We start from the raw sequence: 72,089 nt of genomic DNA, 5'->3' as shown, positions 1-72,089 counted from the left end.
TATTCCGACAAGCGGTATTGTGTAGTGTGCCTCAAAAACTTAACATGTGTTTCTACATTTAAAAAAAATAAGGAGAAAAGGATTAAATTGAACTGATTGCGGCATATTTTTACGCCAAAATACTAGTATTCTGACCATATATTCAGTTCTTAAAACATTATTCTACGTGAAGTACGAATCATCTTTATTGAGCATAAAGATATATATTTCAAGATTCGAGTAGTAATTTATAAAGACTTAAAATATGTACATATTTTCGTCCTCTGTCACTTTTATGTGTACTCAAAGCACCATATTTTTTAATTTTTTTCCAGACGTATTTAACTTGTTGCATAAAAACAATAATTCGTACTAAATTTTAAAAAGTTTTTCTCATTCAAAACTCAAATGAATGTATAATTTGTTTAGTACACCTCCCCACATACTATGTGCTTCGGGATTTGAAAAAGACTGCATGGAGCCTTCATTTCTTTCTTTAAATTGCAAAAAAAATAAAACCACGAAAATAAATAAGTAAAATAAACAAAAAGCATCAAAAAAAATTATTATTAACTAACAATAACTACTAGTATTACATTTGAAAATGCATGTACTTGTTTAAAGTTTGAAGAAAGCGTAAAATGTTCTATATGACATTCAATAAACATACATGTATTTTTCTAAATAAATTAAATCTGTTAAATCTTCTTTGGAATATAAGAATTCTAGAATGTAAATTCACTATCTTTCATTAGACCGCGCCAAAATATATTAATCTCCCTATTTGTTTTTCCCCTTATAAGGGAGCTACTAAAATGAATTTGAGCACACAACATTTGTTTTTGATGCTGATTATCCAAACAGATATTGCTTATAATTTTTTAAGAATGTTTGACATATATTTGATTGATTGTTTTTCATGCCATTGGAAAAGTTGGGTGAAAAGCCGCCTACTCTTGGCCTCATTTGACCGAAGTAGGTCAGTCAAAAAATGAGAGCATTCTTGTGAAGAATTCGCCGCTTCGACACTTAAAAAAAAAAGCTTAATTTTTGATAAGATGGTGATAATTTTGGTTGAATAAATATTTGGTCTTTTGCAAAATGTAACAACTGTTACAAGAAGGGGTAAGTTTTATGAACCTTTATAGGGGAAAAATCCACGACAGTGCAGAGGAAGTTAGCGAATTCATATATACAAATATCATTTTTATGATATGCTTACATTAGATATCCTTTATATGGAATACATCATACTTACGTCATGAAAACGTAACCAATGGAAAGATATCAAAGAAACTTCCCAGGAGGGATATGAGGATATTCATGTCCTCAAGCACCTAATACAGACCGTAGACAATTTTTAACAAAGTACAATTGCAGATATTTATTTATTTATTTATTTATTTATTTATTTATTTATTTATTTATATGTATATATATGGATATTAATTTTAGTATATAAATTAGGAGATTTTATGTACACTTTTATCAGAAAAAGAAATGTTTTTAATAAAGTGATGATTGATTTAATCTATGGGGTCTAAACTTAGGAGGGGGATTTAATGTCTTTATTCCTTGCGATTAAAATGTTTTCATTTCTTTGTTGTTTTTATCCTTTAGAAAATTGCTAAAACAATGTGGAAAATTGTTTCATTTTTCTAGAATCAAATCTACATAATCGAAGTCGACGAAACTGTGAATTTTCAAGAAAATGTATACAGATAAAGCAAGGAACTATCACAGTAACCGCAACTTTACTAGAGGGGTTGTCACGTCAAATTCAGGCGGTATAGATATAAATAATTCTGAAAAAAGTTTGAATGATGATGTTTTCAGACAAGAATAAACAAACAATTGCTATTGACCACAAATTCCTAGAATCTTCTGTAGAAATATAAATGACGTTACGTTGTGAAACGCAGTTAAATAACCCAGAATGAAAAAATAAAGAGCGACATTAACGATTGTTTTATAAATAAACAACAGCCAAAACTGGAAGAGGTCCTGGAATATAAGTAATATATTCTCACACCTCTGTCTTAAATAAAGTACAGTAATAATTTTTTTTTAAAAAAATATTAAGACTTAAGTACAGTAATAATTAAGATTGTTCTTGCAAAGCAATAAAAACGTCCGTCCCCCATTTATAAAAAGGTTAGGTCACACAGAGTAATGACGTCACATGACGTATTCCTTTATAATTTTGGTGACACAATATGCCATATGCTATTTTATCCAACTCGTTGTGTGGTTTTTATCCCCGAGCCTTAATATATATATATATATATATATATATATATATATATATATATATATATATATATATATATATATATATATATATATATATATAAAGCACTAAAAATGACCAACGACACGAACAATAATAATTGTCAAATTTTCGGGACGACCTGTCCCTTCCTCACAAAGAAAAAATTTAAGAAGTCATAAAAACAAAGGAAATAGAGAAACAAAAACAACTAGCACTACTACTAAACTACCAAACACTAAACATGTTTAATTTGAAGTTTATAAACAGTTTTGAACAAAGAAATCCGGAGCGCTATGAATTGCGTCCGGTCTATCGGTTGTACTCTGGTGAAGAGTCACTATATATATATATATATATATATATATATATATACATATATACATACATACATACATACATATAATAAAGAGAGAGAGAGATACCAAGGTTCTAACCCAGTATTTTTTCCTGCTAAAAAGTTTGTAATTTGTACTGTCAATATTATTGAAAGTGGGTCCAGAGACATCACCTAATATTGATAAATAATTGTGCAAAAAAATAATAATGGTCTGAGGAGAAGGTACTTAAAAATACATCTATTGTGGACCTATCCACTTGTCAAAGCATATTTATTAGGTCAAATCATTTCACATAATCCTGCTTGTAGACCAACGAGTTGATTTAAATATGAAAACGATCTGACCCAGACAAACTTTCTTGTTACAAATTTAACGAAAGTCAAATGTCTTATGATAAAACACACAAGCCAAAAATAAAATTACCAATAATCAGTTGGAATTCTCAAGGCTTTTAATTGTGCCCCGTTATTAGCAGACCTGTTTCTGTATTCTTATGAAGCAGAATTTTTTTTATAAAACTACATGAAAAGAAGTCAATTGCTGTGGCCTTCAATTTGACATTTAGATTTATCGACAAAGATTTATCAATTAGCAATATTCCTTTTCATTCCTACGTTAATCCGATCTATCCCAATGAACTCGAAATAAAAGATTCCATAGAGACTGACATCCGTTTCATTATTGAATGTTTTACTAGAAGAAGACAGCGATGGCAATCTAACAACTAAACGTTATGATAAACGACTTCAACTTTTCTATCGTAAACTTCCCTTATTTATGTAGCAATATACCATTACCACCTGTATATTGGGTTCCCAGTTTATTCGATACACAAGAGCATGTTCATTTTTAAAACAATTTCTAAACAAGGCATGCTACTGACAAATAAGTTGATGATGCAAGGATATCGACAATATTGTTTAAAGACAACATTTCGGAAATTCTATGGTCGATACAATGACCTTGTTGGAAAATACAGTCTATCGTTAGGTTGAATGTTGACTGGCGACTTTCATACAAATTATTAGGACATTATTTTCACACCGAATTGTCTACGGATTTTTCGTTTACCTGATCATGACAAGGGACACACAGCTGGTGTAACTAGTCGACAAGTGATGCTCACTTCTCCATGTCATCTGATTCTACCTCTGTTTTCAGATGGTCCATTTTTGTTCTGATTACAATTGTTTATGTTCTGCTTACAATAGTTCAATTGGACTATGAAGCATAATTATTTTTCGTTATCTTCACATTTCATGCAATCATGTTGGGATTTAGATATTTAATGATAAAATTTTTAATTTAAAAGAAGCATTTTCAAAATCTGCTATTAGTTCAACTATAAAAGAAATTAGGTTTAATATTACAGTCAGATTATGAAGCCTTTATCAAAATGAAGGTCATCATAATTGAAATAAGTATCAAGTGATTCCTATATGTTTCCCTATTGTTGTTCCAATGATATTCAATTTCAATGTTATTTTGTTGCTACATGTACATGTATACGAGACGTAAATTTCGTTAAAATTAAATTTTACCTAATACTTACCAGCCAATTCCAGTCCTCTTTTTCAGCGTCAAAACCAGCATCTTCATCAAAATTTTCTTCAGTTCTATCATCACACTGAAATTCGTTGGTCACTTTTTCGACACCACATTCTTCTTTCGTGTCATTACTTATTTCATTGTCTTCTCCACAATCATCGCCTTTATCAATAGAATGTTCGTTGTCTTCCTCGTCAAAACTTTCCTCTAATGCATTAAGTATCGTATTGTTATCACTGACTTCATTTTCCTCTGGATCACAAAGCCATCCCCAATCTTCCCAATCTCCAACGTCATCCGGGACTTCTCTAACATATGTATCAATATTACTGAATGTTTCGTACCTACTAGGGAATTCTTCGATGCATGTACGCGAGTGATCAAAAATATAATCTCTGTTGAATTGGTTAACCCTAGGAACATCAAAAAGAATATCGCGGTAGTGCCGATTCCTTGGCATATAAAGACCCGAATCATACAGTTGGTTGTTTGTTCCCAAGTTGAAATCATCTGTTAAATAATGCAGTCTCTGAAATTGGTGATTTTGATGGGGGAAAATTTCATGACCCAGTCCTTCTGATCTCCTTAGTCTGCTTCCGAAGAAATACGGACGATGCAATCTCTGCCCCAAGTTCGGACACATGTTCTGATATTCATCGTTAGCTGAATGGCGTCTACGGGTATAGAGCGGTTTGGATTGCTGAAAGACAGGACTATTCCTTTCAGAGTTCTGTTGATTTTGATCAGATTTATTCACAGTTAATTGCTTTTCATCCTGTTCGCTTGATATTTTTACTAATACTCCATTCCGAAATTCAACTTTATCTCCAGGCTTTATTGGGGATTGTATAATGTCTGACTCTTGTGTTTTTACGGAACTAGAGTCCACATTATTTTCGAAACTGTCGGGGTGCACCTCCTTCGATATCTGTAGTAGACATTCATGGTTACGTAATTGTGGTGACTGTACGTTACAGTAGATATTTGAAGAATGATCCTCAGGAATGGTAATATGTAATTCAGAAAACACTTGCTGTCCAATATCTCTTTCCTTGGAATATTTAAATGGGCCATTTGTGTTACCCTCGTCGTCATCATCATCAATGATAATGCAATCAGTATCTGTGGTTCCATTTATGTTATTCACTTGGTCGGATGACGCTCCTTGACAATATTCATCAAGTACTGTTGAAAGAGATGGCGATACATTTGCTTGGACTGAAAGTTTGTCATCAACTCCAAAAGAACCAAAATCATCTCTCAAGAAGGAAGCATCGTTTAGCACTGAACTAATATCGGGGGAACTGTGAACGTTCCTCAAATTATTATTTCCATGGTTCGAAGCACTATCCTCATAAACGTCACCAATTATGTTCACCAACGCTGTAATATGTTTTCTTTGGTATTCAAATCGTGGTGACCATCGGTCACACTGTTCCTGACTAGCATAACCAGGCTTATTTATATTGTCAAAAACGTCGTCAAATTCGAAGGAGTCAGAAAGGTTCTGAGTAGTAATAAAGTTTTCTCCAATGTTTTTATTACATGAATCGGGTGATAAAACGTCCTCGTCACTTTGTATCACAGGCAGCATTTCGCAAAAAGAGTTTCAACTAAAGGAGAGCCATTTAAAGATGTTGCAGAAAATTGTGATAGAAATGTTGAAATAAATACGTATTTGATCACGTTCACGGCAAATGAAAAACCATAACGTGTTAAATTTTCAGACAAAATACAGAACGAGGTAACAATACGACACCAAGAGACACAGAAATGATCTACTTTCACTTTTAAAATGAGATGACTGATGTTGCAGAACACGCATGAACTAGCAGAAAACGATACTCAAGTTACTGAATTTGCGTGAACCATGTGGATATTGAAACTCAAAAACCATATGTATTACATAAATGTGATGCACTAAGTCTCAAGCAAATACGACATAAAGCCTTTATCAAGTTTCAAATGCAACTAGATGACATTGATTTCATAGACTTCATCTTGAAAAGATCTGACGTTTGTAATAAGTGGAATAATCATTTTAATTTAAGGGACATATAGTTTGTATCGAACGTGACGGACATTGTCCCCTAAAGCTCATTGGTCCAATGTATATCTGGCAACAGATGACACATATTAATAAAACTCTCAATATAAGCGAAGTTTGATAACGTCCATGTAACAGGTTTTTGAATTTAAGATTTGTATCAATAAGACTTTATTTAAATTTGCGTTTGGCACCGCTAAGATGTGATCTTAATAATAGGATCTTCATGTAATAGGATTTACAATTTTAAGCAATTGTGACTTAAAATATCAAAGCTATGACAAGGGAAAATAAGAATTCATATTTAAATAAACATTTTCATTTAAATGCTTTCGTTTGTGTTCTATTTCTTTAAATTTTAAATCAGAAAAATGCTTTTATATTTACCATTTATACCACCAAATTATTCATTAGGGAACGATGCTCATTTAAATATCCCTAACCAATATATACCAAATATATGTGGCCATCGTTGATTTTATTTTTCAAGTGTATATTCCAAAATGGGACGAAAATAGAAATTTTGGGTCAAAGTAACAGAAATGTATACCTTTATTAATTAAGTGAAGAATTGGATTTAGCTTACGATTTACCTGATAAAGAATTCTTTTCTTCGGACAACAGAACTACTAAGCTTTTACGAAATATACATATATAGTCAGAGAACATCTTCTAGGCAACTATTAGCCAATTGATAATACCGAGTTGACATTTATGAGATATATTTAAACACCTCGATTACGTAGGGTCAAAGGATAGTGTTAAATATAAAGCAGTAATAAATAATGGACTGACAAAATGGCCTATATACTGACGTGTAAAAATAACCCCGCCGACCTTGTAGGTACTGCAGGAATAACCGCCACAGCACTTAGATCCCTCCTTGTACATGTACTAAACAGGGGAAATCCCGGAAAGACGGATATCAAATCAAGCACAGTACTTTATATACATGTTTTCAAGGGGGTGGGGTGAGGGGTTAAGGTACCCCATCTGAAGGTACACATCATCGCCACGTCTACTTATTTTTTTGAGAAGAGTGTCTGGAATTCCTGCTGTACTAAGATGAACGTTTTGGAGCCTTTGGTATTATTTCTTCTGGCAGTCTTTGTTTAAAGAGGGTCATAGTTCTTTAATAAAAGACGAATCACCAGAATACTATAGTCCATTTATGTATTCCGATTTACTGATAATGTATGTAATTGTTGAGTATACTTGTAAAGAACTGCACAATTTTGAAGTCTAGAGATGCTGATTTCATAACCTTTTACCAAAATATTCTAAATATATATAAATTTTATATTTAAACTACCATAAATTTTTTAAAAAGATATATGGTGACCAAAGTTCGCTGCGACTTACTTAAAGCAAGTATGAAGTTGTATCTCGTATATTTGAAACGAAGCCAAAGTTTGCCCATATATGTCATTTATAGGAAAGCGATTTGCAAATATAACAATGCTACACGACGGTTTGTCAGGTGGCAGGGTGATGTATTAGGGCTTCAAGACTATTTTCCGTCTCAATGTCGACTCAGTTTTCGCAATTTGTATATGATATTCCAGTAATTATACTAATTATCTGGTGGATCATAAACTTTATAATTTCTGTTCGACATTGGAATTTGTACTGGTTTAAAATAAGGATTTTCTAACAAGCCAAGAGGGGTAAAGATGAAAGAAAACAAAAGGCCCTATTATTCTGTTCTTAACAAGTGAATTTGTAAAAGAAGCCTTTTATAATCATTGTCATTTTCTAATTAAAGTCCTTGATTTCAAAAAGTTTATTTTACAATATATTAAGGCTTAATGTGAACTACTTAAACCTTCCTGTTCTTCCGAATGTCTTTCGGACAATTTTCTATTTAAAACTGTGTACGTGTACCCAACGTGTTGGCACAAACTTGTCCTTAAACATATTTCTGACATTTTAAAATAAAAACCACAATGCTCAATTCTTTCCGCACTCTGATCCCAGGAGCCATAATTCCCGGTCGAACAAAACTGAATCTACACTGCACTGAGATACTTATTATATCCCCTCTCAACGAAGTTGGAGTGGTGTGTGTGGATGAATGAGTGAGTGCCCGTGTCATATTGTAATTTTTGTATTTACTACCATCCGGTAAATTCAAAAATTACAATATGACACCCGGAAGTAATAACTTTTGTCATGACTTTTTTATTTAAAGGAGCAACTCAAAATTTCGTAATTTACGAACAATGCACTCGATAATGTTTGTAGTCAATATCTCTGTAAAATTGCACAAAGACGAAAAACAACTACAGTAACAATTGTTACTTCATTTCATATGTCAAATTGTGTCTTCTCATACTTAATGTAATTGAGGATTAATGAAATTTTCACAGCTTCAAGAAGACAATCTTACTAAGTGATGGTATCAATTAGAGGAAATCTGACCGTTTTATTTTAAGAGCAGGGTCATGTCAAGGTTAATATCATTTTCCTTGACATTAAGAATAAAAAATCACTGTTGTCAATCATGTGATGCCTACTTCTATTTCAAAAGATTAAATATCTTTCTTTTTTGAATACTAAAAAGATCTTACCATATAGGGTCTCTCAGATTAAGATAAATAATTTAACTAAACTGGATACTGGCTAATCCGAATTTCCTTTATTGTCTTCAATTTTTAGGGCATATATAGAGGATATTCAAAGTTTTGTAGATGAATATGGAATTTATTTCAGGAGTGGGACAGGATTTTTTGATATTTTCACGAGTGCGAAGCATTTTCTTAGATTTTTCCCTTTGTCTCTGTATTCTCGTAACACAGTGTCATAGGCTGTGACGCCATAGTTGAGACGTCATTGCTACGCGATTGCGAGATTGAAAAAGTTGTAAACATGGATTTTTAACGACATATTTGGAAAAACTTTGTCAGTATAACTATTAGTCTCTGTCAGGATGGCTCATTAACTCTATCTTATAACAGACCAGGGATTTTTTTAAAAACACTCTACGTGAAGGGAAGGAAAATCGTAAGTTTGCAGCACTAGTGATATTCTCACACTGTGAGAATACCATTTTGATATCTTTTCACACTGTCAGAATATCACTTTTATTCAGTAAATAAATTACAGTATTTCACTGTTGAAAATGTAATAAAAGTTATTTTTATATGGTTCGTATATTTATTTTTTTCTTATTTTCACATACATTTTATCATTTTGTATCATGGTGAAGTAGTCCTCTGAATATACAAAATGATAAACAAACACAAAAAAGTTTTGACCGTTTAGTAAGAGAGAAAAAAAGCACTTTTTACTGATTTTTTGCTCAAATCTGCTCTTAGATTTGAAGCTTTTAAAAGTTAACAATATTATAGTTTGTTTATAAAATCATATTTATTTGATATAATTTAAAACGTACGGAAGCCGGTAGGTGCCAGGTAGAAAAATATTTTATCTGGCGGCCGGCAGAAAATTATTTGGCGGCCGCCAGATAAAATATTTTTTCTACCTAGCACCAACCGGCTTCCGTAAAAACGTTAGTCCATGGATTTTAATTTCGGTCACTTCAGAAAATTTCTTTTAGTCTCTGTTTGTTTAAAAAATTTTACTGTTCTGTAAAAATTTTCAGAAGCAGAAAGGAGATATTTTCATACGATGCAGTTCCGCCAAACAAATAGTCCATTCTAGATTTTAAACTCAGTTTACCATTTCTATTCAAAGTTGTACAATTACGAGAAGGAAAGAAAAAAAATGATTTTTTTTTTTAAATCCCTTACAAATAAGTATATAAGACAGGTAAGCAAATATACCTTGATTATTTCATTTGGTCAGCAACCTGACGAGAATCCCTCCTTAATATTTTGCTTCGTTGAAAAGGAATCAATTTCAGAAGATTTGTATCCCCATTAAAAGAGGCCAAAAGAAGTCACAAAGCAGCGACTAGCGATACAATTTTGTGTTGCACTATTGAAAACTCCAGAAAAAACTCTGAAAAGTGCTGGCGGAAGCAGAAAATATGTGAAATGTGAGCCGTGCATTTGTGTATAAATATCACTGTCAGGCGTTTTTTGGATGGTAGAGACTTTGCATCAGACAACGTAAGATTTGAGAGAAGATGGATTATCAGTAAAATTTGGATCAAAATTAAAGTTAATAACGTCATGGAAAAGAGAGATGAGCGCTTTAAATTTCTGTTGCGGATCTTTTGAAAACAGAATTATTCGGTAAAAAAGAAATGAAAATACTGAAAAAAAAAACTAAATTATATCACTGAAACATTGGTAGCAAAGTAAATGTAAAGTGATATAGAAAGTTTTTTTAGTGGGTATGGTGTCATACTGTGTGTGAAATGTATAGGGAGAGTATTTTTGAGAAACTCGTTACATTACATGTACAATGTATGTTTTTGATGTTATAATGCTATGTATGCTCCTATGTAACAGAACATGTTAACTTTAGAATCAAGTAACATGAGTTCCATTCAGTCAAATGTAATGAAGCACATCAACTAAATAAATATTTTTCCATATGATAGATCTAATGAAATGAGGTTGAATATTTTGATTACTGCTAGTATGATATAACAAAGATTGACACTGCATGTACGTGAACTTTTCGAACAACCCTCGTACATGTACATATCAAATGATTACTGGTGGCACCACTGATCTTAAAGAAGATTTTTAAAGATTTTTAGCTCAACTGAGCCAAAGTATCAAGTAAGCTTGTTTGATCGCAGAGTGACCGGCGTCCTTCTGCCGTTTGTAAACTTTAAGTTCTTCTCAAGAACACCAGAACCATGATTGGTCATGTTAATATGCAATTATCCCTAGGTTGTGCAAATTCATGTTTGTTCAAATCGTGTCCCCCGGGGCTAGGATGTGTCATCAAAGTTTACGGGATAAAATACAGGATATTAATTTTCAAAAAAAAAATCAGTAGCAGTGCCACGCTTAATATCCGCACTTTGTTTGGGTTCAATTTTTGAGACCCCTGGGTTAATTAGTATCAGTAACAAAAATTGGTATGTCTACAGAAGGAAAGTTTTCCATATTGGTATTAAAGCATCCCCATGATGTGTTGATACAATTTTAGTTGTGTCATGACCCTTTGGAGACAGGAGGGGCCTCATCAATGAAGCGCTGTTTTGAGGGGCTTTGTTCAACTCAGTTTTGCTTAATTTTGTTTAAAACCACAGATTCCCTAATTGAAAACGTGGAAGTCAATAATGAACTGTACGCGATCATTAATGTCAAAGAGGTTTTATTACATTAATTATTCATGTTATTGTTTCCTTACAATCAGAGCAATATATTCAGAAACGAGGTATTATTTCATGAAACAGGTAAACAGCGAAGAAAATAGAGGCATTCCGGAAGACTGGGCTGTAATGGACTCTAAGAAACCTTCGGTGTTACGGTGAACGTTACATTATACCACCATTAATACTTATCTAATTAACATAAATTAAATTGTACATATTTTAATTCAAAATGCTTTTGTGGTTAAAAACTGCCATCGAGTTGTTTTGCTGTGAAATTATAGCTGTTTCTTTTAAATGTGTATACAGCTCTGTTTCTGACTTTCTCTGGGTGAATTTAAGGAAAATGGCAAAACATTTTAATTGTAAGTGTAAAACACAATAGTTGATATGTCCTCTTTTCTTGTATAGCATAAAAAATCTAATCGATTTTATTGTTCATTTCAATGAAAATAGGATTAAAAACTTTTTCTATTGCCATCTAATACAATGTGTAAAGAAATGACCTTGACATGTACTTTCTTATCTGTAGAGTTATGAATATATGAAGTTGTGGAACACAAGAAAAAGTATACCCCACATGTACATAGGTAAATTGAATAAAGAGATAAAAAAACATTCCATGTTATATTTAATGTTTAATTTATATAAGACACAATGTAACGGTTTATTGCGCCTCTGTGCAAAGAAATGCGGTAATCAATTTTATTCGTCAAATCTGACTTCTATCTCTTCACATTGCTATATCATATTAAATATAAAACCAATGAATTGATATAATTCAGGCTGTAAAATTTATAAAACAGTACGCCTCCAGCACTCAATAATGATATAAAGCATATACATCAGAAAGAATCCTAGATCCAGTATGTTATATATTGAATATTTCAAGACAGTTATTTCGTACCCTCCTACCACAGATTAGTTACTGTAGCTGTAGGATTGGGGGGTTTTTTTCCCCAGCAAAGTGAATCATCTCTCAACAAGAAATCCCTACTGTAACTAAACATTAGGCTCAAAACATGTGTATGAGAAAAAAAAAGTGAATATTATTCTAACGAGGAAAAATATTATTGCTCATTTACAAACAATTTTCTTAAACTTACTGCATATAAGCTATCATTTCCTGATTTTTCCTCGGTTTTTTTATTGGAGACAGCGTGGAACTCCTTGGATGAACTGCAATCAGACAATTCTGACAAATATTCTTAATTAGGTCTTTCCACCTTTCTGTGGAAAGACCTATTGAAATTGTTCTGTTTATTAGGTCTTTCCACCTTTCTGTGGAAAGACCTATTGATATTCTTCTGTTTATTAGGTCTTTCCACCTTTCTGTGGAAAGACCTATTGGTTTTCTTCTGTTTCTTATTATTCTTCTTATTTTTCCGCCGCAAGATTTTGAGTTTCAAGATTTATCGAAAAGATTTATAGTCCATGAGAATAAACTCCGTAAAAGATTTTTGCAGTTGACCCTGCGTATATGAACTTTGACCCCTCAAAGAGTTATTACCCCTTTCGCAATAAAACCTTGTTATCGCTACTCCTTCGAAACCGTAAACCATAGAGGTACGAAACCTTCACCAATGTCTTCGACTAATTGAGGGGACTCTTCAATCTTTTCATTGCGAAAGTATTCGTCAACCCCTTTTATGAGTTATTGCCCCTGAAAGTTTTTGATGTTTACAAATAATTAAACATTTTCAAAATGATAAGTCGCAGAGACATGTGACCAACTGCATAAGATTCATTGACCTTTGACCTTAAAATATATGCAAAGGTCAAAGGTCAAGGTCATTCAATCTATGAGAAATGAAGCTCTTTTTATATCTCTTTTGTCTTTCAACATGTACTAAATATCTATGCATCATTAATATGTCCTCTTTAAACTATTTCAAAGATTTCATACTTGTCCCCTAAGATTTACCCCTTTAAAAGTTATTGCCCCCTTTTCTGAAAACCTTGTTATTGCTACTCCCCCGAAACCGTAAACCGTAGAGGCACAAAACCTTCACTAATGTCTTCAGGGTCTTTAGACACAACTTCAATCTATTCAGTGCGAAAGTATCCGATGACCCCTTATATGAGTTATCGCCCTTTAACGTCTGCGCTTACTAGTAAACCTTATAACTTTAAAGCTAAAAGTCGTAGAAGCATGGGGTTAATTGTAATGTGACCCTTGGCCTTTGACCTTGAATATTTAATCAAGGTCAAAGGTCAAGGTCATTTCATTTTTTTTTTAAATTTTCATTTTTTCCATCTCTCAAGCCATTTCTGGTTTCTTTTGTATAAAAATAAAGAGTAGAGAGTTAAATATGAAGAATATATGAAATTTAAAGGTGGAAAGACCTCTAATTGTTCGAGAACAATTAGTCTACTAGTTATTAGGTCTTTCCACCTTTCTGTGGAAAGACCTATTGGTTTTCTTCTGTTTCTTATTATTCTTCTTATTTTTCCGCCGCAAGATTTTGAGTTTCAAGATTTATCGAAAAGATTTATAGTTCATGAGAATGTACTTCGTAAAAGATTTTTGCAGTTGACCCTGCGTATATGAACTTTGACCCCTCGAGGAGTTACATCCCCTTTCGCAATAAAAGCTTGTTATCGCTACTCCTTTGAAACCGTAAACCATAGAGATACGAAACCTTCACCAATGTCCTCGACTAATTTAGGGGACTCTTCAATCTATTCATTGCAAAAGTATTCGTCGACGCCTTCAAGGAGTTATTGCCCCTCCAGGTTTTTGATTTTTAGAAATAATTAAAAATTTTTAAAACGATAAGTCGTAGAGACATGGGACTAACTGCATAAGATTCATTGACCTTTGACCTTAAAATATATGCAAAGGTCAAAGGTCAAGGTCATTCAAAATATGAGAAATTAAGCTCTTTTTATATCTCTTTTGTCTTTCAACATATACTAAATATCTTTGCATCATTAATGTGTCCTCTTAAAACTATTTCAAAGATTTCATACTTGTCCCCTAAGATTTATCCCTTTAAAAGTTACTGCCCCTTTTACTGAAAACCTTGTTATCACTACTCCGACGAAACCGTAAACCGTAGAGACATAAAACCTTCACTAATGTCTTCAGGGTCTTTTCACACAACTTCAATCTATTCAGTGCGAAAGTATCCGATGACCCCTTATATGAGTTATCACCCCTTAACGTCTTTGTGATAACTATTAAACCTTATAACTTTAAAACTAAAAGTCGTAGAAGCATGGGGTCAAGTGCAGTGTGACCCTTGACCTATGACCTTGAATATTTGTTCAAGGTCAAAGGTCAAGGTCATTTCAAAATTTTAAAATTTTCATTTTTTCTATCTTTCAAGCCATTTATGGATTCTTATTGTATAAAAATTAACTTTAGAGAGTAAAATATGAAAAATATATGAAATTTAAAGAAGGTGGAAAGACCTCTAATTGTTCGAGAACAATTAGTCTACTAGTTATTATTATTATTATTATTATTATTTTTCCACCCCCTGATGTGATTCTATGTTTCAAGATATATCAAAAAGATTTATAGTCTATAAGAATGTACTCTTTAAAAGATTTTTGTAGTTGACCCTGCATGAATGAACTTTGACCTCTTAAGGAGTTACAAACCCTTTCGCAATAAAACCTTGTTATCGCTACTCCTTCGAAACCGTAAACCGTAGAGGTATGGAACCTTCACCAATGTCTTCGACTAATTGAGGGGACTCTTCAATCTTTTCATTGCGAAAGTATTCGTGCACCCCTTTTATGAGTTATTGCCCCTGAAAGTCTTTGATATTTATGAATAATGAAAAATTTTCAAAACGATAAGTCGTAGAGACATGGGACCAACTGCATAAGATTCATTAACCTTTGACCTAAAAATATTTGTAAAGGTCAAAGGTCAAGTTCATTCCAAAAATGAGAAATTAAGCTCTTTTTACAGCTCTTTTGTCTTTCAATATATACTATTGGTCTTTGCATCATTAATATGTACTCTTAAATCTATCTCAAAGATTTCATTCTTGTCCCCTAAGCTTAACCCCTTTGAAAGTTATTGCCCCTTGTGCGAAAAACCTTGTTATCGCTACTTCTCCTAAACCGTAAATCGCAGAGACATGAAACCTTCACTAATGTCTTCAGGGTCTTTAGTCACAACTTCAGTCTATTAGTGCAAAAGGATCTGCTGACCCCTTATGAGTTATTGCCCTTTAACGTCTTTGCGCTTACTATTAAACCTTATAACTTTAAAACTAAAAGTCGTAGAAGGATGGGGTTAAGTGCAATGTGACCCTTGACCTTTGACCTTGAATATTTGTTCAAGGTCAAAGGTCAAGGTCATTTCCAAATTTCTAAAATTTTAATATTTTCCATCTCTCAAGCCATCTCTGGTTTCTCCTGTATAAAAATAAACAGTAGAGAGTTAAATGTGAAGAATATATGAAATTTAAAGAAGGTGGAAAGACCTCTAATTGTTCGAGAACAATTAGTCTACTAGTTATTATTTTTATTATTTTTCCGCCGGACGCTTTTTTGTTTCAAGATCTTTCGAAAAGATTTATTGTCCATGAGAATGTACTCCGTAAAAGATTTTTGCATTTGACCCTGCATAAATGAACTTTGACCCCTCAAAGAGTTATTACCCCTTTCGTAAAAAAAGCTTGTTATCGCTACTCCTTTGAAACTGTTAACCGTAGAGATACGAAACCTTCACCAATGTCTTCGACTAATTTAGAAGACTCTTCAATCTATTCATTGCGAAAGTATTCATTGACCCCTTCAATGAGTTATTACCCCTGAAAGTTTATGAAGTTTATGTATAATGAAAAAATTTCAAAACGATAAGTCGTAGAAACATGGAACCAACTGCATCAGATTCTTTGACCTCAGACCTTGAAATTTTTTTCAAGGTCAAAGGTCAAGGTCATTCAAAATGTGAGAAATTAAGCTATTCTTATATCTCTTTTGTCTTTCAACCTATACTATATATCTTTGCATCTTTAATATGTCCTCTTAAAACTATTTCAAAGATTTTATACTTGTTCCTTAAGATTGACCCCATTAAAAGTTATTGCCCCTTTCACTAAAAACCTTGTTATCGCTACTCCTACAAAACCGTAAGCCGCAGAGAAACCAAACCTTCACTAATGTCTTAAGGGTCTTTAGACACAACTTCAATCTATTCAGTGCGAAAGGATCTGATGACCCCTTATATGAGTTATCACCCTTTAACGTCTTTGCGATAACTATTAAAGCTGATGACTTTAAAACTGAAAGTCATAGAAGCATGGGGTCAAGTGCAATGTGACCCTTGACCTTTTACCTTGATTATTTGTTCAAGGTCAAAGATCAAGGTCAATGAAATTTTTCGAAAATTATCATTTTTCCAATATTTCGAGCCATTTCTTGGTTCTTTTTATTCGAAATTTAAATATAAAGGGGTAAATATAAAAACAAATAAAAATTAAAAGAAGGTGGAAAGACCTCTAATTGTTCAGTGAACAATTAGTCTACTAGTATTTTTTTTATCTTTGTTTATGAATTGTTTACAGATTTAATTTTATTTTTTCCGTCCGTCTGTAATATTTTTAGAAATGTATTACTGTACATTTCTACAAATGTTACAGACGGATGGAAAAAATTTTTAAAAAAATTAAAACTGTAAACATTTTATAGACAAAGATAAAGGAATATGTATTACTGTACATAGATTCCTTTTTAGGATAATTCACAATTCGTTTATATGCATGTACTTGATGTATCAAAATAAACTACTTCCTCAATATAATGATCAATTCCCAAAATATAAAGTTTTATTTAGAACCAAATTTATTATAACAATATATCTGCTAAAATCATATGTCATATATCATGTTGTAAATTTTGAATTACTAGGGGGAGGTAAATGCAAAATTTACAACATGATACTTCCCCTAGTAAATTCAAAATTTACAACATGATACATACGATTTCCCCAAAATTTTAAATAGTAAATATTCATTGATTCAAGAAGATGATCTTGACCTTTCTGCATATTTCTGACACATTTTCCTCAAAATTATTGAGTTCGTGAAGCATTGAAACTGATAGAAAATGCACAATAGGAAAATCACGCAAGGCAAGTTATATACGAGAATATATACACCTCATACAATAAATAAAATAAAAACTTTTAGAATTAACATATATCACAATTTTTATTTCATTTGATTTTTATATTTCGATGAATATTTCATGAAGTAATTATAAAAAAAATCGCAAATTTCAGGCATGTTACCAACTTACAAAAATACAGAACTTAAAGTTAAAGAATTTATTTTATGATTCTGGAGGGGGGGGGGAATAAAAGCAAATACTTTCCCCAAGTGTAGATCTACATGTAGCTTCTTATTTCGTATTTTTATATAGTGATCGCTGACATCCTAAGACAGTCTGTATATCTCTTTTCTATTCATATCACGCGTTTTTCGAGTTTTTTGCTTTTTATTTATTACATCACAGTTGAAATGTCTGTATATTGTCAACTGTATTCTTTATGTTGCATTTTTTGTAAATTTAATTTACTTTAAATATATTCAAGGACAAACTTATGTAATTCCTAATTTAAAACAAAGACGTGCCAGTGCGAGTCTTTCAGTATGTTTCTATAATTTTACTGGAGACAAAGCCCAGATACAGGATACTTTAAAGGTGGAGGGGATAGTTACATGTATGAAAGTTTTTAATTCAACAATTTTCTCTCAACCAAATTAAAAGGATTGATTGTATGTTGTTTAACGTCCCTCTCGAGAATTTTTCACTCATGTGGAGACGCCACCACTTGCCGGTGGAGAGCTGCAAATTTTGTCCTATATTCGGCACTTACGGCCATTGAGCAGTGAGGGATCTTTTTCGTGCCAGCACCTACTGCGACACGGGACCTCGGTTTATACGGTCTCATCCGAAGAACCGGTCTCCACGTCCCAGTGGGATTCGAACCCGCGACGTAAGGATCAACTCCTTACTTCGCGACTCTAGAGCAGACGCTCTAACCACTGCGCCACGGGCGACGATTTTCTGATTAAAGAAACAAAAAAAAAAACAAAAAAAAAAACTAATTAAAAGCTAAAAAAAATCACAGAAAATGGGGGGAGGGGGTGTCTTTCCATTCTTGTTTACATTACAACATTATTAACAATGATAATGATTATTTATCAAGAGCACCCCCTTAAGTTATTTAATGTATTCAAATTTTAATAAAAGGATTTATTAGCTTTTAAGGGCTTATTTTTAAAACCTTGATAAGGTCTAATTTCTATTTTCAATTATAATCAATAAATTAAGACAACATTAGCCTACAACAGAATAGAAGCGACAAAGGTGGTCTTTTGTTACCATTTCTTAAAAGGGTGGAATGAATTCTAATAAACACTATTAAATTTCCATAAATTAAAAAAAATAACATGGATGTATTTTCAATGCTGAAATGGCCTGCACTTTTAAGATCGTGTAAAGTGCATAGTGTTGTTGTTTTTGTGTCTATTTTCCACACCTTCTAAGCTAGAAAGTGATGAAAATAATCTTGTGAGATATCTATAATTGAAAAAAAGGAAGACACTAATCCCAATACACAGCTTCAGGTAAACAAAACATACAAGCCGGATATTCTGATATAATACTTGGTAAATTGTCATTTCAGTTTTGACATAAACATTATAAATATCCCTGTAAAGCTTGCATTTTATGTCCGACAACACAAAGCTCTCCAGTTTGTAATGTTTTACGATATGGCTAGCAGCCAGAGGTTAACGCTGAATGAAACAACAGATCGTCCGTGATAGAGTATTGATCAAGTTATACTATACCATCACTATATAGTTTCAATTCATTGATTTTAAAAGAGATACATAGCCAGGTCGTTCAAAATGAACTGCATTTATTGATGAGGCAGGGATTATTACAATCAGAAAGCATTTTCTTTTTCCTCACTTTTTTCTTCTTTTTGCTGGCTAACCATATAATGATTATTTTGCTGTACTTCCTTTTATAACAAAAATGGTCATATCTTAAAAGTATTCTTCAGATTATACTCCATGGTGGCAAGTTCTTGAATATTATTTCAAATTTCTGCTAAGGGTATAATTACAATTCTTTGACGTCCAAATTAAACCACGTTTTTTACATGTATATGACACTTTTTTTCCGAAAATATTTACTATGTTCATTGTTGCAAACCTGCTTAGACAATAAAATTCATATCCTGTGACTTGGTTTATTATCAATTCTATAACGGTTTTGTAATGCTGAGAGGTACATGTACTATTTTTTTATTGCTTCGCTTGAACTCTGAGGAAAGAGTCGGAGTTTTCAGCAATAGTATAGATACATTTTCATAAAGTTACATCGGTAACCTGAGAATAGAGAATGCAAGATGCTAGTAACTTTTCTATCATATCTACTCCTTTTTAAATCTCAGCTAGATGTATTATCCTGTCTAATTTCCTTGATTCCCGATTATTTTGCCTGCTGCATAGTGTGTAGATCTCTCGATCTCTCTCGATCTCTTTCTCTCTCTCTCTGAATACTGGTTGTTAATCAATTCATACAGATATCCTTAGGGTTTTTCTTTATCCTGGTGTTATAGCGTTTAAATTTAAAGTAATTTATCATTTACCTATTGGATTGATTGATTGATCGTATGTTGTTTAACGTCCTGTTCGAGAATTTTTCACTCATATATAGAGACGTCACGATATACCGGTGAAGGGCTTCATATTTAGACCTTTACTCGGCACTTAGGGCATTGAGCAGTGAGGGTTCTTTATCTTGCCAACGCCTACCATGACACGGGGCCTCGATTTTTAAGGTCTCATTAGAAGGACCCGCAACTTTCACTTCGAAGTGCCGAGCACTTGGCGAAGGAACAGTTGCTACCTATTTTTTATCGACTTAGGTCAGTCGCGGCCGTGATTCGAACATACGACCTTCCGATCACGGAGCAAGTGCTCTACCGACTGAACTACCGTGACGGTCTTTACCTATTGGATGTTCAGGTCTTAGCAATGTTTAGCAGCTTGGCCATACCCGTTTTAGAAATTAATTAAATGCACTGTAAATGGTAATACCAACTGCGCAGTTCTATCTCCAAATTGACATGATTTTGCTCTTTAAAGACATTTAATACAACGGATACAATGTTCTAGAACAAATTTCTCAATATTTTGTTACTAATTCAATTGGGATTTTCCTCCACCAAAATTAAAGATTATTTCCTTCTTTGTAGTTTTGAGAATTCCGAGAACGTCGAAAAAGATAAAGCGGATCAATATACACGTACTTACAGGAAGAAAAATAATTAAGAAATGAAATAAGACTTAAAGAACGATGTGGTGATTGATTGATTGATTGATTGATTGTATGTTGTTTTACGTCCGAGAATTTTTCACTCATAGAGAGACGTCACCATATACCAGTGAAGGGCTTCAAATTTAGATCTTTACTCGAGGCACTCAGGACCATTGAGCAGTAAGGGTTTTTAATCGTGCCAACGCCTACAGTGACATGGGTTCTCGGATTTTAAGGTCTTATCCAAATGACCTGCATTTTTCACTTCAAAGTGCCGAGCATTTGGCGAAGTTACAGTTGCTACCTATTTTTTATCGACTTAGGTCAGTCGCAGCCGTGATTCGAACACACGACCTCCCGATCACGGAACGATGCTCTACCGACTGAGCTACCGTGAGGGTCATGTATTGATTGAAATTTGACATGTACAAGTCTGACTGTCAAAGAAAATCGATAAGAACATCATGTTACAAGTATATGCGTATCAAATTATTTAATAAAATAAACCTCATTTCTTCTTATGGCAGGGCTAGAATATTACAGAGTATACAACCCTGTATTTCATGAAACTTCAGTTGCATTGTTTTGTTTCCATTCCTCCCCTCTTAAAAGGGGAGATTGGCGTGTGCTCTTTTTCTCGCTGTTGCATGTCACAAATCATGCCCGATAATTTTGCAATCCCTTCGAAGGGTAAGCGTGTTCAAATAAGATTAATACCACTTTTTCTACAATACATTTATTTATAAACTTAGAAAAGATTTACTTAAAACTTAATTAACCTGGTTATTAGCAGAGTGCTAGAATAAGTCAAGTCAAAAATCATATTTTGGTCAAAATCTAAGGCTATTTAATAACTTTAGGAGACCTTACTCTAAATGCACATTAAAATTCACTTGAGTAGAAAGTATGTATTATGGCATATATTACGCATTTTAAAACAATTACATTTATAGGTCTGGTAATATTTTTAGACGCTTTCTTTCCATCTACGGCCAAAACTCGACTTGCACACATACAAATATATTCATGAATTAAGGGGGCAAACGGTTTTTAGCATTGACCACTTGTAGATCAGTGAGATCGGGATGTGATTTGTAACTGACCTGTAACTGTTTATGGGGGTGTATCATGAGCTTGACTCAAGGTCACATTTCAGAAGTCAAGGTCATTGATCAATGAGGTTACGGTCATAACTTTGGAATCTGTTGTCCATGACCTTTGACCTCAAGCTCCAGATATTTTTTTGGACATATAATAAGACTGGGATCCTTAGACATTTAACACGCATTCTCTGTAAGCACCAACAAATTTACTATAGGGCATGTCTCGGATTTTGATGAAATTTGCACCACAGATGTGTCATGGTACAAAACTAGCAAATATGGTGTCGGAAGTTCCACAAGTGCACTTGGTTGCCATGGAGACGGATCCATTGAATTTGGCCAATTTTGGCCCTTTTTGACCAAATGAAAACATGAAATTAAGGAAATGTAAACGGATATTTATCGGTATCTACTACACTCAAACTAAAATCATTGGATCACATGATAACTTGAACTTTTAAGGTACACAAGGCATATAATCATTTATTCTAGAAATATTCCAAATCTAATAAAAAAGGTCAATAAAAAAAATGCAAATTGACATGGTTTCTGAAAATTTGAAAAATGGGGAATTTAGCATTTTTTGAGATCTTTAAGGCTAAATAAGAAAAATTGTCAGTGGAAAATTTCCAAATCTTATGTGTGTTTTTATACTTGAGAATTAGTAGTGTCATCTCATGAAAAAATATATCGGTGGGCATTTACTCCTATTTTTAGTAACATGTATCTATAAATAGATATATTTTAGAAAAATGTAAAAAATCAAATTTTGGCAAAGTTTTAGATGTCAATGCTGGATAATTAGGAAGTATAATGTAAAAATGAAGATGTTAATGACAGTAGCTAGACACCACTAGCTGGAGTGGACAATGGTTGAGGGGGATTCCCATTTCTATTTATAGTATCAAGCACCTAAATATAGATATGTCTTTGAATATTAAATAAAAATGACAGTTTTATGCTAATTGGAAGCTTCATAGAAAAAGTCTTAACAAATATTAAGTTTTTTACAATATGCCTTCAAAAAGAACATGTGTTTGTACAATAATTGATACAATATTGAGGATCGACTCTTGTTTCTTTTTATAGCAACAATGGTCTAAAAATAGATTCCTCGAATTATCGAGAAAATGTAGATTCTTGCACTTTTTCAGGCAATGATGGATGGAAAGAATGCAGACTAACTGTTATAAACCTAGTGTGATTGGCAGGTACTAGAAACCATTTACAGAAATATACACTATCTGAAGGGGGTTCCCTTTTCTATTTATAGCACAAACACCCATAAATAGAAACATCTCACCATATGAGGAAAAATGACAATTTTTCACCAGTTGTAAGCTTCATTGAAAAAAATATTTACAAAATATACTGCTGTCTACAATATGTCATGAACAAAAACATTTGGGCAATTAATAATTGACACAATATTGAAGATGGACTCTCTTTTCTTTTTATAGTAACCGTTGTCTAAAAATAGATGCAGTGAGTTATTTAGGAAATAGAGATTCTTGCACTATTTTAGACATTATTGATTGAAAATTTTAATACTCTCTATTATAAACATTATGTGACTGACAAGTACTAGACACCAATGACTGAAATGCAAAATGTTTCAAGGGGATTCCCATTTCTATTTTTAGCACAAAAAATAAAAAAAAACTTAGATATGTCTTAGTATGTAAAATGAGGTTAAATAAAAATTTTCACATACTGAAAGCTTCGTAAAAATATTCACAAATAATTTGCTATCTACAATATTTTAATAACAGGAACTGACAAGTTCTAGTAACCATTTACTGTAAGGCCCTGTATTTGAAGGGGGTTCCCATTTCTATTTATAGAATCAAACACCTTAAAATTTACATGTCTCAATATATGAAAATAAATAACAATTCTTTAGTAAATAAGCTTCACAGAAAAAAAATTACAAAATAAACTGCTCTCTACAATATGTCATTAACAAGAACAGTTAGTCACTATTTAAGGGGTGAACTCTCATTTTTTATAATAGCAAAATTGTCAAAAAATATCAAAATGCTTAGAGTTATCCACAATATGTAAATTCTTGCATTATCTCACACATAACGGATGAAAACTTTGCATCCTAACAGTTACTGTTATAACCATTATGTGAATGACAAGCAATAGTGACCATTTACTGAAATGCACACTATTTGAATGAGGTTTCTTTTTCTATTTATAGCAACAAACACGTAAAAAAGTTTCTGTCTTAGCATATGAGAAAAATAACAAAGTTCCACCAATAATTACTGAGTACCTTCTTCTAGAAAGATATTTACAAAATAATACAATTGTCTACAATATGTCATGAAGAGGACCTTTACTTTCATTTGTTTTTATGGCAACAATTTTATAAAAATAGAAACCCTGAATTATCACAAAGATGTAGATTCTTGCACTATTTCAGACAGTAAAGATAATTTTCCACCAATCAGAAACTCATAGAAAACGTATTTTCAAATAAACTGCCCTCTACAATCTGTTAACATCAAGAACATGTGGTTCGACAACACGTTGTATATTATTGAAGGTAGATACTCATTTCTTTTTATATATATAATTGTCTGAAAAGAGATGCTGTGAATTATAGAGAAATTGCACTATTTCAGATATTGTAAAGAGCGGCGAAGAAGGTAGTCAGCTTAAATACAACTATTTTTAATTTTTTTTTCAAATATGAAATTGTGGTCAGAAACTAAATAAATGCTTTCTCAACCATTTAAATTCACATGCAGAAAGATCATACAGTTTTTAACTCAACTGGTCAGAGACCAGAAAACCTTATGCGATAGTAAGGTGTCCGTCGTCTGTCCATCTCTCTGTCCGTCTATCTGTGAACAATGTTTCTAAATGCTACTCCACCTGCAGTTTTGGGCTGATTTCAATATAACTTAGCAAACAGGTAGACTACTTTAAGATGCCTAATTTTATTTATCAGTATTTCAATGAACGATGTTGCCATGGTTACTAAAAATAAAAAATTCTTTAAAACACTTTCAAAACGCTACTTCTCCTACTGTTTAGTTTGATTTCAATATAACCTGGCATAAAAAAAATACACTAAGATATATAATTCTATAAATTGGTTTTTGATTTTGATGAACAGTGCTGCCATATTTTCTGAAAATAAAAATGTCTGTGAAATACTTTCAAAATGCTACAGTTTTGGTCTGATTTTCATATAACATGCACGTAAACTACACATAAATACAAATTGTCTATCTTTTTTTGATTTTGATGAATGACGTTGATATGCTTACTAAAAATAAAAATTTCTGTAATTTTCTTTAAAGGCTACTCCTCATGCAGATTTAGTCTGATTGCAATAAATCTTGCCACAAAAAGAGACTAAACCAAGGATCATTATTCTACCTAATGCTGTTCCAATGTTTCAAGTCAAGATGCTTCTTTCCTCTTCCTCTTTTATAAGTACAAACCGATAGAGCTACAGTCTTATCAGAGACTTCTAGTTTATAGATGAACTCGTAATTACCAATTGTGACATCATGAACCTGTGTATTTTTCTGTATTTTAATTAAATTTTGCAGAAGACATCAATTATCATTGGAATTTTCTTTTAGACAATATGGACCACATGCATCTACTTTCTGTGTTGTTGCTGATTACAAAACTAATTATTTTTTCCGATTCCTGATTGCCCTAATTCTTGTCTTTAAGCAATATATTAATCTACAAGTTTATTTTGTCTATAGTTTTTAATTCTTTTTAGCCAAAGACTCAAAGAGCTTATTCTGTGGCTGTGTCTGTGGTCTGCGTCAACCTTTTGGAATATGGACCATATCTTAATAACTTTTGGCCAATTTTTGTCAAATTTTTCACAGAGTGTCCTTGGCTTAAGAGCTCTCATTAATACCAAACATAGGGATGTGCCCCTTAAACAAGGGGAGATAATTAGGGAAACAAGAGGCCCATGGGCCACAACGCTCAGCTTAATTACTTTGTCCTTCCTGTTCCTCACCAGATTTCCCCCTTGTCATACTTATTGTGGTCCACCTTACCCTTGGTGGTCATGACATGATTTGAACAATTTAGAATCTTCACTACCTATAGAAGCTTCCACATAAGTTTCAGCTTTTCTGGTCCAGTGGTTCTTACGATTTTTAAAAATTTTCATATATATTTCAATGTAAAACTTTGATTCCCTATTGTGGGCCCATCCTACACCCTGGGGTCAGGATTTGAACAATTCAGAATGTACACTACCTCCGGAAGCTTCCACTTAAGTTTCAGCTTTTCTGGCCTACTGGTTCTTGAGAATACTTTGTATGTTTTAATGACTCCAAACTATTTTTGTTTCTTCTTGATTTTCTACCCTTGTAATGGGGCTTGGCCTTTAATTTTAACAATTTAAACTCCCCTTCACACAAGAATGCTTTGTAGTAAGGTGTTTAAAATTCACCCAGTGGTTCTTGAGAAGAAGTTGAAAATGAGAAAAGTTTACAGACGGACGGGCAAACGGACGGATGACAGACATCAGGTGATCAGCTTAGGTAAAAGTAGTGGTTGCTAAAACAAATCCTCTTCTTAAGAACCACTTGGCAGTTTATCACCAAGCTTTACTTATATGCTAACATGGATTCAAATATGATGTAGATTAAAAATTGTTCAAGGCATCACCCTGGGGCATTATTATATTGCCCTAAATAATGACTGGAATTAAGATTTTTTTTCAATTGATGCATCATAGGACCTCATGTCAAGTTGACTCAAAAGTAGGGCACGATAACCTTTTTTTCACACAAATTATTGTCATTATTTTAGCTACTGAGAGGTTTAGACTCATAAAACCTTGTAAGTTGATGCATTTGAATTTTGCCAGTATTTAATTTCAAATCATTTTAGAGGCATATTTTGGACACTATGAAACCTAGAATCATCAAACATTGTCAGTTGATGTATCTTGAGCCCTCGGAATGTATCAACTAAAAGGTAGATCACCGTGATCTACCTTTTGAATTTCATGATGATATTTAAATATTTCAGATAGTAATTGGCTTAGATTCATTAAACTTCGTCACGTGATGCATCTTGGGTCCTCTGGATGTATCAAACCAAAATAGGTCATTTGGATTTTTAAGGGAATATCTAAATATTTGAGAGAGTAAGAGGCTAATAATCATCAAACGTTCTCATTTGATGCATCTTGGGATCACGGAGTATGTTAACCTAAAGGTATGTTAAAGTGACTTAATTTTGGAATTTCACAGCTATATCTAAATATTTCTGATACTAAGAGGCTTAAAGTCATCAAACTTTGTCAGATAAAGCATCTTGGATCCTCGAAATGTGTGAACAAAAAATAGAATTTTTAAGGCAATATCTAAATATTTTAAATTTTTAAATTCCCTTACTTATGTAACAATATACCCTTATCACCTGCATATGGGGTTTGTGTCTCCCATTTGCTTCGATATGCAAGAATGCTCAACGTATGAACAATTTCTAAAACGATGCAAGCTATTGACAAACAAGTTGATGAAACAAGGATATCAACAGTCTCGTTTGAAGTCATCATTTCGTAAGTTCTATGGTCGATACAATGACCTTGTCAGCAAATACAACCTATCATTAAGTCAAATGCTGACTGACGTTTTTCATACTAATTGTTAGGCCATTATTTACACACTGAATTGTCTACGGATATTTCTGGGTTTTTTTTTCGATCAGCAGGAGATGCTCACTCCTCCATGGCTCCTGATCCCACCTCTGATGTTTTTGGAGGTCCGTGTTTGCTCTGCTCCCAATTTGTATTGTCTAAATGGACTTTGATCTTGAATGTTGTTCGTTATCTCCATATTTCATTTCGTTTTCACTATTCAGTTAGTCTGGAAATTTCCCATCCATGATATCTCAAATAGTGCGAATTTACATAATACAGCATCTATTTTTAGAAACTGTTGCTAAAAAAGAATTGTGAACCTACGTTCATTAATATGTAAAGTGCTGTCTAAACAACTGTTCCTGTTGTTGAAATATTGTAGATAGCAATATGTTTGTAAAAATTTTAATGAAGCTTCCAGTATGCCGAAAATTTTTATTTAACCTCATTTTACCTAAGACGTATCTAGGGTTTTTTTGTGCTAAAAATAGAAATGGGAATCCCCTTGAAACATTCTGCATTTCAGTCATTGGTGTCTAGTACTTGTCAGTCACATAATGTTTATAATAGGGAGTATTCAAATTTTCAATCAATAATGTCTAAAATAGTGCAAGAATCTCTATTTTCTAAATAAATCACTGCATCTGTTTTTAGACAACGGTTACTATAAAAAGAAAAGAGAGTCCATCTTCAATATTGTGTCAATTATTAATTGCCCAAATGTTTTTGTTCATGACATATTGTAGACAGCAGTATATTTTGTAAATATTTTTTTCAATGAAGCTTACAACTGGTGGAAAATTGTCATTTTTCCTCATATGGTGAGATGTTTCTATTTATGGGTGTTTGTGCTATAAATAGAAAAGGAACCCCCTTCAGATAGTGTATATTTCTGTAAATGGTTTCTAGTACCTGTCAATCACACTAGGTTTATAACAGTTAGTCTGCATTCTTTCCATCCATCATTGCCTGAAAAAGTGCAAGAATCTACATTTTCTCGATAATTCGAGGAATCTATTTTTAGACCATTGTTGCTATAAAAAGAAACAAGAGTCGATCCTCAATATTGTATCAATTATTGTACAAACACATGTTCTTTTTGAAGGCATATTGTAAAAAACTTAATATTTGTTAAGACTTTTTCTATGAATCTTCCAATTAGCATAAAACTGTCATTTTTCTTAATATTCAGAGACATCTATATTTAGGTGCTTGATACTATAAATAGAAATGGGAATCCCCCTCAACCATTGTCCACTCCAGCTGGTGGTGTCTAGCTACTGTCATTAACATCTTCATATTTACAATATACTTCCTAATTATCCAGCATTGACATCTAAAACTTTGCCAAAATTTGATTTTTTTTTTTTACATTTTTCTAAAATATATCTATTTATAGATACATGTTACTAAAAATAGGAGTAAATGCCCACCGATATTTTTTCATGAGATGACACTACTAATTCTCAAGTATAAAAACACACATAAGATTTGGAAATTTTCCACTGACAATTTTTCTTATTTAGCCTTAAAGATCTCAAAAAATGCTAAATTCCCCATTTTTCAAATTTTCAGAAACCATGTCAATTTGCATGACCTTTTTTATTAGATTGGGAATATTTCTAGAATAAATGATTATATGCCTTGTGTACCTTAAAAGTTCAAGTTATCATATGATCAAATGATTTTAGTTTGAGTGTAGTAGATATCGATAAATATCCGTTTACATTTCCTTAATTTTCATGTTTTCATTTGGTCAAAAAGGGCCAAAATTGGCCAAATTCAATGGATCCGTCTCCATGGCAACCAAGTGCACTTGTGGAACTTCCGACACCATATTTACTAGTTTTGTACCAAGACACATCTGTGGTGCAAATTTCATCAAAATCCGAAACAATTGATCTTGTCTCACAGTACAAGGTCATATAAATAAATGTTACAATTAATTAAAAAGTGAAATTCAGATTGTGTAACAAATATCGACAGAACCACTGACAATTTTCTGGCGTTTCAAATATATATATAAAGAGAGAGAGAGAGAAAGCACTAAAAAACCAACAACACCGTATATCCTAAGTGTCGGATCTACTAAATAGATACAAGGTCAAGGATGGAAATTTATATAAAGCACTAAAAATGACCAACGACAAGAGCAATACAAATTGTCAAATTTTCGGGACGCCCTGTCCCTTCCTCAGGACATGCTTGTAGAAAAGGTCAAAAAGTCATGAAAGAACAAAACAAATAAAAACAAAAAACATCTAGCACTACAACTACGCTACTAAACCCTATTTATTTACACTTTTACATTTTGAATTTTGATGTTGAAAACTGATATATATGAAATGAATCTGGATCACCGCGAGGCACGTCCGGTCAGTCTGATATATATATATATATATATATATATATATATATATATATATATATATATATATATATATATATAGCTAATCATAATTGACAATCAGGATATTTGATCTTTCATAATTTTAACTCAAAGGCACGTCGTCAAGGTCATATTTTGATGCCTAGGGGTGATATTGAAGAGAGTAAGATTCATTTAATATTTAACTTTAACTTGAAGGGTCTTGCATAGTTTCCATTTTTCATGAATTTAAAGCTTATTTTTTGTCTGTCGTCTGTCTGACAATGGGTAGTATTCGATTATTTCCCATGGAATGGAGTTTCTATTTCAAAGCGTAGAAATATTTTCAGCAAATAAATTTTAATCTAGAGAGTGTGGGGGGGGGGGTATTAAAAGAGGTTACGAATTATGCATGTATGTGTTACATTTAAAACACTGACTGAAAAAAGTAAGCGAATGGAATAGCATTAATTCAATGTAAAGGTATAATAAAAGAGACTACTGTGTTATTTATATTATGCACGGTCATAAACTATGAAACGGGGTAGTTATTTTCTATTTTTTTTTTCTTATTGTTTTGTATAAACACATTATGCAAGTTAGATATTATGAGAATAGTGTTGATTTTACCTGCTTTGGCCTTCATTAAACAAACAGACACAAAAAAGATAATAAACGCTTTTTATTGTTCAGTTGTTAATTTAAATGTGTTTTAGTATATGACGGTAATGTAAAAAAAACTTACCTTGACAGCCATTTATTAAACAGAGACCTTGAAACCAAGGTCATTAGGAAAAACAAGGTCACAAGGTCTGGCAGTTGAAATACAGGTACACTGTACCCTTGTCATGGCAAATCCGGATCGCAGAATTTAATCCAAAGACTACGATTTTAGTCTGCGTTTATTTTTCAGGGGCAAAACATCTTTTAATAGTATTTCAGATATATAAAAGTTCCCCCTGACCTTTGGATCAAATTTCTGAATGTAAAATAGGTTTTTATATTGAATGTGAGTTTCATGACGTCTTAGCTATAATTATTGCTTGTTAAAAAATCCTTAAAATATAAGGTCATTCAACAAAAGATAAATATACACATGTACATGTAGTGAAATACACTGTTTAATTATAATTCCTTTGGGCATTTCGTAGGGAGTTCAATTTTGTTGCCAGCTCAGCAAATGCCAAAGTTCAATAGAATTTGTCATGGAATTTTTTTTTTAATCATAAAAACTAACATACGAGTTTCTTTTTAATTCATCTGTCAAAATTAATATTCAATTAAAATTTGTTAAACAAATTAAAGAAATGTTTTAATTTGAATTGACAAAACTAAGCAAACGTGATACAATTATGTAACGTGTCATAGTATATATACGCTGTCTTTGTTAATTGAAATGAGACGAGTTTGACTCTCAGACCGTCAAAATAACTGCACAATACACATAGAATATACAAGATATATACATACACTAATCTACCCATGTCTACCAGAGGGATTAACAGATACCGCGATAAATAAACCGCTGGGCAGAATGAACAAATTAGAACATGTATTTTAATGTATTCTTTGATTGTCAGCAGAAGAGGTCACAGCTTATCAAATCAAATCAATATTGTAATTCGACATACAAATGATTTACATGGGGTTTAATATATATTTTCTGTACCTGTCTTTAATTTACACGTGAAAAAGCGTTCGCTTAGTATCTTGTCATTCTGCCTCTAGGTGTATGCAGGGTTCAAGAAGGCTTTCAAACACAGCATCTTAATTTCTGTAATTAGTAATTAAAACTCTCCTATACGGCTGAATGAGACAAACACACAGACAGAGTGTAAAATTTCTGTGCATTGGGAAAGACGATTTTCAAATGATTTTTTAAACAGGATTGAATTCACATAAAGTTCATGTTTAAAAGAGAACTAATTCATTCTCTGCGGTATTAAAACTCCAACTGTTCACCATATAAACATAAAATTCTTGACTTTTATTTTGATATTATTGACGTTTAGTGAAATACACGAATAGTAAATTAAATTAATAACAACCTTAAGTCTTTTTTTTTATTTTTGATATGTATGGCATTTTTATAAACTGTGAGAGAACTTAACATTTATTAATTTACAATTAAATTAAACGATTATACTTCATATTAATAAAATGAATCAAATACATTACGTATGACTGTACCAATATCTGCTCATAATATAGATTTTTATATTTGAACAACTCATTTTGTCCACAAACATTGAATAGAAATATTGTATAGAAAACCATTTCTATTTCATGAATTAGAAAATATTACTTAATTGAATGGTCTTAATTTTTTTAGTTTTGGTCAGAGTAGAAAATGAAAGTTGAAGAACTTAAACAGCCTGTAGATATAAAACGGGTATGTATGTATGTATGATTGTATAATTTTTGGAATATTTAAAACTATCTGTGCAATTAGAATGGAGAAGGACCGGATTTCCCCTTATATACTCCTTGTTGCTGATTTTGCCTATCGTCTGGATTCGATCTCATGGGAGAACACACAATCAGACTGGTTAACAAGTGAGTAGAAGACGCAACGTTTATGTCGGACATGTCAATTAATGACAGAGAATTACAAATAAAATACGAAGTCTGAGATGTTTATTTAGACATGAATGGGACAAAAATCTAAATATTGAATGAAAAGTGAATGGGTTGACTCAAAATTCCTGTCAAAACGTAACAATATCTAATAATTATTTATCATCTCAAGCCGCCACGCCTTACTAAAACATGTTTCCTAACAAGACGTATATGGGCCGGCTTTCTGTTTAGTATTAGCCGCGTAACTTTTGACCAAAAAGAAAAATATCGCTCTTTCTATCGGAATCCACTAAATTTGTTTTCAAAGGAAATATACAAAGTACATAATTTTGTTTTTCTTTTAGAAATGGATTTAATTTTAAATGGTGTTGAACAGTTAAACACCTGGATCCAGATTTTTCTTTTTTTAATTATACATTGAGTTAGTGTTTAGAGTTAAGTACACATGCATACTATCATATATATTGAACAATGCGCGGATGTAGAGGGGGGTTGGGGGTCCGGACAGAGTTATAAAAAGTATATACTGAAGCAAATAAAAAATGGCTTTGGACCCCCCCCCCTTTCGAAAACGTGGATCCCACCACCACGAAATTGTTTTTTTTTCACCTATGAAAAATGATATATTGACTTCCAGTATATGATTGTCAGGGAGAAATAACGCTTACTGATAAATTGCGTCCATCGAAAACTATGTTCGAAGACTATTCACTAAATATTACATGGGGGAAGGTTAACTACCTCTGGTACATGACTAAATTCTTCCAGGGTGGTGAATTATATAATGTAGGGGAATACGAACAGGGCAAAAACACGGAACACTGGAAACACCAGAGGTAGGATCAGGTGCCTACATGTAGATGGAGTAAGCATCCCCTGTCGACCGGTCACACCCGCCGTGAACCCTACATGTATGTATGTAAATGATCTAATGGTACAACAACAATGGTACAACAAATGCAGGAACATTTGACATTACAAGTGGCAATACCACCATCAAAATCCAGTGGCAGCGAGGACTTCCACTTCTTGATCAAATCTGTTGCGTATAATAATGTATAGACATTAGATTCATATTTTATGTCAAAAACTCTTTCTGAATTTGTAGACTCATACGTGCTTAATTTTTTAAGTCAGAAATTGTAGGAAGCCCCAGAAATATAACAAAATTTGTTCTCCATTTTTTTAAAGGGGGGGGGGGGGCACCGTGCTTCATTTAACTATTACCTGTACCAGGGTTAGATTCTTCATTTTCTTACATGCGGCTTGATACAATTAACAAAAGCGAAATTATTTGTAGAAATTGGATGTGAATTTGAAGTTTTAAAAGCATGGACCTAATAAAGATATAAGTTGCCTACTTCATCTTCTAATTAAGTATAGGCCGGTAGGTCGGAAAAGAGAGATCTCATTTGGATTAAAACGGTTTCTTTTTTCAGATATTTTATAAAATAGCTATCATAGTTTATACAAGAGTCTCGAACCTTTATTCCGTTCATTCGCCTACTTTCCATTTCACCCTCGCCTTATTATACAATCAAACCATGTCACTTTCCATACAGGCAAGGAAACTCCACAAACCTTTTCAACTTCAAAAGCAGTAAAAAGACTGAAAAATCTTTTGAAAAATTAATTCCATTCATGTTTAAAAGTCAAGAGGCGAACCGTTAAACGTCCACAGCATGCAGCAGCGGGACGACATTTGTAAAAATGAAAACATTTTAACGCCTCGGTTAAGATCGAATTTATGAATTTATAAATCAGACACCTGTGTAGCATGTTTCAGAGTCTAGGTAGAACTGCTGGACGTTTTACACAGAATCACTGAGTGATAAAACCTGTATTGTGGTCATTTATCTCACAGGAAAGGGGAGGGAATGGAATTTTCTAACCAAATTATATATATACCGTATATATATATATATATATATATATATATATATATATATATATATATATATATATATATATATATATATATATATATATAATCCTGTTTGAAAAATGTTTTCTTGTGAAATATTTACATTGCAAATCAAAAATTCAGGTGATTTCTTTGATTCTTCATCGTAATGGTGTCCAGAATCTTTTATTGAAGATTGAACAAGTTAGTGTATATTGCATACAGTAATCATGATCCAGGTTAAATATATCTAATCCTGCTGAAATGCTTGAGCTTTCTCGATATTTTTTGGAGCTGCTTTCTGGCGCGGAGATAAGTTCACGGCAGGGGACGAGGTAAGGAGCGGGGGATGCAGAAAACAGCTGGGTGAGGGAAACGTTTATAGAATGCAGGTCCTCAACAGTAAAAGCTCACCAGAAAACTTTGTGTTGGATACGGCAATATTTTGATAGTCATGGCGCCAATTTGTCTAAGTTATATTTGAATGAAGGTGAAGGTCTATAGCGACTTCTGAAGTAACGGTGTTTTTATTAGACAGGTGTTTGGACTGAACGTTAAATAAAGTATAGCCGTAAAAATATTAATTTTTTAATATTTTACAAAACCAATGAAGAAATTCGTCGAACTGCTTAACGTCAATTAACAATGATTTTCATTTTCACAAAACAATTTTTTACGTTCTGGTCCTACAAAATGTTTTTGATCGAAGTTCGCAGTTTTTTGTTTTGTTTTTTGGTTTGTTTTTTTTTTTTGGGGGGGGGGGTGTTTTTTGGTTTTGCTTTGTATTTGATTTTGGTTTTGTTTTTGTTTTGTTTGTTTTTGTTGTTGGTTTTGGGTTTGTTTGTTTTTTGTTTTTTTTTTGTTTTTGTTTTTGTTTTTTTTGTTTGTTTTTTTTTTTGTTTGTTTTGTTGGATACTGTTGATTTATCTCATCTCAACAACAAGATCAGGAAGGCTATTGAGACAAAAGAAAAACAAAAGAAGAGAGAAATGTCCTCCAACTGCCTTTCATTCTGTCCGCATCTGCACATACCATATATGTCCAAGACTACTGATATGAATCATACTTGGCACAAAGCGTTCTTGGATACATGTAATCTGAATTCATTATTTTTCGATTGAAAATAAAATATAAAAAATTTACTGAAAACAGATCACTTTTCATGTTCAATGGTGAGACCATTATACACGTGGCAATCTAAATTTGAAGTAACGGAAAATCATTTTACTTTTTTAATGAAGTACAATATGTCAACTAGATATGCAAATTTCTTCTTTTGTCGATACATGTTAAACTAAATTCTAAGTATGTTCATTTCTGTAGAAAATGATGGATGTGAAACCAGGGAGTGAAAAGTGTTGCCTAAAAATAAAGAATGAAATCATTATACATATAAAAATAAAATTAAATTAACATTTGTCAAATTAATATGCAATCTCATTTAACAATTTTTTTCAAGTTATATTTCAGAATTGTTACAAGGCCTACAATTTATCAAACACAGAGTACAATTTTCTCAATGCGAACAAGGTGACCAGGGATTATTGTGATTCATATGCATATTTCTTGATTCAATACTTTGGGGGAAAAAGAGAAAGAAAAAAAATTATACACATTATGTATGTTCTGGTTTAAATGGTTGACAAAATAGAGAAAAGGAATTTATTTACCGAGTATGACACTTGTGAAAAGAGAGACTACTATGGTTTGTTCATAGGACAGATATTTTTCTAACAGTCATGGCAGAGTTATCTCATCCTATCAAAGCAGTATACTGGAATTTTGAGGGACTCTGTACATTTCCTATAGTACTTAGAACATGAGTTCAGTGGCGTGCATTCTAATAAAATTCGGGGGGGGGGGGGGTTATGTCTTACACATACATTTTCCCCATATGATCAACTTACATAAGAGTCCAGGTAATATTTTTTATCTTCAAGGTGGTGCAAAGTATTGGAAACTTACGATAGGGTATTCATAAGGGTTGGGCGAGCATTTTTTTCACAACAATTATATTAATGGAACATTTCCTTTCACAAAATTGCTACGGAAATTAAATTAACAATCATACAATATATTGAATGTAGTTAATGTTAATTAATGTTAATTTTAGAATATTTTTATGACTGTAATTTATAATGAAATGAGGGAGCACTTTATTTTCATGTATAAATAGTATTCAATAACCCTGAAATACACACTCAATCCACCCTCCCACCCCCGTTCCTCTTTTCCCAACAATTTTGACCTGACCTACAGTGCAAAACTGTCTCCTGTCAAGTTTAGCATTTCCATATTATCTGGAAATTAATTAATATGTCATTTTAAATTTAGAAATATGTGCTATAATTTCAAGAAAACAACAATACAAAATTTGCGACATTTATTTGAAAAATTTTAAAAATGTCATAATATGGTCAATTTAGTGAACCCACCAATATCAAATGATCGAACTTAACGTGATATTAGAGGGTTCTATGAAAATTCAAGTTTTATTCCAGAAACTCGTTTTTTCCCTAAATCAGTAAAATTAAGAATCCTTCTTCATTTCCAAATGTAGAGACATACAATAAATTGATTAGATTTTCAAAGTTTGTACAGATTTGCACAGAGGAATCTATTATCTTCCAGCAAGAGTAAAATGAAATATGGTTCATGAAATATTCTTTATTTGTAATCCAAAATTGCATCACACCTTTCATCGCAGAAAGAGTGTCGGTGGTATAACTACAAATATGTAAATAATTTATGTACAACATCGGTCGTATAAAGTCTAATAGAGCATTTTTAAATATTTGTGCATAAGAATGCTGTGCGTATTAATTTAAAAATATACTTTTATTTTATTGTCTAACAAGGTAAAAGAAAATAAAGATCTGGAACTTGGTCATCAAAAGTGGATACTCGATGCATGACGATATACAACAAAAGATTTTTGTACCAAAAAGGTACAAACCAGAAACACCCACCCCCCACCCACAAAAAAAGGATACTGTCAACAATTTATCATTCGGGTTTATGATATTGATATGATGATTTTCCCCAGGTTTAATTTGATCAGTTAATCGTCACAAAAATAAGTTTTAATGAACGATGGAAAAATTATCAAAATTTCAAATTCATTCGTTTTCATTATGATAAAGATAACATTCAAAAGTTTCGTATTCCTGGCAGATTTTTTTAAACTCATAAATTACAAGTACTTACATTGCCTTGTGATAAAATCTGATAGACAGGACACTTTTATATACTCTCTATGATTCCGAATTTCACAGAAACTGATTTTTATTTCTATTATTATTTACGAATGACATTCAATAATATTTTGGAATTTTAATTAACTTTATCAGTTTATGATCTCTATAAATAAGCCACCAACATACACATAGGTATGTTCAATATTAACAGATTAAACATCAGGTGTGAAATTCCTCAAAGATCTACCCGTATCATTACGCCAAAAAAATTCCATTTTCCTATCATTATTCATTCAGTTTTGCAATTTTGATGTCAGCATAAGTTAAAGAAGACTGGAAGGGGATTGCCCTCGGTGGCCTGGATATTCCATACATGGTAAACATCAGGCAGCGATACAACGGCTGGATCTGAATCGGGAAAAGAACGTCAACCCAATTCTAAGAGATTTTTACGTTAACTTGTTGTTTTACAAATAGTAGTACAGTGCTGTAAGTGTCCCTTGAAGAAATAATTGTCCCTTGAAGTGTCCCTTGAAGAAATAAATTCAAATCATCTGCAAAAAATGCACAAAAAGTGATGTGTGCTTGTGCTTTGTGAAATCTTGTACCCATCAGACTTTCCTTCTCTTCAAAGTGCTTCACGTTACTTTAAAAAGGGATGACCTTTGAATTCAAATTCCTAATCTCACTTTTATCTCAGAGAAGATTTTAAAGAACACCTACATGTAAAAGAGGGTAATTTCTGAACATATTAAGTTATGGGCATATTTGTTTTGATAATCAAATTTGTCGCGGCGGGTACGGTACCGTGACGTTACAGCCGGGTACTTGCAGATACCGTCTGCTTCGTATCAAATATGGCTCTCGTGACAGCTTCACAATTCAGAGTCGGAGCAAGTTACGATTATCCTTGATCCAGCATGTTTACTCACAAAACAATCAACCATTGCCGGGTATTTTCCTGTACATCAAAGGCCGACTTCTGTAAATATTTTGTTGTGGAATTGAAAGGGATTGTATTATTTCTTTGGTCCACGTACAGCCTATCCACCACCATCTAAGATCGGGGCCTAAAATTTGACGTGTATTAAACTTTGGTGTGGTAAAATTTTAATTGAACTAGGAGATAAGATCTCTAGAAGTCTTAAATTAATGCATTCTGACACTTACTCAAAAAATGACGGATTTGAAACTGAATCGCGATTTTATCATAAAAACAGTTTACACTATTTCTATCAAAACGGATTGTCAAATCAGAGGTGGCATATTCCCGTATTTTCTGAATTTTAGTTGGCGCCTATAAATTTTAACCTCCATGTCAATCAAGTTATTGTAAACATTTCCATTGCTTCTCAGATTCTGAATATTTTATGAGACATCGCACTTCCATTATTACTGTCCATTGGAGTAGCTATTGGCCCCGTCATGATATGTCGATTGTGATTAATTTACCTCTTAAAACGGTGTATCTTAAATAATTTATACAATAAACATTTTTTTTCAAACTGGAAAGAAATAATTTTCGTTCTCTATCCGAGACCTTTATCCTATTTTTTTTTTATTTCAATCACTTATGGTCAGTAATGTATTCAATAACGATTATAATTCATTCTCATGGAATCATCTCTTGATTCAGCCTTTAAATCCTTGAATCACAAAGGTATCTCACATTGTAGACGTGTGTATTAATGAATTAACGTTTTTTTTTATCACTGTTTCAGTTCAATGGACAAATGCAATAGAACATATTACAATTGACTGACTCTTTATTATTTAACAAAAAATTAACGGATAATTATCTAACAAATGTTTCATTCCTCAAATCCAGAAATTTGGTAAAAATTAAATTGTATAATTAAGCATGAAAACAAGACATTTTCAAGAGAAACTCAAAATTCTATCTCTAGAAGACGTAAAATACATAACATTTAAAACCTGGAAGAATGCGCCTCATATTACCCTGGTATCGGAGATAAACAAATAACTAAAATTCTCGTTTGGCATGACAAATATTTACCCTGAATGTACACTGAATCTTGTAAAATGATAGTTCATTTATATGACTATTAAAGTACATGCACACTGCTAACAATCTACACATTTATTATTCACGAGCTGTCTTTGGCTAAATGATTTTTTTAATGAACGATAAAAGAAAAAACTCCATAACGCAACAAAACAATTCACACATGCTCACACCTGTCTCTTGACTCTCTATCATTATTACGGACGGTGGTCATCACGGCAATTTTGTTGACAGTTTCCACCATATTGTGATCATTGTCTGTAACTGACCAGCATCTTAATACAGCTGTATATTTCATCGTTAGAAGACACTATTAAAAGGCCATTACTTTATTAAGGATGTGTCAAATCCGGCAGGTCGTTAAGGCTATCGCTTCAGTTTAATTCCGATTGCTTTATTAGTGTCCATGATTTTGGATCGCCTGAAATCGATTAGATTTATTGCAGAGTTTTAAAGGAGTGTGTTTCTTCGGATTTTTCACTGTTTCAATATGCCAGATTGTTCAAGACTAACACAGAAATGTCATGTTCGTAGTAACGTCTGTGATTTTTAAAGAATTTTTTTATACTACATAAACCCTACAGAATTAATCTAACATAAAATATCATTTTTTATAATTACAAATGCGTCAGTTTTGGCATGTAGTCATAAGTACCCTGAGTATAACAATTTGAGTTTGGAATCCCCGCTGAATACCCCATGTTGGAAGAATACTGATTTCCAGGCTCCATTTGGGCATTCGTGGGAGGTAATTCTGGATACACGGGACTGTGGGTATTGTAAGGACCCGCTGCCGTATACCCTGTGGTATCGGGAGGGAGGTGGTTGTAGCTCGGATGTTGTGAGGATTGGTATATGTCGTTATAATGTGAATGCGGTGGCGAGATTGACTGCGTCTGACGAGGTGAGGTTTGCTCCCGGAAGTAATTACTGTTATCTGTGAGGTATTGATTACGTAAACTCTGATCATGTCCAGGGACCTGAGGAGAGTGAGTGATTTTGTGGTTCGTGTGATTGTTATGTGCCCCCATCCCGGAGTGCAGACCATGAGGTGAATGTGGATGAACCAGGTCATCCGGACTCAATTTCCCGCCACAATCACTGCCGAGTCGGTCAACGCCACCGGATGTCGACCCTTGGCTGTCACTATCACTTCCGGATAAATTCCCGTCGTGTTTACACTTGTCAGAGTGGGGTTTTTGGCGCTGTTCTTTCTTGAACTTCATCCTTCTGTTCTGGAACCAGATTTTGATCTGTCGCTCAGTTAGACTTAGAAGCGCCGCCATTTCTATCCTTCTGGGTCTACAAAGGTAGCGGTTAAAATGGAATTCCTTTTCTAGTTCCACTAGCTGGGCGCTAGTATACGCTGTTCTCGCTCTCTTTGTTGGTTCTAAAAAAAAAAAGACAGAAGCGAAATTTATTTATTTATTTATTCATTTATTTATTTATTTATTTTACAAATTTTACATAATTGTTTTCTTTCAGATGATATATCTTGGTTGCAGATTGATATGTATTTTCGAAAACATATGGGCGATCGAAAAAGTTGAGAAGAAATGCCCATAGATGGGCAAATTAGAAACTGGAAAAACGCCACCCTAACAAGATTTTCTTTGATTTATCAATTACATAAATATATAATTTCTGCAAAATCTATACAAAATTATACAATCTCAAGCATTGAAATTATTCGGCTTTATATTAGCATATAAATGGTGACATATTCTCCCCCTACATGCAAGATAAATTATCTTAACATGCAGCATAATTATGTAGACATGCGACCTATTTATGTCAACATGCAAAATAGATATGTTGATATGCAAGTTACAATCTCGAGCTCCTATGAGAATCTTATTTTAATATTGGTAAACTTACTTACTAACGCCATTTGATTATATGACATCACACGAGCAAGATACAACAGGATTATGTTGACATGTGACTAATGTATGTCAACATGTGAGATAATTATGTAGGAATGCGACTTATTTATGTCAACATGCAAGATAATTATGTAGACATGTAACTTTTTATGTCAACTTGCAAGATAATTATGTTAACATGCGAGTTAATTATGTCAACATGCAAGATATGTATGTTAACATGCAACTTATTATCTTGCATGTTGACATAAATATCTTGCAAGTTAAAATATAACTCCCATGTTGACATAAATAAGTCGCATGTTGACATAAATAAGTTGCATGTTAACATAATTATCTTGCATGTTGACATAAATAAGTGGCATGTCTACATAATTATGTTGCATGTTAACATAAATAAGTTGCATGTCAACAAAATTCTGTTTGCAGCTTGCTTGTATGATGTCGTATATTTGCCTTAGTAAGTAAGTTTATGAACATTAAAATTAAATTCGCCAAAAAGATTGGTAACTTGCATGTCATAATTATTTTGCATGTTGACATAATTATCTTGCATGTTGACATACTTTTCTCGCATGTTAACATAATTTATCTTGCATGTAGGGGCACCATACATATACACACTAGAAAGAAGGCAAAAAATGAGTATTTTTGCGTACTACAATACACAATATTTCCCATACCAGTGGGTCATGTAAGTATATCTTCAGATTATGAGTAAAAATATAGAAATCTCGGTTAACAAGTATATCGAGCAAGGACCTCTTTAGATTACAAGTATAATATCATGGCATATTATTCATATCTTTCAGGCATTTTTTTCTGTCATATGAAAATCTGCAACATAACTATTTTCATTAATATTGCAGCTTTTTTTTTTTTTTTTTTTTTTTTGTTGTTGTTGTTGTTGAAAAAAATAAGTCACAAAGACAACAGGCATTTACTACGCTTTATAAATGTTTTTAAGCTTAATATTTTTTAATGTCATTTTTCGGATGATGATTTAATGTTTACTAGTTTTTTGGGGGAAAAAATCTGAATGAAATATTTCAAATGAAAATCACCCTTTGATTTTAATGAACAAAATTTAAAATATAGATTTTTAGAAAACACATTATTTAAGAGAATAAACACATTAATCATGTGAGATTTATTTTCGTTTATGCCTAATCTTACTTTTTATATATAATATTATATATATACAACGTGTATGAAGCTAAATCTACTTTACTGGGAAAATTTCCCCATGGAAAACGTACGCTTTCATCGAATTACAATTAATTAATGTGATTTAATTATTGCATGCAATAATGATTAGGAATTATAATTACATTACAAAGTCAATCAGATAACAGTGGAGTTGATTTCCATTACAAGTAATTGAATTAAAGCTTATATACAATTTATAGACCACACACAGAGTAAAACATCTCAATATTTTAAGACCGTAATTTCTTCTTTTTATTTAATTAAAAAGTATTATCACTGCCTAGTTTGCAAACGCAGCAGATATTTGTTTTTCCTTTAATAACGCGTGAAGTTGCAATATCATTTTAAAATGTGTGTGAAGATAATTACTATAACCGAGTTAAACCACGATATTTTACAGATATTGACTGTGTACATAATTATCTACTTTGGAGGTAACACTCATACACCTGGAGTAAAATTCATTATTTACATTTGGTTTCCAAAACAGATTTCTTGATAATAATCGGACATTTTCACTTTATACAATCGAATAAGTCTATCTGGAAGAAGATAAGCAACAAATCCGTTATACTGTTGGGTAAACAGATGTGCCCTTAAACTGATATCAATCAAGAATATATTCCTGGTAGATCCTCTTCTATATCAGACTTAAAAAAACGAACAATCTGCAGAAACAGGCCATAAACCCTCTGTAGCAGCAATATCCATCATTAGAAAATTAGGTTTTAATGGGTAGTCGGTCACTGGGGGGAGGTATAAATGTCTATGTTTAATTCCCCAAATCATTCTAGATACAAACACAGAAGAAACGACTTACCAGGTCCTGGTTGTTGCGCGGTCTGCCCTGGTTGTCCCTGTTGCTGTTGGTTCTGCTGAGGTTGCTGCTGAGGTTGTGGTTGTTGCTGTTGTTTTTGTTGCTGAGTTGTTTGGCGTTGCTTTGAGTTTTGTCTCGATTCTTTCATCCATGGATATATCTCTCCCTTATTACTGTAAGAGGCGGTATTCGGACTCCCAACCCCGGTCAAGTGGTTAGAGTACCCGTCGGGACCCGTGTATTGTGTTCCATAAGATCCGTTTGGAGATGATATACTGTTGTTCTGCACGGCGCACGATGGGTGGGAGTAGAAGTCTCCGGTTTGAGGAGACATGTTTGGTTGCCCATACGGAACATCATAGCAGTAATTAGTGTCGCCGGGGAAGTAATTCTGAAACACGGCCGGGTGGTTGTAAAACGCAGTTTTGTGCATGTCTCTGTTGCTGAAATTTATTTCATTCCCCCTTCTATGTGTCATATTATGATAACTCAAATCATCTCCACCATCGACCTACCCAGCAGTCATGTGACGTGATACCAACCAATCAAACAGATGATTCAGACTTCATTCAACTCCAAAGACTGAAAAAGGAGAGAAAAGAAATTTTCTTTTAAATTACAACGAAAGAGGGTATTGAAATTGAAGACTATGTAATGAAAAAATAATCACTTTGGTTTCGGGGTAATATTTTTCGCATAAATTATCCTTATTCTGACAAACACAAACTGGTCAAAGAAAGAGTCCTCGAAGGACACGCGGCCCACTGTCAGTCTTATGTAAGGAAAAGAATGACCAATACAAAGGGGTCACGGTCCATCTGTACCAAACACCACATCAAAGAAACCGCCTGGACCTTTCAAGTTCTCTAAATTGAGTAAGAGGATTTAATTCACTGGGTTAAAATTTTGATTTCAAATTATTTAAATGTCTGTTATCTTTCCGATTGATCCTTGTCGGGGTTTCTTTACTGATTCATTATTGGGATTTTTTGTTCATCACAATTATTTTTTGGAATCGTTATCCCGGATGTTTTCTGTGGTGAGTAGGTAAGTTGTAAACGCATTCAAACACGTTAATTAAATTTCCGTTTCGGTGCGAAAATAACACTTTAGTCTATTCAGATGGCTTTATATTCAATTAGTGAGTGTTAAAACTTCATTATAAATATCGATACTTAATGGACAAACGTAGTTTTAAAAGAAAAACTGATTTATAACCAGTTTATAAATATATACTTTTTTAGATGCAATCAATCAATTTGAATGTCAAAATTCAGATATGCATATAAATATATATTTTTTAATGTGTTATTTATGCAATAAACGTATACGTTATAGGTCAAACGCTTCACTTCTCGTAGTGTGCTTTAATATCAATATATATATTGAAAAAAATTGTGCAATTAAAATAACATTTATTACAAATAAATATATATATATATCTAAAATAGAAGCTTATATAAATATATCTAAGTCCTCTTTATTACGAAAGTTTTTCTGAACGTTCTAAATATCCGGCTTCTATCCCCCAGTCTCCTGACATATTAAAACCGACAAACCGAGCCCGAGCTTAATCAATCACTGGACATCACTCCTAGACAGCTCAAACCCCGAACTCGAATTCTGCTGTCAATTCTCATGTATATCACCCTCCAGTCACAAATCAACAGAGATTATTAACATCACAATATTCAGTAAAATACGAAGGTTTAACTGCAAGATACCTAGGGAACTTTTTTCCCCAAAAGAAGAATCAAATGATTTACATACATGTATTTTAATCCGTATCTCTGATCATTAATTTATTCAATTATGATTATTGTTTTTCTTTCTTCCTCATTTTGTATTCTTTTTTTTATAATTTAAATAGATTTAAATGGGTATAACTTAGACTTGTAGGAAATCATTTAATAAATTAATGATATATAAATAAATCTATTGAAGATTTTGGTAATAAAATAATTTTTTAAAAGCTTGTTTAGAGTTGAAAGATTGGGAATATAAAAATAAGAAGAAACGAATACATTGAATTTTGTGTTATTTATTTCTCCTTGCATAGATTAAAAATAATTTGTTATCAATTTTTTAACTGAAAATTACATAATTTATCATATTACTTTGAAATTTATACTCGACGTAATGAATAAACTGTATGGAGTTTATTATAGTAGTATATTTAAAAAATAATTAAACTGAAAAAAATGGCGCATCCCAGCATTTTAAGATTGTGTTTGAGGGTTGTGTACAATAATTTTTAATGGAATTACAAATTTTATGTTTCAAAATTTTTAATCTGTTTACAAAGATTTAACTTACCGTGTAAAATAATAATATAAAAAGAACCAAACAGAAATTTAAGATGCTTGTAGAGTTTTCCCGGATGTTATGCAGATGTAATCATTTAATTTTTAGGATAAATTTGAAACTTTGATTAACTTACGTGACTCAAAGATAATACAAATTGGTGAAGTGTTTAATTTACAAAATTATTTCTTTATTACTCAGAAAACTTATCTCGCCTGGCTTTATTGTTGCACACAGATTTCACGCTTGCTTGAGAATCACGCTCCCCGTTAGATAAAATTTTTGTGTTTTTCTGGCAAAGGGTGAGATTCGCATTTCTTATTGTTTTAGATGTTTTGCAGATTTTTTATGTACTTTCACGTCATGCCAAAGTTACCATTTGTACCGACAAGCAACATTGTAGGAGTTTTAGAATGCAATTTCGGGGCAAAGCCTAACAAACAAGTGTCATTCGTAGATGTTCGTGGGAATATATAGCATAGTTATTTTTAAAAACAAATTTCACATTTAGGAATTGATGTTCTGTGCACATAATGAAATATATACAAAAATATGGCGAAATTTCATTGCATTTGTATTTTAGGAAAAGTAGAAATATCAACTTTTTTAACCAAAAAAAAAAAAAAAAAAAAAAAAAAAAAAAAACTTTATCTTAAATCATTCTCCTCGATTACGAATAATTCACGTCTGATCCGACAGTCTACGAATGTGAAGAGAAAGCGCACAAATACATTTGTACTGCAAGATACCTTTTTTTTTTCCCTTTACACAGAAAACACCAATTACACAATAAACTTAGCATTAAACAATTCTGAACACGTAGTTATTATCAATTTCTATATCTTGAATCTTGCAATTTTAATGAAATGTACATGTATCAAGTCACAGTAAAGAAATTTGTTTTCGTGTGATAGATGACCTAGGTTGTGTAATTTTTTTTCTAACAATCAAAACAAACCCCTACAAACTACAATGATTTTAATCGATCTCTTCATTTGTTTTTTTTTTTTTTTTTGTTTTTTTTCAGTCGAAACTACATGTATAACCGGAGATCTGCTTAAATTATTTAAGTCCAGAAAAGAGAAGGAGAGGGGGGGAATATTTAATTCCATAATATTTTCTTTGTATAGGCTGATTGGCTCATTGTTTTGTCATTACATATTTTCCCTTTATGAGCATTTATCATTACTGGATTAGATTCAAACTCATTTTGTATTGAAAGTTTGGTCCAATGACTTTGCTTTTAACATTTACGAAATGAAGCAGACATCATACAAATTTTTACAAAGTGATTTGAATATTCAGCAGTTCGCTCCAGTACACTTTTACACAACGCTGACATCAATTGCTCTGAAGCAGGAAATTTCTTTAGATCCCTAAGTTTATTTCTGGATATCGACCCCCGTAAAAATTGAATTTACAGACATGTATTATGATCATTATGATGGAAATGAACGAAACAAATTGGGTTTGCCAAAACAAAATAAGCAATGGGAATCGAATGTCTTGTAATGGTTTATCAAGTAGGGGAAAAAAAGACCGCATATACAATTCTATCACAAAAGAGTATTTCCAGAATATAAATATAAATATTTATTGGGTTATAAATACAGCATGAACAATATCCGATCGTAAATATTGTATTTTTTAACTGCTTTCAAGAAAAGCCAGAAGAAACAATCCAACATGGGTGACATGGCAGTAACTTCTTTACGTTTTTGTTGTATGTGAACTTAGTGCTTTGATTTCTAGAAGAGTGTAACAAAATGTCTGATGGAACAGGTGATTTGAATTTGGGTGATAAATAACAGATACAACTCCGAATGCAGCATGGGCCGGCAACTGGAGGGTTAGAGAGGAGGGTAAATAAACTATTCACTTGTGCTTGTTGTCAACGAAATGCGTAACTTCTTATGTAAGGATTTATTGTTGTATGTTGAATGCAGGTGGTCCATGGAAAGAAAGGGAGATAGATTCGTATTGCAGATTTTCATCTAAGAATATAAAATGGCAATGTGAATGAACCTTTTAAAAACGGTACATCCTTTGCAAAAATTATAAAGGTTATGAATAAATATAAAATGACATTGTATTAACAAGCAACCAGAATTAAAGTGTTGGTAAAAGTACCATAAATACATCACTGTTTTAATAGCTTATGGTGAATTGTTCTTCGGAGGTATCCTTGTGCAAAAGTTGTATTCAAGGGCAAAATTATCTTTCGTCAGATCTTAAAGGAATGAACAGAAATACTTCACTTGTATCAAACTGAAAATATATTTCTTTTAATAAATTAAACTCCTACCAAGAATTACAAAAATACGTCGAAATGGTTTTTTTTTTCATAAATTCAGTGTCAAGATAAAGCAGCTCACTGCATGACAACTAACGACATTTCTCAGTGCTGTTAATATGCTAGAGGTCCTGTCACATGCGGTCTATAATGTTACAGTAACTACCATACTGCACGTAGCAGTCAAAACATTTTCAAGGGAAAATATAAATACAAAGGTAAACGGTTTTATTCAGTCTATCTAAAGCTTCTGTCATTTCAATATATGAGTTAAGTATTCTTAGTTAGACACTTTATGATACAGACGTTACATTAATGTCTGAGTTATATTGTATGTCTGTCTTGACTGTATCATCTAGAAAATATCATTGTATCTACCTTAATTCTAACACTTAGTATGTAAAGCTCATAGTCTCTGTCTTCACTGTTAGTAACATTTGTTTCAGTAAGTTTTATTGTCTTCTTACTTAACTGTACAAGTCAGTTCATAAATCTCTTTTGTTTTTGTCTGTATTGCAACAATCAGTTCAGTTCCATTAACTGTAACGGTAAATAAATAAATCTGATCCTCTCTCTCTCTCTCTCTCTCTCCACACCATTAGTCGTTTCAGTCTCATTATCTTCTTATTGAAATGTTAATTTATTGGTAATGTTTTCATTGTACCATTATGAATTCAAATTTTTATACATTTTTATACATATTTTTGTATTTAGCCGCATTTCATTTTTATCATTTTGAATGTTATACAAGATAAATAATATATATCTCAATGTCTTTTTACGTTTTGACATTTTTCTTCATGTATCAATATCTACATATTGAATCATTCTGGTGAAATGTTCACTCTAACAGCACGCATTATCATCTCTACTTCCTCAACGACTCCTATGTTCTTACATTTCATCATTTACTTTTTAATTTGTTCATCCCATTGTTACATATTATTACATATTGCCTAAGTCTTAATCCTTACATCATTCATTAATCATAACCTTTAAGTTTTGAATTTATCAGGAAAACTTTTTCTCATTGTTTTAGAGTTCAGTTTTAAATCACATATTTGCATTCCTTTATTATTCTTTCAAACTGATCCTTATAACCTACACATATCATCGTCCAAGTCGTGTTTTTTTTTTTCCACCATCCACATGACTACATGTCTTACTGTTCAAATTGTGTAGTCACTACAATGTCTTCATTCTTTATTCATCAGGTCAAGTCCCATTTTGGACTTTTATGAAATCATTCAATAGTCTAACATTGAGTGTTACTGTGTGGATAAATTATATCTTACTTAATTGTGAAACACAGTTGCATCTATTGTTTTTAAATAAGTAAGTATGCACTACTATCAAAGAAATGGGCTTTTTAGATAATTTTTGAATAGTCTTGTGTTTTATCATATATTACAAACAAACGATATGTTGAAAACCCTATGATGTAGAAGTATAGCGAAACAAAACATGACTTTTCAACACTTTATACAACATTTCCACGATTTTATCCACAGAGATTTTTGATATCATAGATAATTGCATTTTCAATTAATAAAAAAGAACTCGGAAATTTTACAGCCTTTTGATTGGTCATCTAAAACTTAACTTGGCTAAAAATGATATCAGAAAGATGCTTCCTCATTGACAATATCTATGTAGTCTTTGGAGATAGGTCTTCCAACATTCTAATTGAATTTACATGGGGTACTAATTGTGCCCTTTTATCAGCAGACCTGCTTTTGTATTCTCACGAAACAGAATTTATCCAAAAACGTCTATATAAAACGAAGAAGTTTCTGTTGTGACCTTCAATTCGACATTAACATGATCTATATCGACGTTTTATCAATTAACAATTTTCATTTTCATTCATAGGTTGATTCGATAAATCACACTGAACTCGAAATAAAACACACCACAAAGTCTGAAACATCTGTTTCATAATTAGTTGTTTTACTAGAGAAAGACACTGATGACAAACTAACAACTAATCTTTGATAAACATGATGACTTCAACATTTCTGTCAACTTCCATTATTTGTATAGCAATATACTGTTATCACCTGCATATGGTGTTTATATCTCCCATGTCTGATTCGATACGTAAGATTGTTCTTCTACCCACGAACAATTTCTTAATGAAGGCGGGCTACTGACAAATAAGTTGATGATAAAGGTTATCACTAGGGATGTCAAAATATTTATTTTCCTTAGTCGATTATTCGATTCCATTATTCGAACGATAGTCGATTATTCGGAACATTTTCTGAAAATAAAATATTATTTCAAACTTCGCTGGTACATGACGTATTTACAACTCAAACACCCTTTTACTTAAATATGTTTTAAAAGTAACATAAGAATTAATGCAACGTAACATTTGATAGCATGATTATATGAAATAAATGTAGAAATATAATTCTCCAAAATTTATGATTTCCCCATCAATCGAATTCATAAATTGGTCTGTACATGCAGAGTGAGCATTCAAAAATTGCTAGCCGATATTTTTTAAAGCTTATTATGAAATAAATTGGGGGGAGCTAGGGTAATTTCACACTATCCAAATGCCACGTGGTTGTTAAATTGTTAAACAGTTAGTAACTGCTTGTTCATTAATTGATTGCTCTGGCTTTCAGAATGTCCTTAATTATAAACAGTTTAAAAATGCAAGCGAATTGTTTTAATAATTATCGAAGCGACAAAACATGTCACAGCTATGGTTTGTTCCTTGTGTTTGAGTAATCTTAAAAGATAATTGGTACATCGTATAAAATCAAGTCCAATTAATTATTTTACAAACAAAGCCCAGTAAATATATTGTTGGTTGATTTATTACAAAAACAACACAAGCAGTAACTGACAGATAATTCTCGCGGTAGTGAAGCATTTATAATTACTGTGCTTTCTTTACATACAAAGAAAATCAAGTTTTTTGTAGAGGAAAATTATCTTATCAACTGTCTCTGAGGAAAGACGGTTTCTCAATTTTATAATGAGAATTCGATATTGTTATCACTCTTTAATTGCATTTTTAAAATTATAATATTCGAATGTCGTTTCATTATTCGATCGTCGGTCCATTCGACTGACAGTCGAATAGTCGACTATTCGTTGACATCCCTAGTTATCACAAATCTCGATTAAAGTCTACAATTCGCAAATTTTATGGTCGATACAATGACCGTTTTTGCAAATGCACTTTGTGGTTAGGTCGAATTTTTGTAGAATGTTTTGTTTTTTTTTTTAAAAAGTTTGACCATTATTTAAATACTGCATTGTCTACGGACTACTCCGTTTACCCAGTCAAGATAAATGACCCATTGCGGGTGTGACCGTTCAACAGAAGTTGCTTACTCCCCCATCAGAGTACCTATGATGTTTTCAGGAGATTGCTTTTTTAATTTGTTTTCTAGTTTAATTGGATTTTTGAGCCTGATTTGAGCTATATATAACGAAGTCTCTTTACAAACTCTCTGATAACTATTTTATCATGAAGTCACATAAAAAAACTCATTGATAGCTATATATATAACGAAGTCACATCACAAACTCATTGAGGTTTATTTATCATGAAGTCACATTACAAACTCATTGATGACTATTTCATCATAAATTATCATAACAAACTCAATAATAGCTATATATAACGAAGTCTCTTTACAAACTAATTGATGACTATTTTATCATGAAGTCACATTAATTCATTGTTGACTAATTTTCATGAAGCTGCTAATCAAGAATGAGGACTCCTGTTCCTGACTCTATAAAACTCCATTTTCTTTTCACGACATGATTTAAAGTCACATACCTTCTAAGGTTAAGGTCTCCACGTCTCTAATATTCTGTCCATCATAAAAGTAAATTAAATTACAGAGCCTTGAACTTTATTTTTACATTTCATTGTCTGAATGTAGATTTACTCTTGCAGCTTAAAGTCAAAGTGCATTTCCTAACCCATTGCTTTTGATTATAGTCATTTTTCATTATTGTCGACATCTTTACTCTTAAGTCACATTTTCTTGTCTAAGTCTAAATATTAGTATCTTATAGTCCCATTTCATTGTCCAAGTCTAGATTTGCAGCCCTCCACCGGCAAGTGGTGGTATCCCAATATGAGTAAAAATTCTCTAAGGGACATTAAACAAACAGTCAAACAAATAGTTTAACATTACATTTCATAGTTGTTGGTGTTTTTACCCCTACATCTAAAAGCACATCGAATGGTCACATATAGCATTTCATTAAACTTTCAGGAACATGTGTCATGTTGAATTATATAAAAGTATGTACATGCATATATGTGTGAGAGTAAATATACTTATGTATGCATATAGATATTATATATAAACAAATTTTAATTTTGCTCAGAAGTTACTGAGTATGTAAGCGTGTATGTAGATTATTGGTTTATTCCCCCTTCTTATGTTTGTCTTCCTTTCAATCATGCAACTCTTTCTCTCTTGCGTGTATGTTTATTGTATTACATGTATAATTATGTAATTATGACCTTATATGAGTATTTGCAATGTACTTTATTGTTGCCCCTTGAGGGCCCTTAATTGCTAAATAAGCTTATTGAATTGAATTATCGTTTTCACAGTATTCTGTCATAGCTAAAACATTTCATTGTCCGAAATTAAATTTTCCATCTAACCTTATGATCACAAGTCTTTGAATAAGTAAGTCTTTATTCTCATAATTTACAGTATCCCTTACACCTTATGGATCTTTGAATAAGTAAGTCTTTATTCTCATAATTTACAGTATCCCTTACACCTTATGGATCTATTTCATTGTCCAGACTTTGTCACTTCTCGTTATAATATAGTTTGCGAACTGAGTATTGAATATCGTTGTCGCATCTTTCTGGCTATGTCTAGGGTCTTTTATCGTATAGTTTAATAGTCATCAAGAAAATTATAATTTATAAGTAACCACCCCTATCCCCACACCTCCCAACTCCCTCGTCATTTTGAAAATTCTGTTTAACCTTTTCGTACAAATTTTAAAACAGCGTGGGTATTGCTTTCACAATAGGTTAATATAAGTGTTTTTGTTTTAAAACAGCATTCTTTTACGGTATTTCAGCTTAGAAAAAGAATAGAAGCCATCATTTTGTCACGGCATAACTTTGATCGAAAAGTGCAGTAAAACATATTTTTTAACATAATTTATTTGGGAAAGATAATTGACCTCTATTTTTCCCGACAGTCCACTCCAATATGAAGAGAGCAACTGGTGAATGATGAATTTTATCACCGCTCAACATCAGAACTGGGCTCTGAAAGAAGTTGTACAAGATTAAAATTTGATACTCCGTAAGGCAAAACACATTGATTCCCAGCATGAAGCAAAACGCATAAAAAAGACAAGTTTCCCCGGATCTCCCTCAGCCTGTGAAATAGATCGCGTTCCTGGTTTTTCTCACTAAACGCTTGTTTCTTTTAACTTTTTTATCAAAGAGAAAAAATCCTTTTTGAGCCTGAGAGATTTGTAAACATTTGTTTTTGTGATTGTAATTCTTGGTTTTCGCGAACTCTCTAAGACCACTGCAGATCATCAGAACTTGGGAAGAACCAATCAGGAGAGATTTTAGGACAGATCGCGAATTCTGACGCCTAAGAAGCCTTGGTTTATTTGATACTGTTTGAACACTACTCCAGCCGTGATTCAAGATCACAGCACAAAGTACAACTATTTTAAGATCTGTCTTGTAAAATTCTTCATGAACTACGTACATGAAAACTATTTTCAACAAATGTTAAAAAAAAAATCATGGATATATTTAAAGCAATATGAGAATTTTATTTTGCAGTAAAAACAATAATTCTTCAATTTACTTAATCCTCTCTGACCATGAGACTAGAACTAAGCGTTGAATTATCAGAAGAAACATTTATGACCTAAGACAATAATTTTTACAGGAGATAAAGTAAATTTGTTTCAATCAGAGCTTCGAAATAGTTTTTCTAACACAAATATGACTAACAGAAAATTATAAATCTTCATTTTTGAAGTAGTAAATTTACAGTTTTACAACACAAATTCCCAAGAAGAAATTCAAGTTTATGTATTCATGGATTTCCCACTAGATTTTCGACTAATATGAATCATTCTTTTCAAGATTGCGAAGCAATATAGGGATATTCTTATAATATAATTATGTTAGAATCACATTTTAAGATATGACACCCACCCCAAACACAAGTTTATAAATCGACACTGACAAAAGGCGGTTATTATTTCTGTGGTGTGCCTTTTCTGTGACACAAACTTTGATTTTGCGTGGTCTTGTCAAATTGTACAGAAGGGTTTTCCTTGTTGAGGGCTAGATTTGCTGTCTGAGTAAATATTTATCAATAGTCTAACATTACAACTTGTTGAAAACCCTCACCTCCAACTGTCATTCCTAATAAATTTTAAAAACGCAACTAAACACAGGAATCCTGTGTATTCAACATAACCAAGAAAATAATCGAATTTCTCAAACAATATTTGTGTGGAATGCATCTAAATATGATATTCTTAGGAAGTCAAGGGAGGGTTTTCTTTAATTGTGTGTCTACTTTAAATCCTGCGTTGAATTCAAGTTAATGCATTTCACCTAGAGTGTCAACATTCATACAAATCAAACTAAAGAATAAGAGCCTGCTTCGGCGATATAGGTGTTTTGTTACAAAATAATACGTGTGAAATACATGGAAAATTGATAACAGGTAAGATAACTGCATCCGGATATCAACATTTATCTCCACGTGTCAAATGCATCTGTCTTCAAGAGTTGTAAAGCAAGTCGAAAGAAACACGTCAGATCTATGAAGTTTTTGTTTTACTCTTTTTTCCGTTTTCTACTAGCGCTCTGGCTGTGGGATAGTCTTGTTAATATGTGAAGTTCTCGATATCTGGTTAAGCACAACTCCTTTATATGAAGTTTTCTTTGCTTGTTTAACATAATATAAAAATAACTTATTTTATTGCCTTTTAACAAAACATTAACTACATGTACATGTAACAATATCTTTCTAAGTAATGGAAAGATTGAAATCACAAATAATGATCGATCTAAAAAAAAATCCATAAAAATAAAAATCTGCGAACAGGGCATAAAACACGGACTACCGAATATTCCAGAGGTTGGACCGAACGCCTAGGAACATCCCCTGTCAGTTAGACGGAATATTCCGTAGTCAAATTTAGTATTTAAAAAAGGCCTAACGGTTGGTATGAAAACAGCCAAAATATGACCAAATGATAGATTATAATTTGCTAACAAGGACATTATAACGACCAGAGAATTTACGAAATGCTGACTTTAAAAGAGGTTGTTGAAATCCTTGTAACATCAACTTATCTGTCAGAGTCTGCCCGGTTTAAAAATTAATCGTATTTAGAGCATGCTTTTGAGTTAGGGGTTGGTCATGTGATCAAATCTCATAAAGCCTGAAGGAATCTTACAACAGAATTATGCACTTAGAAGGATTTAATAGTAATGGTCTCTAGTAGCTATATTTTTATAGCTCATAATTATTCTATACAACGCATTATCTGGTTGGTTCTAAACAGTCACGTGACAGGACATAAAACTTCATATTTCCCTGTCGTCGTCATGCTTTTCATAACGGTCAACCTTTTGGGACATCTTTTCCCACAATATTTATCCTTTGTTGAACGAAAACTTCCAGGCGCAGTAGACGTCGCAATTTACAATAGTAGAAAGGTTTCATCTACCAAGAAATGACGAAATTAGCAAATTGAATTTTCTTTCCAATAAGGATGTTTAAAAAAACAAAAAAATCAGTTGAGATTCTTGGTACTTTAGTAATTTGGTATATTTTAATTTCTTTTGAAATTACTTTTACTGGGACAGGCCCTATCTATCATTTGTCTATCTAAGTTTGTATTTCGTCATCACTTAATTCGAGATCTGTCTCAGCACCGAAAACTGGTGTTCAAGAACAAGAGACTCATGGGCTCCAACGCTCACCTGAGTCAATATGGTCCTGTTGTTCTTATAAGCATATTTTTCTAATATATATTCCTATATGTGTAAGACGTTGATCCCTGTTGTTAACCTCCACCGCCAGGAGTCAGGATTTGGAACAAATCAGAATCTACACTATCTGAGTATGCTTTTATATTCATATGACTAATCATGGCTTTGCCTTTCTTGTGAAGAAGATTTTTAAAGATGCGACCTCACTCCATCCCAGAGGTTACGATTTGAGCAAACTTGAATCTACACTACCTAAAAATACTTCAAATACTTCCAAATCAATATAAATAATTATAGTTTTGCTGTTCTTGAGAAGATTTAAAAGATTTTTTTCCTATATATTCACATGTTAAACTCTGATAGCCCATTGTGGCCCAACCCAACCCCAGTTAAAGTTTGAACAAACTTAAGGAGGTCGACTGGGGTTTTTATTGCGCAATACTTCGCGCAGCATTGTAAAATTAAGCGTATCTACTCTTCTGAAGCATCTATTTTCACATAATTAAGCAAATTAAACAAAATTAAGAAATTACAAGTTAAAAATTTTAATTACATTTTAAACCGATTTTTTAACAATTTTTCAACTGATGAACTGAATGATGTGTTTGTGACGTTATGATAAACTGAAGTTCTTTAAGAGGGTGTCATAAAAATGTTATAAAAATAAAAGAAAAAAATATAAAATTAATTTTCTTTTGCATTTTGAGATGCCCCCTCTTGAAAAATATTTCGCTATCACCTACATATGGTGTTTATGTCTCCCTTTTTCGAACTCAAGAGCATGTTCTGAGTATGACCATTTTTTTTAACAGAGGCAGGCTATTCACACATAAGTTGATGATACAGAGATTTCAACAACCTCTTTTAAAGACAGTATTAATTCTGTTAATTTATGGTCGTTATAATGACCTTATAAGCAAATATAACCCATCACTGGGTCGTACCTGGCTGATTTGTTTCCTACCAATTGTTGGACCTTTGTTTTTATACTTAATTTGACTACGGAATGTTCCGTCTACAATACATAGGGCTCACGGCGGGTATGACCGGTCAACAGGGGGCGCTTACTCCTCCTAGGCACCTGATCCCACCTCTGAAATTTCCAGGGGTCCTGTTGACAGATTTGACAGATTTGTATTGTTTGAAGTTTTTATGAGATCGATTGCTGTTCGTTATCTTCAATCTCTTTCATCGATCACTGTTCTTTTTCTTAACATTTTTCATTCTTTTTTCTTGTTATCAACACTGATATTGATCTAAGGTTTGCATTACAAATCACTTCAATTATTATAAATCCAGTTGAAATACATTTCATTTCTTAAGTGGTTCACTATAATTAAGTAACTTTTACACATGAAATTGAAATTCTTTAACCCTAATGGCATATCATATTTAATATCACAAATATGTCATATTCAATCTTATTTGAAATGGCAGGGTTTTTCTTCATGTGAATGAATTTGCCATAATTGTCTTTCGGGGATACAAAGACTTGGAAATGAAGTTCTGCGCTTCCAGCAAGTTTTTGGTATCGATATTTTGTCCATTAATCACTGTCAATATTGTGGCATCTGTTTAAGTATCTAACTTAGGGTATGAGATAGGGACAGAATTGATCTTAACAGCCCAACCAAACAAAAGTCGGGATCTGCATTCAATGAATTAAATTAACTTCCTGTACATCTCCTCTCTGTAAGAATCACTGCGCCTCTCCGGTAACCTGACAACGTACCAAACAGGATGACGCTACGCATTCAACTGTAGACAACGTAGTCATCTATCACTCTTTTGCATCGTCTTCATCCTCAAGACGACATGAAGACAAAAGAAATGCAAAAGAGTTTGCATATGATTTTTGTAACGAGTCCTTATAAATTGTGCCTACAACTGCCTGGTATCCTGGAGATTTCCGGTGGACTTTTTCTGTGGTATTGATCACGCAAACAAGATATTGCTAGGATTTCTAATAATGTATGATTTCCTGTCATTCAGCGTTTGATAGAAAAACATATATCATACTGAAGAAATTGTCACCGAAGACCCATAAATATCTGATTCGCCTCCTGGGTGTCTATAGAAAATAGAACCCCCCAATAGAACACTTCAAACATCTCACGTGAATTACTTATAATATCAGAGGTTCAAAGAGACAAAATAACTCTCTGTAACCGCAGTTTGATAAACTACATATTTGTTGACCCTTTTATCCTCTTTTAAGGGTTTCAGATATTTCTTTCTTAAGATAATAATTGAAATACCATAGAAGAAAAAAAACACAAAGGGGTTATTCAAAACTCTAGTTTGGTTTCAATAAACAAAATGCTTCTATTTTCTTTGCCATGCTATATGCTTGGAAAAATGGCGACTGCTTTAAACTGGATTTTACTTGAACCTTCCCTTTTTGAATGCATATTGCATATATTAACATACCGATGTTTACTTCTTGATTTTGAAAACGGTATTCGTCACATACTTTCTCAGCCATTTTTGTTTATGTTTAGTTGAGCAAGTAAAATGCAAAATTGATATAAAAATGACATCATGCATTTTTACTAGCCAGTTATTCTCAGAGACAATGATAAATAACAATGGTGTATATATATATATATATATATATATATATATATATATATATATATATATATATGTATATATATATATAGTTTATAGTTTATATAGTTTGTGACAAACATCCTTTGTTATTCTGGACTTAAGACTTAATCCAAAGACAGACATTATCATAGAGTTTTACGGTATTCTGCAATTACAATGGATGATATCCAAAGTCTAACATCAAAACATTCCGATTGCTGAGTAAGCTAGAGTAAAGAAATGAACTTTTAGTATAGTTATGGGGCAATAGACAGAGGTAATTCACTTATCAAGGCACTTACAACTGTACAGCAAAGTTCGGGGGATGCCAGTGGGGTTCTCACACGTGAAGATGGCCTTGACAATCGTGGGAAAACTTTGATAAATCAAAACTAAAAACTTACCTTTTGATTAAAATGTTCTCCAGAAATGCTCCACGTTAATGTTTTTTCCCAGGTGTACACATGTATTGTAACATTCGAACACTTGGAATATTATTTGGATATGGTTTAAACAAACTGCGAGACCATTCGTCACCGAGATCGCCTCCAAACAAAGGTTTTAGAAGTTTATCACAATGCCCCAATGTCTAGTTACGTATCATTTTCCTGCAATTGAAATAAAATCCAAATATTCCAAATTTTAACTTTTTCAAATCCCATGTAAATTAGAAGCAAATAAAAAAATTGTAGAAGATAAAAGTTACTCCAGATATTCTTGGTTAAAAGAAAATGTTATAAAAATTGAGAAATAAGAGTGTTGATTTACGTAACAAAAACCAGAATCAGTGCCTGCCAGGCAGATAGCAAAACAAATGAAGAAATTCCAAAAACCTCCTAACAAAAGAACTTTCATTAACCGTGTCAGTGTGTCTGCATCTAATACAAGACAAAACAGTCATCTGAACACACTAAAGGGAACGTCGAAATATAAAACAAGGAAAAGGTACATATGTCCATAGAACAGAAACGATTGACATGCTGAATCTTCTGCTGAAACCAGGAATTGGTCACTAATTACTCCCAGAGAAGCACAAGAAAGATAAGCATTGTAGATAGTTAGCTTTGGCATGAATCAAAATAACTTTTTGTCAGTGTCGGAATTCGAAATTTTAATATAATTGAGCAATCTTTGGCAAAATAAAGAATTGTATAGGTCTCATCTCTGTGTGTGTGTGTGTGTGTGTGTGTGTGTGTGTGTGTGTTAAAACAGACCCACAGGACTGATATTGTAAGCCACACATTGACTGATTCAAAATAGCTAATCTGTCAATGTTCTTGATTTATGTCTGAGAGAGAGAGAAAAAAAGCTTTTAAAAAATATTGTCTACATTGTCCTATTCAGTGTGAAGAAGGTATCACATTTTCAATGCAGATCGGAACGAGTGATAAAAAAGGAGAAATTAATGGCAAACATCATTAACAGGATCGCCTGCAAATTACTCGCCGATTCATGGGGGCAAGTATCCAGGTTGAATTTGAAGAAGTTTTTACACTGGGAATAGATGAGCTGACATTGCCGGTGCTTGGTGATAAATTAATATTACGAGAGTCGTTTGTCATTTTCTCTCGTTTTCTTATTTCAAGAATTCATCGCCACAAAATCATTTGGTGACCAAAATTCGATAGATACACACGGAATTTTTCTGTACAAGTATCGCTGATAGATTTATTTTTGCTCTCTGAGATCAGCTCTCTGTTCATTGTGTTTTGGATTTTTTGTATCTGTGATGATGTAATGCACCTTCATTGGATTAACAATATCCCAAGGAGATTCCACAGGAATAATTATTTCTTCTATGATGAGTTCATTTTTGTTACCGTGTTTGGAAATGGACAGTTCTTATGGATGATGCAATAGCATTGAAGTTTATTCTTTTGATGTGCTGTTTGTTTAACAAAATCAATTAAGACTGTATTGTCCAGAAAAAATAGTTAGGATATTAGAAAAAACTAAAATAATAAAAGAACCAAACTTTTATGAGTATATGAAAAGGATATAATAATAGGATATAATTTATATTTCAAATAATTAATAAAGATAGTGTGTAACATCTAAATATTTTAATGATATTTTAAATTTTAGAAACATTAAAATCTTGTTTAAATTTTCTTTCTTAGATTCAAACTGTAAATACGCCGTAAAAAACAGTTATTTTTATTAGATTTTCGAAGAGAAATGGGCAGGGTTTTTTTTTTTCAAAAAATTCATATTATCTAAAAGAGGATTTGATGTATCGTCTCGTGTCTACTGTGACATGTATATAAATTTCATATTTCTTTTAAAGTGAAATATAATTGAATTACATGTAAATTTAAACCTTTAAGCAATTTGAGTATTTTTTAATTACAAGTTCACATTGTAATGATCAATTACTGAACTTAGAAATGTATATATATATATATATATATATATATATATATATATATATATATATATATATATATATATATATATATATATATATATATATATATATATATATATATATATATATATATATTATCTTAGGAGTACTCACATATATTTTCATTTTTCATTAATTTTTAGCATAGTCAATAAAACGTTTTTTTTACAGTCCTCAGTATATTTAGAGTTAAACTTTTCTTTCCCTCTATCAATGTTTTTCGAGCATCAATGAGAAGAAATCTAAACAAGCAATTCAATCGAATTATTATTTCAAGCTTGTGTGCCCTTTTCCCTCCCCATGGCCGTATCGTGTCCCCACTAAATAAACTGGATTTGTAACAATAGCGTAGTTGACGAAGGGAATTTGATATATTTATTATAAGCCCAGTTTAGATCGCCTCAAAGAAACAGAAACCAAGAAACCTGACAGCTTAGGGGTCGTGCAAGGGGAAAGGTGTAGGGGCGAGACCTTCCGAATGTCGCGATAGATACCCAAAAATATATCTGATCAGAGGGTGACTGTGTGAACAAGAATAATGGAAAGGTGTCACGAATTATTCCAATTTGTTAAAATCGTGTTAATTTCACCTCTTTTATTTTATTAAGTAGTTTTGTCTGATTTGTTTTCATAATTTCATTCATTGGTTAGGATTAGTTGTGACACGTGACAGCATGATATTTAATTTCAAAAAAAAATTAATTTATCTTCTTTTATAAGAAACATATTTTTTATATAAAAAAAAACTGATAAAAGGAACAAATTTCAGTGTATTTTTTCTCTGTAAAAATATTCCTCCTGTATACACCTGGATGTCCATTTCTGGCTGATTATCAAAAAATATAATTGTTTATTTCTCCCTCTTTCTTTGAAAAAAAAAAATAATAATTGAAACCGGTTATCTTTCAGAATTCGATGTCTGGAAATGGTGTGGTGTATAATACAATATCTTTTCAATTTCTTTGTAAATTATGAATAGTTGTAAAGCAATGTCATTATCACAGTAAATGCATTGTATTAGAAATACACGGAAAACAAAAGAATTGAAAATTTCGATGAAAAAAGTTACTGTATCGTTTTCATCTGAAGTGTTGTTATAACTGTGAAACTCGTCTGGTTTATTCGTTTTCCCGTTACATGCTTTTGCTCATTGCTGACACATTTGCATAACTCCTCCCCGAAAAACAAAACAAAAAAAATGGATGACATGGCATGAATAAAAATTATGAGAATAAATTTGAATATCATCTAAAATGATTAATTATTTCTAAATAATAACAATAATAGTATAATGATAATGAATAGTTGATACATAGGAATAAATAACACACCCCAATTTTATTCATGAAAAAATCCTAATAAATATATTTAAAAGTTTGTGTTTTTAATGAAAAAATTTCGATTTATTTTCTGTCGATTTCCGGAGATTTAATTGATAATCCCCTCCAGCCAAAAACTAAGCAAACCAGCAAAACAAAATCAAACGAGAGAGACAAAATAAATAAACAAAACAAAGCCAGAAAAATTATAGTAATATATACATCTTTGCTTTATTTTTCAACGTGGCTTGTTCATAAAAATTATAAAACCATTCCTAACAAAAATTTACTGAGTATATATACAAACTATTAAATTAGACTTATTCTCTTCATTGATATTAGGGAAAAATAATACAAATTAAGGAAAATTGAACTCAGTGGTATACCCACGCAAACTGATCGATTCTATTTATTTGTTAAAATGTATTTGCATACTGGAATTCCGTACCTCTTCGTTCAAGTATCACCCAAGTTTTTATTCATAATTTATGGCGAAATTCAACAATATGTTTTGAAGAATTTGACATTAATTTAACCCCCAAACAAACAATAAGCATTGAACCCCGACGGACCCCGGCATTGAAATGTTTTTTAGCTCCACTTGATAATGCTGTCAAAGTTTGGGTTCTCCACCCCGCGCGCAAACCCAATACTTGTACGACAGACACAGACACAAAACCAGAAAACCGGAACTGTCAATCATATTCACAAAAACGCTTACAAACCATTCGTTTGTTCTAAGAGCTCCCCTTCTCATTTCTTTATTGTTGTATCGCATAAAAAGGGGCATTTAGACCAAACTTAGATCGGTAAATTTAGGAATGCAGGGAGAGATGCTCATTAAAATTATTTTTTAACAATTTTTTTTTCACAAAACTTACTTTATATTTTACATGTACTACTTAACAAAATTATTTTTAGTTCTGACTGTATTATTTTGGTTGATTCATAATTATTATCTTTTTTTTCAAAATATCTAAAGGTAGTTGATACCAATGATTTGGCTAATCTTGCAGTAAGCAAGAAATGTATCAAATCCCTGATCTGTATATAATGGTGTACGTTTGAATGTATCTACAATGACGTGTAATAATCTCATTCTATCTTAATCTGACTACGCCAAATATTCATATTAGTCTTTGTATCTTTCTTTCAGGCAAGACTGGCTAAAGAATAAAAAAAAACATTTAACCAAGATGAACGATGTACTTTTCGTAAATCAGTATTTTGAATGAAACCATCAAAATAAAGGGGGGAAATGATGACACCTTTTTAGTATATTTTTCTTTAAAATGTCTGAATAATTCGCAGTCACGTGTATTGTCATATGAATTTTACCTGAGTGTAGATTTAATTGTTGAACATGGCAGTGTAATCGATAAGAATCTGTAATAGAATTTTTTTCACTTTTGGACAATATTTCATTCATGGATTGTTAAAATCATAACCTGATTCTACCTTTCATTTTTGAAAAATGTGAGATAGTATTGCCTATAGTTACTGCAATTTATTTCAGTAGCCCAGAGCTCCTCGGTTCTTTGACAAAATGTAAATCGTTCTCGACGGGAAGTCTGTCTACCTAATGTACCTGTCACAAAAACACCATGACAACCCAACTGTTTTAATTTTCCGCCGTGTATCTGTAGGATTCAGCTAAATCCAATGTAACCGTGCGAACTTCTGAGAAATTCGAAACTGTTTTATGGCGTTAATCCTTCGTAACACTCTCCCTTCATAAGTCGACTTCAATCGTGTATATTATTGAAATGGGAAACTCACTTCATTTGGTCATTAGTAGAAGGCAAGTCTTTCTATCTATTATGAGGTTGATTTACGGCGAAGGTTTAAAGTCTATCCGACTACAATCGTGAAATCTTATTGAGGAACTATTGAGACGCGGCTTTTATGTGTGATAGTCAATTGGAGTGAATGAGGCAATTTGGAAAAGGACCATAAAAACGACGAAAGGTACCGCAAAACAGGGAGCGGACAAAAAGAATCAAAGGCGTATTAAAGGCTGGAAAATTAGGACCGCGCTCTATATCCACGATACGTGTATCGCATTCCTTCTAAACGGATTACTAGGTCTGATGGGAAGCTTAGTACTCAAGATTTATGGTTTATCTTCCTTGTAAATTAAATTTATTTCTGTTGCTGAAAATATTTTATGAAAATATCTAGTGCATGTACACTCTATCATGATTATAATATAAAATATACATTCATTAGAAAACATTGCCAAAACTGTACTTGAATTCTGTGAATATATATGAGTTATATTTTATTTAGCAGTAATTCAGTTCATATCTTTAATAAAGTTGTTACATTTTTTATACGAAATGATCGAGAAAACAGACGATATTCCTCTTGTTGACTGGTCACGTGGACGGACAACAGGCATAGATCACACTGACAGAGAAATCCAAACAAACACGAATAGGTTTCGAAAGGTCCAAACATTAGAGAAATGATGGATAGAAATTAACATCAGCTAATGTTTCACAGTGGAAACTTATACGCATTTCATATAAAAATGACGATGAAAAATGTGAAATACCATACAGACAGGTCTGCTAAATCGTTTATATTTTGACACCCCACTAATATATGGTTATGTTTTGTAAATTTAACACCAGGATCTCGTTTGGTTCCCTTGTTAGCAAATGCATGGGATTTCCATTCTATGTACTCTCATTTGATATACCCTAGAATAAAATGAATCCAATTCATTTAGAAAACAATCAGTTTTAGTGCGGATATCAGAAATTGAAACTTTGAATCAGTCAAAACTTTATGTCTTTATATACATGTATATAAATGAGGGTGTTCGCTGAGAACATATCCAAATTCAGCAGTTCCTTGTCCGGGTGTATGCCATGCGCAGATTTCTTTTTCTAAATATTACAGGTGCTTGAAACTCAAGATCACTTCCTTCGGTATGCAAACATTTAAGTGACGGTTTTTTTTATTTGTTACTTCTCATGAATGTTTTCACAAACAGACCAAGCTTTGTTCGAAAAAAAAAATGAATTTGAAAAATTGCAGGACATTATTTGGATTGGCCACTGTCAGCGGAAGATGCCGGATTATTCAAACCGTTCTTCCTTACACCCGGAATTCAAAACCTTTAAATTTATTTGTAAAAAGTCATTTTAATTTTTAAAAGTTTTATTTAAAATAATGTTCAATGCAGGGACATGAAAGACTTAACATTTCAGAGAATCAATTTATACATGAAGCTATATCAATCCAAAATTCACTCTTCTCCAAAATACTATAATGGTGATGGCTCATTCGAGCCTATCTTTAACTCATGTAAATGTACATGTATAGATATTTGAGAATCTTAATCGTATTTGATGTCTGTAAACTCTACAACATAGCAGACAACCTGTTGTTTTAAAAAGAAACAGTTTCCATGTCAAGGTCCGAGAAAATAGATCATTTAGATACCTTTATCGATTGCCTACCGTCAATTTAACATTTGTTTCCATCGATACATCACTTCGCCCGCAGTATGTTAACCAAAAAACGAGAACGAGCTTCGTAGAAGAGGTGGAATACATATCGCTTCCTCTGTGTCCTACGTAATTCTGAAAACTGCGGAAATGATATCACGATACTGTACAGGGACCACAAAAAGAAAGGATATCTTGATTTATTGTTCACGACCCTACGATATATGATACCAGTGCTATTTAACCCTTTTATTTCGTTTCAAGTGCATTCCGTTTTGAAATAATTTCTGATCAATGTCTTCGATTAGTTGGTCAATTATCGACTACTATAAATACCAATGGCCTTTTGAAAGACACAGTTTTGCTGCACACAAGCAATTCTGTATAATTAGGCTTGTTATTGATCGGCGTCTGGAAACTTCATATTTAGGACGATTTTTAGAAAATATAAAATGAATTTGTGACATACTTATTACTGCACGTTTATTGTTCTAGCCCAATTGTATACTTAATAAATATGTACACCATTCCTGCTTATGTATAATGTTTCTTTATTATTTTCTTTAAAATTGTTCTGATAACTTCCAAACAATAGTGAGTTTGAACTACCGGTAGACATGTACAAAACTACAATGTGTAATTATAATTGAATACCATCCTTAAACGTACTGCAAATGTTTGCTTGATATAGTTAATAAATATCTGGAAAGAATTGATCTTGACATATATTAACTTTATGTAACCAGATCAAGGATCTGATACTTTTGAACTAGCTATTTTAAAATCAGTAAACCCTCTGAGTCTCATTTAAGAATTGGCATCGTGTCAGTTTGCTAACAAATGACTAGTTGTGCTTTAGTAATGGATAAGATTTCTATGTAAAACAAATTTCCAAAATGTATTTTTTTTCAATTTCCACAAATTGTAAGAAATGGTAACGTTTTCACCAGTACTTTTTCATTTACATGATTTGCATTGCTTTGTAAAAGACTCAAACCCACCCACCCCCGACACCGCCCAGATAAAACTTGCACAAATTAATTTTTATTTAAAAAAACTAAAATTTTTATTGCCTCTCTTTTTTTACGAAAATAAAATTGTGCCCGTACTTGTGAGTTCTGGAGACAACCAATGTAAATTACCCAATAAAGAAGTTCTGTGTAAATGACTTAGTTACATTTCCATTTGATCAAAGTTTTAAGTTAAAGTACTATTTTTCATAAAATGTGGAAGAAAAGGAAATGTTCAAAATGTTTTCCAAACCTTTAGTGACTGGTACATGTACAAATTTATGCTGGTATTCACAATATACAGCTAGCGGATGTTGTAAAGAATTTTTTCAATAATATTTCCTTTAAACAAAACATTTTTTTTAATTAGTAGATAGTTATTTATATTCTCTCTCTCTCTCTCTCTCTCTCTCTCTCTCTCTCTCTCTCTCAAATGTACATCGCTTTTAAGAGATGTAATTCAAAAATGGTTTATTGAATCCCTGAGCAAAAATATTAACATGGCGCAATTACTTCTTGTCCATTATTACAACATGATCCCAAAAAACACATCTTTATATACCCTTGTGCAATACTATTAATAATTTTAAATTGAAGAACTTTAAAGACAATTGAAAAAAAAACGATGAGCAGTTAACAAATATATGTACACTTATATTCCATATATTTTTTTGATAAATGACGTACTTTTCTCCGTGGATATTTTGGTAAATTTAGTCATTTTTAAACTGTCCTTTTTATTTTTTTAAAATTATTATTATTTGGGGGGGGGGGGTCTGTACGATTTGTTGTGGATTTTTTTTTAATTTTTATTTATTTATTTTTTTTAATTTTTTTTTTCTTGGTAATCTATAACTCAAAATATTTACAAGTCCTCGTACACAGCATGCTAACAGGAAGGGCTGGAACACCCGCGTTGCAAGTAGCTATCTAGAAGGCAAATAGGACATTATACGATTACAAAGAAGTGAAGAATTCTACATCTCTAGAAATCACTGAAATCGCAAGGATTTGTTACAGGGAACAGGAAGGTTTGAATTTTACCACCTCGGTCTTAAATCCGCCTGTACCAGTCCCCAAAAGATATTGACATTCATAAGAGAACATCTGAAATCCACAATTGGCTCCTGGTAAAAGTTCAACGAAAGTCTTAAAAATTAAAGTTGATCTATGCAGCGGTTATTACACGTAGGTCTAAATCATATAAATTATGCACAAATAATATGTGCAAAAAATATTCCTCCTTAGACAAGAATGACAATGAAAGAAGGAGTGAGAATGAAAACAACCTCTGTTAGAATTTTATCATGCCTTACTTTAATTTTGTGCATTTTTCACCTACATCACTTCAAAAGAAGTATTTATTCAATTACTTTTGCTATCATGTTTTATGTATTTTGTTGGATGACGACTATCCTTGTTTGACACGTTGGTTGATGTTAATCTGCTTTTTGCTACAAAGTGTTACACACCTGCTTAAAATTAACTGACAATAAAACAAATAGAGATTCGTAGCGCGTCTTTAAGCTGTCGAAAAATGATAAATTACAATTCAGAAAAACTGTCACAATTCCCCCCTTTCGTTTCAACAAGCATCTGATCTTGTTCATCTGGGAGATGATTCCGAACGCACTGAAATCTAAGAATCTTCTGTTTAAATTGGATAACATGGAAAAAATTAATAATATTGATATTTTTTGCTAATCACTCCCCCCAAGACATCGGCTAGACTGCAGCATTGGAACACAAGTCTAGGTCATAAAAATAAATCTTGTAAAGTGCGTTAAATCGATTTTGTTATAATTTAAAATTCTGTTGCTTAAGCATCATTAATATGGTAATTTATATGCTGAAGAAAACAAAATGAAAAAAGTTTGTTTTTTTTTAATACTACATGTATCAGTAAATGAAATGCACAATTTGAGATCTGCAGTAAAAAAAAAATATGCGGTGCATTTTAATAAAATATAAGTAGAATTTTAGTAAAAAGAGGAAATCAAAATATTTAAGGATAAATAACACAGACATTTTTTTTAATCAGCAATATTTCTCATAGGTTTATATTCAAATAGGTAACCTAAATAAACAACAACTTACGATTTCTTTATATTTTAGGGATTTATCATTTATGTCATTTCCATTCAAAATCAGTCAAAAAATATATATCAATTCACGCATCAAATGTTTGTTTGTATTATGAATCCTTAAGGTCTAAAAGTAGCTTTGCATAAGCCTTTATTAAAATGAAAAAGAAAATGAAATATTCATCACTTTTTTTAAATACATACCAAATGTGTGGAAACATAGAATTACCTGTATATTGTATATAGTCTTAACCATTGGAAACAAATAAAATTTTTAAAATTTGGGGGCATATTTAGTACAGTGTTTATAGAAAAACTGCATTATCTTGCACAACATCTTTTCAATTTGTTTCAAAAGCTGAAAAAATGATAATAATCCTGGATCCGCATAGATATAATTAAAGACACCTATATAAGAAAATTCTGTATATTTAAAAAGTATTTTCTCTTCATAATTATTTCAAAACCTATCTAAAATAAACGAATGAACAACCGATTTCACATCTTTCGTAAAGAATGTGTATGTAATTCACATTTTTTAAAATGTTTTGTTTGTTTTCTTTTCTTTCTTCCTCTCTCTCTCTCTCTCTCTCTCTCTCTCTCTCTCTCTTTAATTTTGCAGCTAAAAACAATAATTGATAGTAAGGATCAACAGGTATGTCTGCCTCCATCAAAAGGAACTGTAAAAAGATTGTTATTGTTTATTTAACTTCCGATCAATGTTGCCAATTTAATAGATATTATAAAATTAAATGACAAATTTGATTTCTAAATTAATTCTTCAAATGTTAGTTTTACGAATTAAGTTTCTCTCCGTGTCCATTTACACATATACGTTTTCGGGTTTTAATAAAAGATCAAATAAAATATCTTAACCCAATCCCCATCCCGAGAGTGTCCCCTGAATGCAGTTTGACTCCTCGGGGCCTCAATCTCGGCCAGTGATAGAACTATCTCATTTATTTTTCATTACTATATGGCGTTCGGAGCGTGTGTTTGGATGGCACAACAAGGTTTTAAAATCAATGTCCTCGCTATCAAAATAAAAAAACTCGGCCAACTGGACCACTGACTTAATTCTGAATGGCGAGAAAAAATGACTGTCAAAGCGAAAGACTGAAGAACGTAACCACACTTAAGTAGGACTTCATGTTGTCTACAATTTTACTTTGAATGACCACCGTCTGTGTTTTCGTTTGTGTGTTTTCTAAAATGTCGGCAAAATTCAAAGAAAATTACAGAATTGTTAGAAAGGATAGGTATTCCATTACACCTAGGTAATTCTAAAGTCAAATCCCAATTTAATTTTTTCTTCCGTCGAGACCTTGTATAAAAAATGGCCATATATTAAAAAAAATGTCGAACACCAAAAGATATTTTGAACTCGATATATTTCACAAATCATTTCTTTCTCGTTGGTCTATAAAAAACACAAATAATTCCATGTATGTCAATGGTAAGATATCCACTGTAAATTTTGCCACATTTTCACTATGTCCACACTTAAACAAATTAACAATCTCAAAAATGTACGCTTTGACTTCATTATAAAAGCAAAATATTTTATGTGTGTGTATTTGGTACATAACCTCCAAACTAGAATTAAAGCATCAATTTCCATGTCTATCATTTAAACAAATAATTGAAAGAGACACTAATAATCACTTTTAAACTCTTCCCTAGACTAAAGACCCTCCCCTAAAACATGCAAATTAAACGAGCCTCTTAATGATCTTTTAATGTGTATTTTATTATCATCGCCAAAAAAAAACCTGCAGCCCAAATGAGCATACAAGCGACTTAATTCAATCATTTAGTGTTTAAAAATTATCCAAAAATATTATATGATCATAAACCATTATATTTATTGTTTTATGAGCGCCTAGATGAGGCTTCAATTGACTGTTATCCTTAATTACATGATGTTATAGACGCGTTATGGATCTTGATATACAGAAAATGTATTACCTTTCGACTGGCGGTGATAAACGAGGCCTCTCTTCGTCTTGCGCAGAAACCCATAAACTAGGGCCCGGTAAACTCATAAAATACCAGCCTGTCATTTTCAATATGGGGTCACGTGACCTTGATTTGAATGTGTAAGGAGAAGAGGCAGTTATATTCACTTTCTGATAGGTCGGGCGGTGATTAGACAAAATATCAGGAGTAATGAAGACGGAATACAGTACATGTACTGCATTTTTTATAATTCAGCTGATTTATTAGGATGATAAATCTTTAATAAACAATATATATATAGAAATGTTTAATAAATGCTTAGTATGTGTATAAACGTTGTTGTCATTTTTTCCCAGTGCATAATATAAATATTCATTTATTAGTTGTCACAAAATTATGAAATTAAATTTTTCATTCAAGATTTATGACAAACTACGTGGGTGATTACAAAAGATGATTATATTTATTCCATCTCCTCAAAATAGCAGTCATTCTGAATAATATTAAATTCATTTTAAAATAATGAACAAATTATTTTAATCGATTGATTTACATTTTTTTTAATAGTAAAAAAAATATTAAAATATTAATATCAATTATTAAAATATAAGTACATTGTATGTACAAATGAACGCTTATATATATATATATATATATATATATATATATATATATATATATATATATATATATATATATATATATATATATATATATATATATATATATATATATATATTAGGGATGTCAAAATATTTATTTTCCTTAGTCGATCATTCGATTGCATTATTCGAACGATAGTCGAATATTTGGAACATTTTCTGAAAATAAAATTTTATTTCATACTTCATTGGTACATACTCAGAAACCTTTTTACTAAAATCTGTTTAAAAAGTAACATCAAGATTAATGCAACGTAACGCGTGGATAGCATGACTCTATGAAATAAATTTAGAAACCTAATTCTCCAAAATTTATTATTTCCCCATAAATAGAATTCGTAAATCGGCCTGTACATGCGGTCATTTTTTATTTAGTAAGCATTAAAAAATTGCCAGCCGATATTTTTTTAAAGCTTATTATGAAATAAAATGGAGGGGGGAGGCTATCAAAATGTCCTCAAACAGTTTAAAATGTAAGCGCATTGTTTTAATAATTATCGATGTATCAAAACAGATTTATTCCTTGCATTTGAGCAAACTTAAAATAACAAA

The 72,089-nt window shown here is 32.1% G+C and overlaps 1 protein-coding gene across 1 annotated transcript; it reads right to left on the bottom strand.

Moving 5' to 3' along the window:
* Positions 1 to 39,341: 39,341 nt before the first annotated feature.
* On the bottom strand, positions 39,342 to 59,242 carry LOC133187217 (homeobox protein HOX3-like). The gene is made up of 3 exons (XM_061322571.1): positions 59,043 to 59,242; positions 43,460 to 44,038; positions 39,342 to 40,934 (listed from the first exon to the last, which is right to left on the bottom strand). Exons 2-3 carry the CDS (start codon positions 43,932 to 43,934, stop codon positions 40,162 to 40,164), a joined length of 1,248 nt encoding a protein of 415 aa, XP_061178555.1. The 5' UTR covers positions 43,935 to 44,038; positions 59,043 to 59,242; the 3' UTR covers positions 39,342 to 40,161.
* Between the last annotated feature and the right edge of the window lie 12,847 nt (positions 59,243 to 72,089).

This window comes from Saccostrea echinata, unplaced genomic scaffold (assembly GCF_033153115.1).
Source record: "Saccostrea echinata isolate AGI-Se365-2 ecotype Australia unplaced genomic scaffold, CSIRO_AGI_Sech_v1 ptg000014l, whole genome shotgun sequence".
NCBI classification, from domain to species: domain Eukaryota; kingdom Metazoa; phylum Mollusca; class Bivalvia; order Ostreida; family Ostreidae; genus Saccostrea; species Saccostrea echinata.
This window is presented reverse-complemented; position numbering and strand designations above follow the sequence as displayed.

What these genes read in the sequence shown, in the direction of transcription:
- LOC133187217 (XM_061322571.1), bottom strand. Translation starts at nt 43,934, where the DNA reads ATGACACATAGAAGGGGGAATGAAATAAATTTCAGCAACAGAGACATG. An exon ending in CGCGCAACAACCAGGACCTG is followed by an intron (nt 40,935 to 43,459) that starts GTAAGTCGTTTC and finishes TTTTTTTTTTAG; the next exon opens with AACCAACAAAGAGAGCGAGA.